The sequence below is a fragment of the Adelges cooleyi genome, unplaced genomic scaffold (assembly GCF_023614345.1).
Source record: "Adelges cooleyi isolate 19-005CV unplaced genomic scaffold, UGA_ACOO_1.1 ACOO_flye_CR_arks_rails_tigmint_CR_PRNA_247, whole genome shotgun sequence".
Taxonomy (NCBI): domain Eukaryota; kingdom Metazoa; phylum Arthropoda; class Insecta; order Hemiptera; family Adelgidae; genus Adelges; species Adelges cooleyi.
Genome location: NW_026095912.1, coordinates 2,014,768 through 2,080,013, shown reverse-complemented (window position 1 = coordinate 2,080,013; position 65,246 = coordinate 2,014,768). Strand labels below are relative to the sequence as shown.

The 65,246-nt window shown below is 31.6% G+C and overlaps 7 protein-coding genes across 8 annotated transcripts; 5 read left to right on the top strand and 2 right to left on the bottom strand.

The window, feature by feature from the left end:
• Positions 1-11,405: 11,405 nt before the first annotated feature.
• Positions 11,406-20,203, top strand: LOC126836443 (leucine-rich repeats and immunoglobulin-like domains protein 3). Its single transcript, XM_050569832.1, has 14 exons — positions 11,406-11,944; positions 13,739-13,810; positions 13,881-13,952; positions 14,025-14,162; positions 14,249-14,392; positions 14,469-14,612; positions 15,443-15,583; positions 15,671-15,814; positions 16,214-16,605; positions 16,688-17,008; positions 17,101-17,382; positions 17,461-17,736; positions 17,933-18,163; positions 19,598-20,203. The coding sequence occupies exons 1-14, from the start codon at positions 11,775-11,777 to the stop codon at positions 19,936-19,938; spliced, it is 2,868 nt and encodes a 955-aa protein (XP_050425789.1). The 5' UTR covers positions 11,406-11,774; the 3' UTR covers positions 19,939-20,203.
• A 1,301-nt stretch (positions 20,204-21,504) lies between these two features.
• On the top strand, positions 21,505-25,326 carry LOC126836331 (heat shock protein 60A-like). The gene is made up of 10 exons (XM_050569561.1): positions 21,505-21,676; positions 22,203-22,358; positions 22,417-22,669; positions 22,748-22,896; positions 22,971-23,094; positions 23,291-23,459; positions 23,785-23,992; positions 24,061-24,370; positions 24,661-24,839; positions 24,964-25,326. Exons 2-10 carry the CDS (start codon positions 22,203-22,205, stop codon positions 25,081-25,083), a joined length of 1,668 nt encoding a protein of 555 aa, XP_050425518.1. The 5' UTR covers positions 21,505-21,676; the 3' UTR covers positions 25,084-25,326.
• Positions 25,327-27,132: 1,806 nt separating this feature from the next.
• LOC126836749 (DNA-directed RNA polymerase II subunit RPB3-like) lies at positions 27,133-28,226 on the top strand. Its single transcript, XM_050570373.1, has one exon. The coding sequence runs from the start codon at positions 27,335-27,337 to the stop codon at positions 28,154-28,156; it is 822 nt and encodes a 273-aa protein (XP_050426330.1). The 5' UTR covers positions 27,133-27,334; the 3' UTR covers positions 28,157-28,226.
• Positions 28,227-28,517: 291 nt separating this feature from the next.
• LOC126836581 (dol-P-Glc:Glc(2)Man(9)GlcNAc(2)-PP-Dol alpha-1,2-glucosyltransferase) lies at positions 28,518-30,617 on the bottom strand. Its single transcript, XM_050570122.1, has 4 exons — positions 30,277-30,617; positions 29,906-30,139; positions 29,518-29,844; positions 28,518-29,448 (listed from the first exon to the last, which is right to left on the bottom strand). Exons 1-4 carry the CDS (start codon positions 30,487-30,489, stop codon positions 28,618-28,620), a joined length of 1,605 nt encoding a protein of 534 aa, XP_050426079.1. The 5' UTR covers positions 30,490-30,617; the 3' UTR covers positions 28,518-28,617.
• Positions 30,618-30,804: 187 nt separating this feature from the next.
• LOC126836410 (E3 ubiquitin-protein ligase UHRF1-like) lies at positions 30,805-35,402 on the top strand. Of its 2 annotated transcripts, XM_050569768.1 has the most exons (14): positions 30,805-31,089; positions 31,190-31,345; positions 31,895-32,077; positions 32,157-32,362; positions 32,453-32,802; positions 32,876-33,062; positions 33,137-33,362; positions 33,482-33,693; positions 33,784-33,924; positions 34,015-34,171; positions 34,241-34,522; positions 34,587-34,685; positions 34,795-34,977; positions 35,198-35,402. In XM_050569768.1, the coding sequence occupies exons 2-13, from the start codon at positions 31,196-31,198 to the stop codon at positions 34,939-34,941; spliced, it is 2,340 nt and encodes a 779-aa protein (XP_050425725.1). In that variant the 5' UTR covers positions 30,805-31,089; positions 31,190-31,195; the 3' UTR covers positions 34,942-34,977; positions 35,198-35,402. The 2 variants fall into 2 exon arrangements, with proteins under 2 accessions (XP_050425725.1, XP_050425724.1); XM_050569767.1 differs by having other exon boundaries at positions 34,795-35,402.
• A 10,253-nt stretch (positions 35,403-45,655) lies between these two features.
• On the bottom strand, positions 45,656-50,339 carry LOC126836577 (uncharacterized). Its single transcript, XM_050570117.1, has 3 exons — positions 49,988-50,339; positions 48,121-48,280; positions 45,656-47,429 (listed from the first exon to the last, which is right to left on the bottom strand). The coding sequence occupies exons 1-3, from the start codon at positions 50,285-50,287 to the stop codon at positions 46,375-46,377; spliced, it is 1,515 nt and encodes a 504-aa protein (XP_050426074.1). The 5' UTR covers positions 50,288-50,339; the 3' UTR covers positions 45,656-46,374.
• Positions 50,340-59,846: 9,507 nt separating this feature from the next.
• Positions 59,847-61,745, top strand: LOC126836870 (uncharacterized). Its single transcript, XM_050570537.1, has 4 exons — positions 59,847-60,082; positions 60,162-60,206; positions 60,987-61,028; positions 61,501-61,745. Exons 1-4 carry the CDS (start codon positions 60,032-60,034, stop codon positions 61,678-61,680), a joined length of 318 nt encoding a protein of 105 aa, XP_050426494.1. The 5' UTR covers positions 59,847-60,031; the 3' UTR covers positions 61,681-61,745.
• Positions 61,746-65,246: the final 3,501 nt, after the last annotated feature.

Here is a 65,246-nt window from a genome sequence, read left to right as displayed (position 1 = left end):
TAACATAACAACCGCTGCCATAGACGTAGTCATGTCATCGGTGAAACCATCCGAAATTCAAAAACAGTTTGCCAACATTTAATATTTTTTTGTTCACTCAGCACATTTAAAATACACATAGGTGAATTATACAAATTCAATATTCAAATGTATTATAGATTATTATGAAAAATGAATAGTTAATTTGTACAGCAAATTTTTGTTACTGTAAAAAGTTAATAAAATGTAAAAGTTGCCATTGTTTTTTTTTAGTTATCAAAAGTAGATTTTTTTAAATCTGAAAAATTCGAAAACGAGTAAATATATTTTGGTAATTTTATCGACACGACAAGCGTTTATGTTACACGAATTGAATCACCCGGTATAATATTATAATACAGCTGTGCCAAAAGTCAGATTTGTTTTTTTTTTTTTAAGGCTTTACCAGCCATTTAGACTCTTGGCCGCCAAAACTACTTCCTTCCATCGCTCTCTATTATCTGCCAAAAGTCAGATTAGTAAAATAATGTTATGCATATTTTAAAGTACTATATATTTCCCCCCCCCCCGTCGGCCGCTGCGTTTGAGGTTTATAGATTTCTTTTTCTTTGTCCAAAAATAATAACTCATATCGTCTAAATACTGTTGGACTGCGTTAAACGATAATTTTTTTTTTGAATTTAAATCCTTTAAACACCGGCTTTACTGCTGTGATGTCTTAGACCATCCTGTACACACTTTCGAAAGCCGTTTAATCGTGTTGACGGCTCGTTTACCTACTACTACTACACACACACACACACACACACACATTATATTTTAAGAAGTCCTGCAGCGTTTTTCTTTTCAAGACCACCCTCTCTCGTCCTTGACCGACATGCCGGATCCGTATAAACCATAATAATTATAATAATAATAATAACAACATAATGATATTATATAGGCAACCATGTGATAATGGAGATATAGTATGTATAAATATGTATATTTTTATCAATGACTAAGTCGGGTATTTTTACAAAATTATTCCAACGTCGACGACATTCGACGGTAGCCTTCGCGAGCGTTCAACGGCAGCCAAAATAATTATTATTATGCTTGTTATACACGTCATATATTATTGTATCGTGTTACATACATTTATTTTATTAACCGGATATCTCACGTGTAGACCGTGCTGTTATGGTCATACTTGCAATAATAATATTGTATAAATGGCTGCCGACGGTTGCCAAGTGTTGTCGGTGTAGAATTTTTTCGTCGGAATAAAAGCTAAACAGAATCTCCGGTTCAATCTTGGTTTTTTTTTTTTTTTGTCAGTACCTAGTTTTTGTTATACGAGCCCGACTGCAATATATGTATTATATGACGCTGAATGCTTTGACTTTGATGTCGTCATTTCCGACAAATATAATATTATAATATACGGTTAAAAAAAATTGTAAATAATAATTAATGTATATATTATAAGCGGTTCCTCAACTCGACCGGTAAACGCGTTTAAGGATTAACATAGAAAAAGTAAAAGTTTCCAGAAATTCGTTGGCACGTGAATGTGTAAAATTTGCAAATATTAATAATAATAATATCTCAAATTTCTCGACTCATACTGTGCTAACAACGATCGGCACTGACAACCGTTTTCCAATGTGTAAATCATCTTAAACACGTAACGTACAAAAATAATACGACTACTAATGCCAAAATAAAAAATATATTTTGCACAGTTTAAAGCTAACGCATTCATTTTCACTTGGGTATACATCAATTTTTTTCTTTTAAACTCTGAAATGTTCATTATAAACACTGAAAAAAATATATTATTGCACAATTTGGCTGTAAATATGTAGTAAAACAAAAAAAAACTGTTAATCTGTATTTTAAAATTAATTACACTATTTTTTTATTTATAATTAAAATATTTTTCGTCCCAAATTATTTACATCCCCCCCCCCATTAATTTCATCCAACATTCAAAATGTTGTAAAACGCATGACTTTTTAAATTTCGAGTCCGTAGGCAACCTAACCCGACCAGCAGGTCACAGCAGGCATCGCTTTTGAAAATTGATCGTGGGAAAACACCTTATTAGCAAAATGAAAGCAATTTTACTTGTTTGCCTTAAGTCAGTGTAAATTAAAATATTGATTTAACTAGAAAATATATTAGTTGTCTTACAACATGTACAACAATTGTAAACATGCTGTACCTAAGACCACACATCGTATTATAAAATATACTAATATGGTTTATAGGAAATCAAACATAATATGATACACGAATAACGGTAATTTTTTTATCTAAAGGTCGCGGACCAAGGCCAAGACCAAGATTCTATTGTCGTTGCTATACCGAATAGAAGCACCCGGTGTATATAATATTATTAACTGCCCAACAGCGTAGCAAGGGTGCAGATTACACGCTGGTGGAGAAAGACGACAAGTATCCTTTAGTGTTTAGGTAAAAAAAAAAAAAAATGTACCTGTTCATTGTGACGATGAGGTGAAATCTAGATTTTTTCCACTTGCATTTCTTATCCTGATACACATTTGAATTCCTATATATTATTCATCACTACCTAAAACTTGTTTGTCCTTATTAAAAAAAAAAAAAAAAAAAAGAGAGTGAACATTAATGTTATACTACAATATTTACTTACTACTGTGTTAAATAGCAAACAACAGACCTGGACACTATTTAAATACGTTTTTTTATTTTTAAAGAAAAACTGAAATAATAATATTATTGTATTTCTATTTAAATGAATTTAAATAACAAACAATGTATTTAAACACATTTTAAATTACCAATAGGTACGACATTTTACCTACATTACAAATTATTCGAAACAATAAAACCGTATATTATGATAAAATAAAATCTAATGTATTTAGAATATTGATTCGAGTTTTAAATTATTATTTAGTTATAATAATTGAAATAATAAATAATTATTAGATATTGGGCAAATATATTATTCTGTTAGCATATTTATCATAATATAGTCCGTCTCAATTAAAAAAAAAAAAAATTGCCATACTAAATATAAGTCGACCTGATTTAATCTGTACCGCCTATCCGGCTATAATAAAATGTGTATTTTTCATTATTATTATTATTATTCCGACATTATACGGACTGTGAATAACTAAATAATATACCGCAGGTATGCCACCGCACACAATGACGGATGGCCGTAGAAATATGGACGGGCTGTAATTTTTTTTTTTTTTTCGTTTACAATCTTTGGCAAAGCAATTCGGATGGGTCGTCTCGAAAATGTTTTTTTTTTTTTTACATTACTACCGTTAAGGCCGGATGAACTGGATAGTGACAATCAATGGAAAACACAAATGTCTCGCTGGACGGACGCGGTTATATTATGGGATTTCAGTTTCTCTCCGTTTATGCTGTGACACATCCGGTTTGTGACGGTCCATCGGATCGGGATGTTTTTACGTGGAATCATTTCATCGTCCACCACCATTCTAATATGCTTAATGCTCAACTCAAATAGATAATGTGCGCGACAAGTAGATTTTCAATACCGGACAAATCAAAATATGATATATTATGGAAATTGGGCAACAGTATTTTTTTTATCTTAAGGTCGGGACCATAATAATGACCATGATGACGGTGCTATCGAAGATTATATTAACTATACCTAACGTGGTGTATCAGAGCAACAAAAGTGCAAATCACACATGCTAGTGAAAGCCCATAAGTGTATCCTTTAAGTAAAAAAAAAAAAATGATCTATTTATTGTGATGACGGGCTGAAATTTAGATTTTATTTTACCATTTATTCATTTGCTCAACCTAATGTTTGTATCTTAAATCATTTTTGTACCCAACAATGCAGACGCGAGTGTCCCTATCGTTTTTTTGTATACCTTGTTAACATAAAACATGTCAACATAATATTCTGAAAATATCACGTAAGTATTTCAAGCTTGTAAAGTTCGTTTCGACTCGAAAGTATACACGGTTTACTGAATACCGCGAAAACCGGCGTTTATTATTGAATTAAGGAAGTCGGAATTGTTGTAAAATGCCAATAACAATTAAAAATAAATTGCTTTCAAAACATAGTGGAAGGGGAGGCGGGGGTTACAGGTCTACAGGAATAATTCCTGTAGACCTGTAAAATAATTATTATTACTGAACCGAACGTGATAAAATTATTTTCAAGAAACGCTTTGAAGCTAATCTGTAGACACTGCACCTCACTTTCTTACTGTGCCGCCGGTTTATACTGTGCTGACATTACAGGACATCTGGGTGGGACGGAAAGCGTTAATGTTTTTACAAAAAAAAGTCTAAAACGCAGTTACTTTCTAAAGAGCGCGTTTTTATTTTTGTTTTCAAAAAAATGTTATAAGCATTTATATTTTTACTTTTTTTTTAAATAAGTCGGCGTATTAAAAATGGCTATGCTAGATTAATTTTTGTAAATTATTGCCTATTCTATGCCCCTTAATATATAACGCTTTCCGTCCCCCTTAAGAGTTGATTTCACACGCTATAACTTTAAAGTAATGTAATGTAAATATATATATATATATATATATATATATATATATATATATATATAGTATGTATTACATTACAGTCGCTTTGGATTTCCATGAGGTGCCGGTGACACAAGGTCATATATCATTGCGTTTAATATAATATCGAATTTTCTACAAAAGCGAAAAATCAGAAACAGTGAAGTAGTTAATAAATCGCACCTACATTTCAGGCATGTCAAAAAACGCATATTACTATTGAACCGGATCGGTAAAGTTTTGAGTTCAAGTATAAAGGTAAACATTTTTGTTTTGTTTTATATTATATATATATAAATGTATTTTTCATCGATAAAAACATGAACGACTTCAAGGACAACGTCGCAGCTAGGTGTCGCGTTCGGTTTGACTTTTTCTATGCGCAATAATAATATTGAGTATAAAACTTGAAAATGAAAATGATTATAACTTTACTATAGTCAAACTATTTCCAAATTCGTATGTAATATTTTTTAAGTATAGTAGATACTACCGCGATATATATGATCTTAGCAAATCAAAAAAATATGATACACCCCCTCCTTTAACTCGGGGAATGGTTGAAAATATTTGTTTTCATTTTTCTTTTTCGAACGGTACTCAAAGTCTAAAAATCAGACTAAAAGTATTTAGTGTATCTATTTAAAGTATCTAGTGCGGGACAGAGTTAAAATTTTAACTTTTCACTATTCTATGATTATTTTGTTTTGCTTAGGTAATAATACTCGACTTTAATAATTAAAGCTGAGACAACATTTTATAGAACAAATACTACTTTGTGTAAGCTAATAATAAAATATAATATGTTTTTATGATCAATGCATACATAAGCATACGTATATGCACATATGCATAATGCACACACATATTGAAGATTGTGAAAAACATAATATCATATTATTCTTGTGTACACAACTCACGGGTCAATAGGAATTTTCTAAACTGAAAGTAATAAAATTTTGTTGTTTGTATATTTTAATCTCTAAATGCCACAATTTCTAAAGTAATGTACATTTCTGTTACATTGTCATTTAACGAGAGACTGAGCCAGTAAATGCGCGGTGTGGCATTATAATATTATTGGTACCAGTACCACAGGCATGTTATATTATGTAGATGCAATAAATAATAATGCATGATAATGGTGATTTTATAGCACATACAAATTTACAGGAAATAACATCATAGTATAAGACAAATTTCAGCTTAAACTGAAATTTGTCTTGCACTATGATGGCAAAACAATTTAACGAACTACACGTGTGAGTTAAGAGAGAAATACAACAGGTGTACCTTGGCTTTTGTGGTTAGCCCCCGAAGGGGGATCCCCTACGACCGCGGACCGCTGTAGCGCTAGGCGCTAATTGCGGGCCGGGGAAGGTATGTCGCAAGAGAAGTGATCCTGTAGAAGGGCCACTTCGCATCAGGCCTCTATGCGTACTTTAGTCGCCTTTTACGACAGGCGTACGAAACCTTGGTAGAATTCTGATCCCCTAACCACAGGGATGAGAGAAATACAACAGTTGTTTTTTTTTTTGTTAACTTTTTATAAAATGAACCAAAAAAAATGTCTAACCATTAACAAAAAAAACAGCGCCCGAATTTCTACCACAGGATAGAATAAACTGTTAACTATGCCTTGCAACTACACATTACGATTAATAATAGTTGTCTGGTAAATTTTAAATTCTTCCAAAACGACATAACAATAACTACATTACAATGAAATTTACAAAAAAAAAAATTTTAAATCTTTTAAAGCGTTATTTCTGTTAATAACACCCTTCACGGGACACCCTGTTTCAAGATTTTTGCAAAACAAATACATTTTGACTACATTTTATTTTTTACTCCACAAACTTTTTTACAATAGCTATAGTGTGCTTTAAAATAATTATACTTTCAATATTGGAGAGGATACGATTATATAACAATATATTGAACTCAGAACTCGAGCCCTAAAACTTCACCTAAAAAATTGGAAAACACATAGGTAATTAAGAATAATCCATTATTTCGGGTAATCTTGTGAATTCAAACGTGCCATCAAGCCTAAAAAAAAAAAATATTTAAAAAATACTTTCAAGCCAATTAAAAATATCAATTAATTAATACTTAATTATACACTAAACGGTATTCGAATAAAATGGAAATATTTAAATAATTGTATTCTAAACTGTGTTATTCGAAAAATGTACAAGGCTGAATAAGGGGCTTAGAAAATGGTATAATAAAACTCTAATTATTGGCCATTTGTGTGTATTAAACGAGGTTATTTGATACGCTAGTCGCTGTAATAATATTCCCACTATATTGTGATGTTATGTTTTAGAAAAAACAAAAACAAAAATGCGAGTGTTGAAAATATATCATAATATTTTGTTATTACATTTTTTGGATTACTCCGTCGTCATCGGGGAACTATTACCGATGAACGAAATAAAAAAATTATTAAATTAAGTGTAGGCCGCAAACAAAATGAGCGTCCTTTGTCTGTCGCGCAAACGGGATATTAGATTAAATAAATCCACATATTTCACATCCCACAGTCGACCGACTACTGCAGATAAGTTAAAACAAACGATTACAAAAATTTAATAAGAACAACTCGGTCCACGACCAACGTTACTACCGTAAAGATACATTTTTGAGATTCTCTTTTTTACGTTACACGTTGAATGTTTAATTAAAAAATTGACTTACGTTTAAATGTTTTTTTTTCAATATTATACTTAAAAAATGATAATTTTGAAAATATCCTTCTACCCGGAACGTAGATTAATCAAGAGGTGTATCTTAGTAAATTTTCGAATAAACCCATATCGGTCCAAAAATGGTGAAATATTATTAACGTTTAATTAAAATGACAAAACGATTAACGGCTAGAAAGTGTGGTGTGCGCTCTATTCCTATTTAATGACGTATAAATATGGTCATGTGGATAATGTTTTCTGTGCCAATACTCCCTAAATTTCTAAATATTGATGCCCTGGATGTGAGCCAAATTTCCCCTATTTCTACCCAAGTCCTATTAAACGAAATTAATCGCCCATGTGAAACGTCTAGTACAAACATAAGATAACCTACTATAGTTAAACTCCGAGTTGAAGTTTATAATAATAATAGTTTTATTTATGCGATAAATCTAATTTACAAGTATGTGCATAGTTAAAAAAATTAATTACAGATACAGAATTGAATACAATTAGATGGGCCGCCTGAAAAATTACCATTTCTAGAATAGCTTCACCAACCGTGTATACTTAAATCGCTTGAATTTTTTACTTGCGCTTTTGTCAAACTTAACGTAATCGCCAAAAGTAATTGTTTACAAATCTGTCGTCCGTTTAGCACACAACCTATTATCAAACCAACATGTACTTAGAGAATAGATTAGGTTGAAAAACCTCATCTGTCCTCCACCACTCCTCCTTCTGGAACCTATGCGCAGACGTCCACTGTTCAAATAGTATCGATACAGCCACTTGAATATTATGAAATGGCCCAACAATAATTGTTAGGCACAATATTGACAAAAACTAATGATGCTTTCATAATAATTTACATCTGTTTTTGGATAAGGTACATGAAAATAATAATTTAGGTAGTCGATCAAATCCCCGAAATTGTGTGTTACACGACCCGTTTTCAACCGACCCGGAAGTCGGTATCGATGATTTTGATAAAAAAGTAAAATTGTAAAAAATACTTTTGTCCCAGAACACAATGAGTGCTTTTCGAGTAAGCGCGTCCGTCCAATATATTGAATACTGTTTGTGTACAATCTCTGTGAATAGTATAATATTTTATAGTACACACAAGTAACGCCCGTTCGGACAACGACACATAAATAAACAATTATTATTATTTATTACCTACTACTATACACGAGGTGCTAATACGCGCCGTTTTGTACGGGTTTTCGTACAATAATAGCATAATATATATATACGCATATAATATACACATTATACACCTATATATAGCGGATAATACACACAAGAGATTTAGAGTCAATGGCCATTTTACGGTATTATTATTATTACAATATAGTACATTGCTAAACACATATTATTATACTATGGAAATGACATTTCAGTGGATCTTTACAGCCGATACAACAATATCGTTATACCTAATATCCCGCACAAAACAACGTCATAAACGGATTTTTTTTTTCATCCGCCTGTATAATAATAACACGGAAAAATATTATTTGTCGATAATAACGATATTATTTATTATTATATGTATATAAAGTAAATATCACTATCATTATGTTACACCGTTTGCCATTTTTTCCAATCAACGTAAACTGCACGAGTTCGCCTACTTTATGGTGTACTGTACGGCCTGCGGGTGCGCATATTATCTTCGAAAGCACATATTGTATTATGTTATTATTTACCTATTCCTTGTTATGATTGCATAGTTGCCCATATAATAATATTATACAAAAATCAGGCTACATACACGGACAAACAGTATTATCGGCAATGCCGGGAAATAACAGATCAGGACAGGCTACAGTACTATTTTGAATTATGAATTTTTTTTAAATAAGTATATTTGACCCCGTCAATCGAAATTGATAACAGAAGATATTTTTTTTAGGTCCAAACCACAAAATTAATTATCGGTAAACACTAAACCCATTTAAAACAAATAGAGATACGAATATGCACTGGTTTTTACATTATTTTTTTTCTATCCAGTCATTTTTTTCATTAGAATATTTTAAGATAATTTATTGGGCAGATCAAAGGAGTATGGTTGTAGGTACATCCTCCGTACATGGGATGTAAGTATATGTTGAAATCTTAAAAACGCTCACCTGAAAAATAAATGTAGAATCGTTCTACGAATCTATGTAATATCTAATTACCACAAGTTAACTAGTTGTCCAAAAAAAAAAACCTAATCATTAAGTTTTAAAAAATAAACACATCGCGAAGGACATAAATCAACTACCTAGTACGACCGTCGCGTTATGACACTGGTCCAAACGTACAAAGAATTTAATATAAATGATGATTATACCTATTATCTAACCTAAACCATCTGAACTGTTTCATTGTTACGTGATTCGCCTGTCCAGAGCACTTGTATGCCTGCCAATTTGTAAATTAGCAAATAGGTAGTCCATAAAAAAAAAAAAATATTTTATTACAGATTGTCATCTCCGTGTTATTTTAGACAATATAAACGCCATTGGTTTGACAAAAAAAAAAAATGTTTTCATTTACACTGACGATATTCTAAACGTTTTGTAGATATAATATAATTTATATTTTAATTGAAAAATACAAAATATTATTTTATACATGTACATACTATTAGTATTTGACATGAATTAAAAAAAAAAATACTTATACCTCCAAAATTCTGTTGAACCCTTTTTAAGAACAGATCTTTTGTAACAGCTGTTATTTCATCTAATTCATCGTTACAAGTTATTTGGTAAGTTTATTAAATCAATAAGATGCATTTTAAATTAATAGTTTTCAACACAATTAATACACGGAAACTATAGGCCTGTGTAATAAAACTTTTCAAATATTTCAAACAAAATTAAAATATATTCTATATTAATTTTTTTAATTAAACCTATTCTCCAATTTTTTACAGAGGTTTTATATCTAAAAGTTTTCGTTTAAAAAAGTTTAAAATTGCATTTTTTTATATTGAAATAATTAATTAACTAAAAATAATTTTAAAATTGTGCCACGACCGCGATGCCTTAATAATGTTGTAAAGAATTCAAGTGTTTTTTGTTTTTAAACTTAAATCGTTGTATTCCTTAAGGACAGTACGTTTGAGAAGTAGAAACATGTGTTTTTGTACAAAATTAGATCCTATATGCGTTGTAAAAGTTAATTATCAAAAGATACTTGTTTAATATAAGATCTTTAAGATACTTCTAATTAGATACTTCTTTCCTATGGTAATATGTATGTTTAAAAATTAATGTAAAGTTTAAGCGAAAAATTGCCTATACAATGCGCCTTAATAAATCTAAGTGTAGAGGCCCCTTAAATTATTACTTAGTAGATATAAAAAAAAAATGTCGACAAAAAATTGTTTTAAAACTTAAATAACGATTTGAATTTTACAATAATTATTTTTAAAAACACTTCGAGGGGACACAGTTTAAGTTTCTGTATTTTTTCCCAAAAGCTAATAAAATATTTTCTACTGAGATTTTTAGGAAAGCTGAACTCGGCAATGTGTAAGCAAGAAGGTGTTTTTGAAGAAAACCATTGTTAATGTTGCCTGATAAAACAAAATGAACCACGAATAAAGTGTCCCTAAAGTAAGTGTCCTGTTAAATAATTGGGACAAAACTTGGTGGGTAGGAAATATTATGTTTTTTTTTTTGTGCAATAAAATTTTACGATACAAAACAGGTTAGCCGCAAATCATTTAATATTTTTCAAATAACGGCCGTTTTGTTATGCAAATTTTATTCATCCTAAACTTACCTACACCCCGATAGGCATTCCACAATCGACATATTTTATTTGAAATCCGTAAAATTATATTATTGTAATAATAATTAAATATATATTTCACCTGTCGTGCTTAGAGTTTTCTGCGGCAATCCACACAGTTATAAATTCAACCGGGTATTATTTATGTATAATAAATTACTTGTTCATTTTTTTTTTGTAGGTAGAAAACATATATTATTATAATATATGTTATTATTACAATATATTTTTCTTTGTACGGCACACCACATATTATTATTCTGTAGGTGCAATGACCACTTAACGCGCACGAGTACTGTATAATCTCCTTGGAAACGTTTTCGTGGTACAATAGTGGTTACGGAAAAATGTGTGATAACACCGTATTGTGTATAATGTTATATTCAGTGTAGAGTAGGTATACACAAAAATATGTGTAGATAATTTTCAAAACAAAAAAGGCCATTCCAACAATATAATAACCGTGAACTATTTTCCTTCAAGTTATATTTTTAAACGTCCTTTTTTTATTAGCGTCGTAAGTATTTAAGGCGACAATGGTGTCGTCGCGTTCGAGCAATGCCAGTGTTTTTTCCATTACGTTCGTCGTGTGTCGATGATGATACGCTTAAAATGTCTTAAAAAACATCATAATGACACAATAACAAAAAAAAAAACCTAAATCTTTAACAGTTCAGAACAAATTAATTTAATTTCAAAAAATGTTAACCGAAACGACGTGACGTTTAAACAAAAAGTCTCGTAAATCACCATGTTAAGTACCTATTGGCTGCTCTGGCTAATTCTATTTCACGAGAACGCAATATGCAATGGCAAAAACGAATGTCCCAAGAAATGTCAATGCCTGGACACCTATGTGGACTGCAGTGGCAAACAAGTAAACAAACTGCCCGAGCCATTGCCGCCATGGACGGAGTCCCTGTGAGTACCTAAGTATTATCGTCACCATTTATCATTGTAACACCAAAGTCGTAGTATAACAATTTGATAATTACACTGAATGAAAATTATAACTTTTATTCGCTAACATAATATTATAAAACTATGAGGAGTAAGGAGAAAATGAGAAAAAAATGATTTATGACTCATTCCGAAACTTATAGTACTAACATAACGTACCTAGAATAAAAAAAAAATTAACAACTTTATACTATAGTTGTTAAGCAATATTTTATCTATAGTTAATATCAGAAATTAGACATTACTGGGCTTCAGTAATTTACCCCCCTGTTTTTTTTTTTGGTTTGTCAATGTTTGTTAATAACCCTATATCTAACAATAACACATTACAAGTAATTCAAATTGGATAATTTGATATTCAAACATGCATACTAAAAAAAAAAACCAGCACAGAGGAACCAGAGCATATTAGGATCGGATAGGTTACAGGTTAACGTTATAACTTGAAGTGATAATATTTCTTTTAAATAAGGGCTTCAATGCGAATCTGTAGATTTGGTAGGAATATTAATATAAAATTTTAACTAATATTTGTCGTAATTCTTACCTATAAATCAAATTACCAACAAAAAAAAAAACTATTTTTTGAATCTGTAGCTGGTATAAGTATTAAATACGAATAAAAATAACTTTAATTTTGGTGAATTATTTTTTGTTTGAGGGAATTGCATGCGGTATGTTTTAAAGGAGTTTTGTATAATAGTCATTATTTATAAAAAAAATGAGATTTTAATAAATTTCAACCATATTAGTTGATTTGTATATAACTTCAAGGATTTATTTTTAATTAAAATCATATTTTCTATGAGTAAAAGCCATTTTGGTATATTTTAGACCAAAACTATCTTAATCTTTAGACAGGCAATACATTTATTAAGTGCTGAACCACCTGTAAAATTATAAAAATGTATTATACAAAATTAAAAAAAAAAATTTGAATACTCTGTGAACATGCCCTAGGAAGAACAACGCGAAAAAAATTAATCGACACAGGCTACTGTATATTCTATAAATAATTCTATTGTATACGTTTTGTAACTTATACGTAAAATTGTATGCGTTCCAGCTTAAAACAGACCATAACAAGTAGTGTGCACGGACTATTTAAAATATTCTCAAGCAAGTTTTGTTAGTTCATTAGTCGTATACGCTCGAATTTAAAACGGACGATAATAAGTGGTGTATACGGGCGATTATTTGTACGTGATGAAACAATTACGAGAAATGCCTACACTCGACTATATTGTGTATGTTTGTAAGATTTACACAATCTTCACAGTCATCTGCTTTGGGCTGATTGAGCGACACATTTAGTCTTTTCAACTTATTTCTTGATATTTTTACATATAAAGACACCAAAAATCTGTTTCCTACATAACCTAGTAAAGTTGTCAAAAAAAAAAAACTCAGATTGCTTTACAGAACTGAAATCTTTAAAATTTTAAAAAACAACAAAAAAATAGACCGCATGCAATTCCCTAAAATCATTAAGTCAGTTTGAATGCAATGTCTTTCTAATTTTAAAACGTAGCGCGACTACTATAATAGATCCCTTAGCACAACGTAGTAACTGTTAAATTATGAAAGTTCCTCGTGAAATAATATAAAACATATTTTTGATAATTGAACTACCTACTGTGGATTTTAAGAAATTACAATAACTATTGATGTTTGTTATTAAAATATTGTTCACATAATTAAAAAAAAAAAACATTACGTTTTTGTGTAATATTATTGTTTTTTTACCATTTGCAGAGATTTAAGCAACAACAAAATTGGAGGCAATGTAAAAATTACAATTGAAAGCTATTTACGTCTTTCAACGCTGTAAGTATTTAATATTACATAATATAGATTACTAAATAAATAACTAAAATATGATGATTTTATTTTCCAGCAAATTGAATAAAAATGCCATCGTCACGTTCCCGTATTTTATAAACAAAACCAGTGTCAACAACTTAAACTTGTTAGTAACAACTTTCGTTTATTCCTTCTTTTTTTTAGTATTTATTAAAAACACCACTGTATTATTTTCCAGAGCGCACAATAAAATCGATAAATTAGATTACGGAGCTTTGGAAAATTTGCCTCACTTAAAAAGTTTAGATATGAACCAAAATAAATTAACAGCGTTAACGGACAATACATTTCCTCCGTCGAATCATTTGCGAACGCTGTTAGTAATGAAAATTAACTTATATAACAAACTAACCGATTACTTGTATTATGCTTTCATTATATTATATTTTTTTATTTCTCTAGGAATTTAAACAATAATCTCATTACGAATATAAGTACAAATTGTTTTGACCCGCTGAACCATCTTGTAGAATTAAAATTATATCACAATAGACTGAAAAATATGCCCATTGGAGTGTTTAAGAAATTAGAGCACCTAGAATTGCTGTGAGTATAAAACCCATTTTCAAAATACGTACAACCAATACTGAGTATTAGTTAATTGTTTGTAATTATTTTTCAGAGATTTAAGTAAAAACCATATTACTGTCATTGAAGGTCTTTTATTTAAAGAGTTAGGAAACCTGAAGACCGTCATATTAAGACAAAATAATATTGAAGATTTATTAGATGGATCGTTTTATGGTTTATCAAATTTACGTTCATTGTAAGTACAATAAAATAAATCCAAGTCAAACCTGGGCGTTTTTTTTATACCAATTCAAATGGTTAATAAAATAATAAAGTGTAACTTAAAAAAATACATACAACTTTATTTTTTTTTTTTTAACAAAAATTGAAATAATGATTTTAAATATAGTTTTGATGTTATGACTAAATAAGAAATTAAATAATCATATTTGACTCAAATGTTTTTTCATTGATATAATAATGAAGTTAAAAAAGTTATTTAATTATATAATTTATTTTATTTTGTGAACAAAAAAAAATGAAATTGTTGTGTTTTATTATTTGTGACAGTACTAAATTATTTCAAATTAAAAATCATTTGATACGGTTAAATAAAAATGTATTTTAAATCTGTAACTCATTATTTGTTATTTAATAAAAATTGCCTATATTTGATTGAAGTAGTCGGTTTTAGATGCTTTATAAATATCGATGGATAAAAATTATTTTTTTCTGAACTCTCCAAAAGCATTTAGATGACTATTGAAATAAACTATCATATTTTGACTCTTGCAAATTTAACAATTACACTTATATGAAAACATTTTGTCGACTCAATTTTGAATGACGTTGGTATAGATTAATTAATTATAACAAATTAAGTAAAATTAATTAACAAATTATATATACAAAAATATTATAACCTATACATACCTTAAACATGTTAACAAACCAAATGTTTATATTTTTTTGTACTTATTTTTTTAAGAAAAAGACTCATTATGTGATAGTCTAGCAATGTTTACAAAATATATTATAGAATTGTTAATATTAATTCATTATTGATTAATTCTTGTATGATTTCAGACATTTGGAAAGTAACAGCTTAAGCAAAGTGTCTAAAGGCTGGCTGTACGGACTGAATTCACTCGTCTATTTGAATATTAGTCACAATAAAATAGATCAAATAAAAAATGGCTGGGAATATTGCCCAGAGTTGGAAGAACTGTAAGTAATTGGAACAAAATTTGTAAAAAAAAAACGGAGGCGGTAACAATAAAATCATTTTTAAAATAATATTTTTTCCTGGTACAGCGATATGTCCAACAATAAATTACAATCCATAGAAAAAGATAATCTAGAAAATTTGAGAAAATTACAAAAGTTATACTTGGACAACAACAGAATATCGTTTATCGAAGAAGGTTCTTTTAACAACACACCATTGATACAAACTCTGTAAGTCTTAATTAGATCACGGCAATTCTCCTTTGATCAACAAATTACATATTATAATAAATTATTTAAATACAATTGTTTTTAAGCACGTGAAATAACTGATTTTAATTGAAATACATTTTTAATTACTGTTACAAATAATATAAGTTATTTGAAATAATTAAGTATTTAAATACTTTTATAATAATTTAAATTTGTTAAAATAAAAATACTATAAATAATATTATAATTAATATTATAAATTTATATTTTTTTTAATGGAAAAGTACCTATTCTGGTGGAAATATTAAATAAATTAAAACATTGAGTAAATTTTTAAACAAAACAAATTTAAGTTTCATTGGATTTTGTCTGATCGCTGTGAATTTTTTCATTATTATTTTTTTATGTTTCCTTTAGAAATATGGATCGCAACCATTTGGCGTGGATGATTGAAGACGCGAAAGGACCATTTAACGGACTGAAACATTTGAAAAAATTAAGTTTGGCCGACAACAAGATATTGTACATCAGAAAAGACGCTTTTTACGGTTTGGAAAATTTAGACGAGTTAAATTTACTCCGCAACAACATTGTGGAAATGCAGGAGGGCTCGTTTAGATACATGCCTCGTCTTGTTTACTTGTACCTGAATACTTCATCCCTAGTGTGCGACAGTTCCTTGGCTTGGTTGAAAGAGCCAATTGTCAACGGACCGTTATCGCTCAACTTCATAAACGCCTATTGCGGTTTTCCCGAGGTCAACCGAGGAAAAAGTATAGAACAAGTTCCGGCAGCCGATTTCAAGCGTTGTTAGTATTTTATCAAATGTAGAGTGTTTTTTTAAATTTTTATATAATTATTTTCAACCCTGTTCTATAATAATATTTTTAGTGACCGAGAGTCCAAAACCTTCGGTTGTACTTCATCCAGAATCAAAAATGGCGTTGGAAGGACAAAACATCACTTTAAAATGTGGAGTTAATTCTTCTTCGAGTGCGAAAATGCATTTCATATGGAAAAAAGACAACCACGATTTGGACTCGTTGTCGATGAATCATTTTCACTATTCGTCATTTGAGTACAATGGCGTAACACAATATACTACGTTGACTCTGAACAATATTTCAATGACGCAAAGCGGTAAATATCAATGTGTCGCTTCCAACGAGTTTGGCATTGCATACTCAAATCGTTCTTTGTTGTCCATTGTCGGTAAGTATTGTTACTTGAGATTTTAAAAAATTGAATGAGTTATGTTGACAAAATTTAGAAGAAAACATTTTTCGTTGATTCTGTGTTTGTAGTGTTTCCCGTTTTCATAAAAGTGCCCGATAACAGTTCGGTTAAAACCGGCTACACCGCCCGATTAGAATGTGCTGCCAATGGGTATCCGGCTCCACAAATATCGTGGCAGAAAGACGGTGGTAACGATTTTCCGGCTGCTCAAGAACGTCGTATGAAAGTGATGGCAAAAGACGATGTATTTTTCATCGTCAACGTGAAACTAGTAGACATGGGTGTCTATAGTTGTACGGCGAAAAATGTTGCCGGAACAACAGCGGCCAACGCAACACTTACCGTCTTGGGTACGGCTGCTTTTGTTTTTTTTTCGTAGGTTATGTACTGTATTGATGAAAATGTTTTTTTTCTGTCAAATTTTTTAGAACCTCCCTCTTTTGGAAACATTATGTACAGCAAACAAGTCAGAGTGGGAGAAGAAATAGTTTTGGAATGTCTTAGCCACGGTTCCCCCAGACCAAAAATCAAATGGCTGAAAAACGGATATCCTCTCGCTCCGAGCAACAGACATTTTTTTACTGCCGAGGACCAACTGTTGGTCATAATGGAATCGAACGTAGAAGACTCGGGCACTTACCAGTGTGAAATTGCTAATTCGTTAGGAATAAAAAAGCAAGAAGCTGAAGTTATGATTATGCCATGTGAGTTTGCAAGCGTTTTTTTTTATTAACATTATAAAAATTATTTACAACATATTTGTTACTATTTTGTATATTGTGCACATTTTAAAAAATAAATTTGACATCTAGTGTCCAGTTTAAACTCTGCATGTATGAAATGTAAATATTTTTATTACTTTAGATAAATAATTCATTTTTTTTTTTTTTATCTTTCTAGTTTATCGAAGCCTGATCTATGAGTACGCTCTGGGATTGGTTATTATCGCGGTAATTGTGTGTGTTGTCATTACGTCGGCCATTTGGGTTTTGTTCATTTACCGAACGAGACGTCCGACATTGAATTTAACGAACAATATCGCCGATGATAAATCGTTAAACTCGACTAACAGCAAAGACAGCGGCACCGGTGATTCTCCGAAAAGAAGTCAAGAGCAGCTATACAATGAATGTAAGTTTGAGAGTGAAGAGTTTGTTCTATTCAGAAAGAAACTACTTCTAATCTCAAGGTTTACTAATTTGAAACGTCATAATATTGTCATCATTCAAAACGATAAACATTATACGACTGCCATGATAATTATCGGACTTTGATAAAGTTAAAGACACAGGTTTTAGATATTTATATAAAAATCAACAACTTATATCGTATTATATTGTTTGGAAAGATCACATTATTTTTCAGTTAACGGGTTCAGTTTTTTTTTTTGACCGTGAACCTTAAGTCTACATTAGAAATATTTTAACAATATTTTTAAAACAAGCCCAATTAACAAAAAAATATACTTAAAAAATGTAGACATTTACATTATTCCTTTTAATAGTTTGATGTTTGATTGTTATCAAATATATCTTATACATTACAAATGTATAAGCCTCAACATAAAATTGTAAGGAGGATTTTTTTTATTAGAAATAATAATTGTTGCTTTTTAACACCGTAAAAATAATATTTACATATTATATACACAAATTTGTTTTTTTTTCTTACATAAAAAAGTTTTAATATTTTTCTATTTAAAATACTCATATTTATGTTATCATTGTGGATTCAAAACGTTTTTCTTGTCTTCAACAAAATGGTTGTAAAATAATAAAATGTAAAAACATTTTCCTTTGTATAAAATTTTTTTTAACGGCCTACTTTAAACTATAATTGCCTCCAAACGAGGAAGATTTCTTATATAGTAATTTAATTGTAACAATTCCAAGAGAAATTTATTATAATAATTCTTACAAAATACCATTTGTTTTTTTAACAAAATCATATGTATTTCACAGGCCAAAAATTTTTTACTTTTTAATGTGGTCTTAAAAATTAGGCACATTGTACGGGTAATTTTTTAAACTTGACTATTTAAAAACGACGCTAGTTTGGTCAGATATTCTTGCACATAAATCTAATCTAATTAATATACAATTGTTTATTAATATAATATAAATAATTACAAAACTAATATCTAACGTTAAAAGTGTTGGTTTCATTTTTTCAAAAGTATGGAAAGAATATAATATTATACATTTATTTGTCTTTTACATGTGTTAAACTTATGTTTAGAAGTTTTTTATTTCAAGTACTTCTATGATAGACTCTCTACCGAATTCTAGCAGCATTAATTTATCCGTTAAATGCTTTCACAAACATTCACAATTGTTAATAATTCATAGTAATTTGTTAAAAATTGATGTCAAGCAAAACCAAAATTAACCATCTACAAAACCACTATGAGAAAGTTTAGGCATATTGTTTACATGACAAATTTCTATTTATGTTAGTTTTAGAGTTGTGTCTCTTTTTAACGTCGGTTAATTTGCACCTAAACTGGCATTTAATTGAAATAATTTACATTTTATACTTATGTATATATATATTTATGTATTTCAGGTGTAAATCCGTTCCCTCAATCGGATAACTGTGCCAGTGATTCGTCGCCAGAAATAACAATACCGTTGCTGGCCAGCGGCGGTACGGTCGTGTTGGGCGAAAATTCAGTCAAATACCGTCCATCTAACGAGCCGACAATATCTATGCAATTGCCTATTCCAAAATCTCCATGCAGCCACGACGAGAGCAATTGTAGCAAAGTCTATTGCTTCAACACGTCTCCTAATCGTCCGTGTTCGATTCCTGTTTATCCGGCCAGCGTTGCTCAGTGCTCTTCGCCGTTTGTCCACCAACCAAACTCATACGTATGTCTGTACGTGCCAACTGAAACACCTACTTAGTATTAACGTGACGTTTTCGATTTTTTTTGCAAAATTTTTCACGTAACTTGAGGACGGCAATTATGATGCGGTCATATCGACTTAACGTTTGAATACATCCTCAATTTTATTTTATTCAACTTTATAAGTATTATGATGATTTTATTATTATAGTAATAATTGTATTATTTTTATTATTTCTTTATCCTACTTAGAATTTAATAAAAACTTAATAGTTTTATATACATATATATATATATTTATTATAATATGTAAAGCGTCTCAAAATGGTTCCTGTTTTAAATTTTTTTTTTTTACTTAACTTATTAATAATATTAAGATAATATTTTGTATTAATATATTGTGTATTTAAAAAAAAAAAAAAACAATCTATTGATTCGTTATTTCATTTATCGAATCTTGCGAAATTCCTAAAAAATCAACTTGTATTAGTTTTAGCTTCGATGTAGAACTAAAAATTTATTGAATTTACAACGATCTACAGTTTCTTTTGATCGAATCTATGTAAACGTTAATAAAGTAGCGTTGCACTAAAAATTTGAGAGAATAACCGGATTTATAAGACAATTAACCCGAACCATTCCTCTTTTATAAGACTTTTTCTTATTGTTAATTCTGCTCGATTCAAATATCTATTTAAACAATTCTTAATAAATGATAATGTATCATTATATTATTTAAAATAATATTAGGTGTTGAAAAACTATTATATGGCGTAGAAAAAAAGTTATTTAAATACAGATAAAAAAAAATGTTGTGTAAAATATAGCTGAATTCTTAACAAATACATTGTAACAAATAGTTTTTTTTATGAAATAAAGCATTCAAATATATTTATAATAATTTTATTAGAATAATATTATATAATAGATAAATGTAAAGTCAACTTATTAATTTACTAACTTACTCATTATAATTTGAAAATAATGAAAAGTGTTATACATAATACCAATCTATGAATGCATTAATGAAATTTTTAGTCCGGTGCGACTTGTTTTAATTATCAATTTTACGGTGATTGTTATGAAATAAAACATTTGTAGGCATATTCTTTTTCTTTCACATTGTATAATTTTTGCAATGTACATCTTTATTTACAAAAACCTTAAAACAATCTGAATGAACAAAAATCGTTACACATTAAATACAACAATATGTAAAAATGACCTCGTTATAAAAACTCCATAACACCTTTAATCATAATGTGACAAACGTCTCCTCCATTTAGGTCAACTCAATATTTGTTGCTTTTCAAACATGCCTAAATCGTGCCACGCCCCCTTAACTTGGCAAGGGATAATTTTTAAATATCAAAAATAATAGTCTATTTTAGATTGCTCGTGGAAAGTTATAAATAAAATACATGTATCTTTAAAGATGCAATGCCGGGTTAGGGGTTTAAACAAAATATAGTTCAACACATATTCAGTTTTAAAATTGGCGGGTTTTTTTTTCACTTTTTCCTTGACAATGTTCTGTTGGTCACACTGTTTCCGGTCACCATTTTTCTTCTAGAAGTTTCCTGTCTATATAGCTATGATTGTTGCGGTTAAGCGGTTGGTCTGTTAACTTTTTAGATTTCTTTTGTATTTATTATTTTTTAGTCGGCCGGCTTGTTATTCATTTTTTTCCCCCAAATGAAATTAATTAATTGTCAAGTGGATTGCGACAAATTATCTTGTAAAATATAATATCTCGTTTATTCGAAAAATATTGTATACAATTCCATTCCACCGAAGTAAGATATTATTTTTTAAATTTTATTATATTTACACACACAGCACTATCGAGTGTTTACCGACATTTAATTTTATAATATAGTAAACGCGAAGTTGCTCTTTAATTTAATTACAATAATAAGGAATTCTGGCAATCCGGTTATCAATATTACAATTTACATTTGTACAAGCGTTCTATGTTTATTTCGTATGTTAAAATTTTTCCAAAATAAAAATAATTTTGAAATCATTTAGTGACGTCATAGATATTATGCATTTTTAAAATTATTTTCCGGGAAATATGATAAAATATTTCAGTTACATTGGTGTCTGTTGAAATGTTATCCAATTTATTTAAACGACTGCCTTTTAATATGTTTGTTTGATTTGATTTCCATGGAAATATCTAATATTTTCAACAATAAATACTATGGTATATAATTATAATATTATAATAGCATTTTATTATATCTAATACTTATTATCTTCACATATCGAGTTATCTTCAACAGTAGTGCTTCGTTTTTTATTTATTTGAATTTTCAGATGTATCGTTTAACTCAATTGGCAAAAAACAATGTTGCCAGACATTTGTCGAGAACCTACGCCAAGGATGTGAAATTTGGAGCTGAAGTAAGAAAACGTATGCTCGAAGGAGTCGACGTACTTGCTGACGCTGTAGCAGTCACTATGGGTCCAAAGGTTAGCTGTTATCAATGCGGATCTTGAATTATGGTGCTTAACGTTTAATGAATTACAGGGACGAAATGTTATTCTAGAACAACATTGGGGTACTCCAAAAATCACAAAGGATGGCGTAACAGTTGCCAGAAGCATTGAACTGGAAGATAAATTTCAGAATATCGGAGCCAAACTTGTACAGGAAGTTGCCAATAACACTAATGATGAAGCAGGCGACGGTACAACAACCGCAACGGTGCTGGCGCGAGCTATTGCCAAAGAAGGATTTAAAAAAATCATCCAAGGAGCCAACCCGGTCGAAATAAGAAAAGGTAAAATTGTCATCAGCACTATACCCGTTAATATAATGTTTTAACTTTTGGTATGTGTATGCATTTTTTTTTTTTCAGGCGTTATGTTAGCCATCAACGCAGCGAAATCCTATTTGGGCATGGTTTCTAAAGTAGTAGCGACTTCTGATGAGTTTGCTCAAGTCGCAACTATTTCTGCTAATGGTGATACTAGCATTGGAAAACTTATTTCGTCTGCGATAGAAAAAGTAAAAATAATTCAATATATTATATATTTAAATATAAGAAAATAGTGATAATAAGTAAGCTATTTTCTATTTAGGTAGGTAAGGACGGTGTAGTAACGGTTAAGAGTGGGAATACCTTAGACGACGAATTGGAAGTAATCGAAGGATTGAAATTCGATAAAGGTTATGTGTCGCCGTACTTCGTCACTAATGCAAAAAGTAAATAAATGAATGAAAATAACAAATTTAATAATACAATGTATAATGTAGATTTTATGTTTAGACTTAATTGTTTTGAAACAAGCCTGTTGAAATGGGACAAATATTTAATTTTAAATTTACACACTTTTTGAATGACATAATTAAAAAATTATATGTTTAGTATTCCCATTTTACTTAATTTATTGTGTTTTAGGCGACAAAGTGGAATTTCAAGATGCTTTGGTATTGTTCAGCGAGAGAAAGATTTCTTCTATACAGTCGATAATTCGTCCTTTGGAATTGGCCAACGCCCAACGCAAACCCCTCGTTATCGTGGCTGAAGATTTTCACAGCGACGTAACTGGAATGCTAGTCTTAAATAGGTAATATAATCTAATTTAAAATTGTAACTTATATTATGAAAAAGGGAATGAACAATCTCAATTAAATTCTTTAGAAAAACCCTAACATCTGTTGGATTCAGCTGGACATTATTGGAATAATTAAAAAAAAAAAAAATGTCCTATGTTAATCATACATTGCTACCAAAATAACCAACAATAACTACAAAACTGCTAGTTTTAAATACATATATATTTCTTTTGTTGAAGTTAAAGAAGAATTGCATAAATCAATTTACATTCGACTGATAATACAATAGCGCAGTAAACTATTTGGTGTAATGACACATTGTTTCTTTTTAAAAAGATTGAAAATTGGCCTTAATGTCGTCGCTGTTAAAGCACCAGGCTTTGGCGATAACCGCAACGACATGTTGACCGATATGGCCATTGCCACTGGTGGTGTAGTATTTGGACAAGAAGGAAACGAATTGAAATTGGAAGACATTGTGGCCGATAATTTTGGTGAGGTCAAGGAAGTCGTCATTACCAAAAATGATACGTTACTGCTGAAGGTAATTGTATTTTTGAAAAATATGTACCATTTGTTTAGGCCCTTATTAACAAAAAAATTACATAACAGGGTAAAGGCTCGCAAAAAGACATAGAAAACCGTGCCGAAAAAATCCGGGATGAAATCAAAGCGAACGATAACAACAAAAGTGAAATATTGCAACAACGTCTGGCTCGTTTAGTTTCGGGTATAGCTGTACTGAAAATCGGTGGCAGCAGTGAAGTGGAGGTTAAAGAAAAAAAAGAACGAGTAAACGACGCATTGAACGCGACCCGTGCTGCTATCGAAGAAGGTATCGTTGCCGGAGGCGGCACCGCTTTGATCCGTTGTTGTACTGTACTGGACGGCTTACAGGTGTCCAATGACGATCAAAAAATTGGTTAGTAGCGTGGTGTTAATAATTATATTGATAAACAATGCATAATATGGAATCTCATTTTGTAGTTAATTTTTCTGTCAAAAGGCTTAGAATGGATTTCAAACATATATGCCTACCGGTGCATCACATATTATGTTTTATTCTGTGTTTAGCTATGCCCACCCTTCCCATCATTAATTGCCAATCATAACATGGGCATTGTTTGTCTATAGTGTATTTAATCTATGATTATAATATAATGTTATAGAACGATAATATCGTAATAACATGTCGATTAATCAATTTTATAGGAGTTGAAATCGTACGTAAAGCCTTGACTATGCCGTGCATGACGATCGCCCAAAACGCAGGCGTAGACGGAAGTGTGGTGGTCGCTAAAGTATTAGACGGTACAGACGACTACGGTTACGATGTGTTAAACAACGAGTATGGCAACATGATCGAAAAAGGAATTATCGATCCCACTAAAGTGAGTGTGCCCCCAACTAATAAGACATAAATTGGATTTAAAAAATCATTAATTTTTTTTTTTTTAGTATTAACCTGTGTGGTGTATTAGTGACAGTTAAATTATTATATGATTTCTATATTAGGTCGTTCGAACCGCCTTGAAAGACGCTGCAGGTGTTGCATCATTATTGACAACGGCTGAAGTGGTAGTCGTAGAGTTGCAGAAAAAAGATGAACAGTCATCGGCCGTCAGCCAAAACTAGTCAATTTTTCATAAAATAAGACTGATATTTATTTTTGTTTACTGTAAATATATTTATAAGACGTTATTTGTTATTTTTATAATATGTAGTCGGTTGTTCAACTAGAAGTTAAATCTGTGATATATATATATTCATTGTTTTTTAATCCACAGTTTAAGTTAATTTTGTAATCGTTTTACCACCTTGCTCTATTTAGTAAAAATTATTCCTGCAATAAAAATAAATAAAATGTATTTCTAAAACTAAAAAATAATAATTGTAAAATAAAACAATGACGTAATAATTTTAAAATTGTTATTTTATTAAAAACATTTACATATCATTTATCTGCTCCCAAAAAATTTTTCTGTGGAACTTTTAATTTTAAAGTACCAATATTAACTATTTAACGAATCTTTTGAATTCAAAATTTTACAATGAAAACTTTTAGTATGTAAAACAAATTATTAACGTTTTATTGTTTATATAAAACTGTATATATTTTTTAATTTATTCAATGCATATTTTTAAGTACTCTTTGTGGGCAAGGCAGTGACTGTTAGGTTGATCATAAGCTTTATAATGCAAAATGGACTAGTCAATAGCTCTGTTATATATTTATGTTTTTATGATTTGATGTATTTACGTTTTAATTTTTTACCAAAAACAACCGAGGCATTTACTTTAAATTGTTAAAAAATAGCATATTTTGTGTTTTATTTGTTATATTTTTATATTATAAAATTTGAAATGGGCTGTACAAAAAAAATTTGTTAAACATTTTTTTTATTTTGCTTAAACCTAATTTGGCCGGTTTTTGTTTTTCAATTTAAGTGGTTACATTAATTACAAAACCAAAATTATAAATTTTCTTATTTGCAATTACTACAAATTGCAATGTACATTAATTGCACTATTGCATTATTTGTAGACCACTTGAATTAATCAAACATAAAATAATAAGAAATAATACTTAAAATAAATTTCAGAAAATTACTCAATTGTTAAACATATACAACACATTACAAAAATGTTTTTTTTTACGAACGTAGTTTACGTTCGTTCTAAAATCATGTTGTTGAGTATATAAAACTTGAATTTTTTTTTATAATTAGGTTGTTTTTAGTGTGTAAATAAAAATCCAAATCCTAATATTATAATAGCAACGCCATTTCAAGGAAACCTGACTTTTTATACAGTTGGAATATAAAATTGTTACCATTTTTAAATTTAATATATTACACAATCGGTTTTTGTACCTTTATATTATATTTTATTGTTAAAATTTATTTTTAAAACTACAAGATTCGTTGTTGATTGTTGTCTGTTTTTATAGGTAGATTATAGTGTATTTTTTTTTTTTACAAATACTTAAATACATATTAATTACATATTAGATTGGCACCATGGCGCTGCATTAATTTATAAAGAGCCAAGAACATATACACATGTTTGTATGTGCTATATATTAAATTGTTTTTTTCAAAATATGATTAAATTTTTTTATTTTTTATTGAAATATGATTTAGTTATTTGAAGAAGTATTTTAATATGAAATATTTTACTTCACTGCTATATTGTTGTACCCTAACACTTATAAAACAGTATGCGTTTTAAGGGGCCTTGATCCAATATCTATTAAGGAGTTGAATTATAATAATAGTCACAATAATCTTAATCACATCCAAGCTGTGTAAATTAGTGAATCAAAAAGAGTATTGCGATTCCCGAAGGGGTTTTACCAGGAAGATACTGTATTAACAATGATGTGTTTTTATTTTCCAGTGTGTATCTTCTAAGCCGCTGAACCGATTTCTTCGTGTAGCAACTCTATAGATCAGAAATCGCACACTTGTATGGTACTTATTGGTTAGTGATTTAATCACTTTCAGTTATAATAAATCCTGTAGCCCCGCGATCTCCCCGTCATCACTGTACTGGGTTTTTTTTTTAATTGGCAACACTGGGCGGTTGTTATTTTGGCAACACCAGTAGTTTTACCGGCGACCGGCATCGTCGGCCATCGCAGTAATGATCGGTTTTTAGCTTGGGACGCTCTTCGTATAAAAGCCGTTATTGTTTTTGTTGTTTTATCGAATATTGTAGTTTAACTATCACCGCTATTTCACATAAACGATTTTATTTAATTCATTAATTTAGTTTATTGTAATCTGTTCAACTGGAACGACGGTTTTATCGAAAATCCGGACTAGGACTCGACAGTGATTTTAAATTTTTATTAATTGTTTTTAATTTTTAAACCAAATCCGCAATGCCCTACGCCAACGTACCTTCGGTACAAATAACCGACGTGACATCCGATTCAATAAAATTCCAAATCGAAGACACCGACCTGAGCGTAGCGAACAGCTTGCGTAGGGTGTTCATCGCCGAGACGCCCACTCTGGCTATCGACTGGGTCCAGCTGGACGTCAACAACACGGTGTTGAGCGATGAGTTCATAGCGTCCCGCATCGGCTTGGTGCCGTTGACATCCGACGGAGTGGTCGACCGCTTACAGTATTCCAGGGATTGTTCGTGCTTGGAGTTCTGTCAGGATTGCAGCGTCGAGTTCAACTTGCACGTCAAGTGTACCGGCGATCAGACGAGGAACGTGACCACCTCCGACCTGATCAGTAACCATCCCAACGTAATACCCGTCACGTCCCGGGACAGGGACGTGTCCGAGTACGGCGAACAAGACGGCATTCTGATTGTCAAGTTACGCAAAGGTCAGGAACTAAAAGTGCGGGCTTTCGCCCGCAAGGGATTCGGCAAGGAGCACGCCAAGTGGAATCCGACCACCGGTGTAAGCTTTGAGTACGACCCCGACAACACGATGCGGCACACGCTGTTCCCGAAGCCTGACGAATGGCCAAAAAGCGAATACTCAGAGTTGGGTGAAGGTCAACACCAAGGTCCATTCAACTGGAGGAGCAAACCGCATAAGTTTTTCTTCAACGTAGAAAGCAGCGGAGCGTTGAAACCAGAAAACATAGTCTTGATGGGTGTAACTGCTCTAAAGAGAAAATTATCGAACCTACAGACCGATTTGTGTCAAATACCCGATATAAACGCTCTAGAAATTAATTAAATCATTATAGTATACATTTAGATATAAGCTTTTTATTTTTTTTTGTAAACATTAAAGATGTTTTCTATTCACTTTCATTTTTGTGTGTCAAGACAATTATGTGTACATTTGTATGCATTTTTTTAGCTAATTTATTAATATTTCTTATTGTTCAAATTGTAGTAATTTATGTACATTATGCACATTATAGAATTTTTGTAAGCACATTTTTTGTACTAATTAATATAAAATACATAATATTATATAAATAGTTTTTCTAATATTCTCTCTAGTAGTTCTCTGTTAAGTACCTCTACACCAATTATTAAATGCGGATTATCGTTGGCCTAATTAAAAAATTTAAAAACTCCACAGAAATTTTACATGGTAAAAAAATATTTTATTTTGCAACAATAATAATTTAGTATTATAATATAAATAAAATGTATGGTTTTATAAATATTTAAACACGAATTTTGTTTCTACCAGGTAAATCTATCTAAACGGCCAGAATCGTCCATGGTCGATGTAAAAGGACGGTACAAAAATATCGACATGATAATTAAATTTAAACACGAATACATGACAAACTCAAAGACGGCCATTTTACACGTAATGTTGTTGTATTCATTGCCATCGGTATACAATCGATACACAAGATATGGAACTACAAAGTAACGTGGCTCCAAGAGGAACTGAGCACAGAGGACGACTGAAGTCGATGTCCAGTACGCCAATTTATAAGCCGGCGACAATCGCGTCAATGTCGAGTCCACAGTGTACAGCCCGTAGGCGTACAGCGGCACAGGTAAATACCTTAACCATACGGGTTTGCTGGGTCCAAATAGTAATCGCCAAGCGTAGAACGTGTAGTGTCTGTTATCGGCTAACAAGTAAGGGTGAGCTATGGTGTTTGAGTAAACCAAAGCGGTCGACACTCCTGCAAGAGCTATGAATGTCGTTTTGGGCATTTCGTCAATACGCATATTATCGTTAAACAACCAAATGGTTTTCAGTCGGTTTTTGGAATTTTTAATACGGTTATAAAACGTCAATAGCAATCGAGGTACAGAAAAAACTAACGTGAAGCCCACAAAGTAGCACAGCTGCATCGGATGTACGCTTGGTGTATGGGCTTTTCGATCGCCGACGACCACATCGCCTCCGTTGATAAAAATAACGAAACAGCCAAACAAACCGATGACTACGATATTTGATTTTGACTCGTGCCAACAGGTTCTAATAAGCGTCGACCATTTTCTAGAGCCATTCTTTTTTTTCCACGTAAAATAGAAAATCTGCGTAATACAAGTCTGTAAAAAAAAAAAGTTGATAAATATTTTTGTATAATACGATAATAAAAAATCCAAAAAAATACTCACCCAAATATAGAAAGTTATGGATGCGCTATTTTGTATCGGAGGGTATACTTGTTCAGCGCAACGGCACACGTCCACAATAGTAGAGAATACGATCCACGCTATGTTGGTTTGGCGGCACAACACGGAAAACATGGCCAAAACTATCTTTAACCAGAAACTGGACGATTTGTCCAAGTGAAACGAGTACCACAGGAAAACCGAGGCCGTAGCCCAGGCGTCTGTGTAATAAAGAAAAGAGTACGGAGCATAAATAACTGGAAATATAGCTACGCTCATCGCCAAAAACATTATCGTCCACTCCGAAATTACACTTTGTCCGTTTCTTTTCTGAAACATAAAAATTATTATTATATATTACGTTCTCAATTGAATTTCAAACAAAACTCACTTGTAACAACAATCGAAGACAACGACGATAACTCAAGTATAAACATGCCGGCGCTCCGATTGCATTTACAGCACGCAGAGTCATTAACGTACAAGGGTTGATGATGTCCTTGTTGGAGTTTTCGTAGAAAAGTCCTACCAACGATAATAGAGTACGATTTAGCCACACGCTTGGAACTATCAGAGCGGCCGACAACAAGTAAAGGCCAGGCAACGTTGTTATTTTCGGATCCCACTGAAATAAAAAAAAAAAATAGAATATTAAATATTAATTTTAAAAGAAACCTAGGTTGTCAGGAATAAAATATTTAACAATAATCTGTATACATATGTACATTTCTGAAGCCTAAACAAAAAACCACTAATACTAACTTTTTGGAAATCGCCCAAACAATAATGTCGAGCTTGGGGCACGTGAAATTCTTCATCTATATAATAATAGTCTCGGTCCGATCCCAGTTGTCGTTGTACTGGGAATTTCAACAAACCGTAAGTAACGGCGGACAAACACAGAGCGGGCAAAACGTCCAACACATTTTTCCATCCCGCGGACCGTTTTCTGCATTTGCGCTGCGGCGGAGGCATGGGGGAATGGTTTTTAATTTTTTTCACTTCATGATTGAAATCATATAATAAATTGCATTAAATCGAATAACTAGACATGCAAATTAGTATATTTTACAATTTTGAAAAATTCCGATGTGATTTTTGAATCTGACGTTCAAAGTGATAACAGTGATAAGACTGATAACGTCGTTTCCAGTGGAACGAGCGGCCCGTTTGGGTTTTCTTCCATGACATGTTCCCTTTAACCATTAACTTAAAATCGTACAAAGTACAATACAACCGCACACTAGATTCGGCATTTGCCCGCCAATTTGTTTTGCAATGGAAAATAATAAAATAAACGCAATGTACCATTGTACTTTGATAGTGCATGGTTCGTCTTGGTCTACGCTTAAGTAAGCAATTTTTTTTCCACCTTAGTGAAGTGACAAATAGGTGTAAGAAAATAATTTTAGCCAAACAAAATAGAATATGAAAATGTTAGAAAATTATTATTACACCTAGAGGTTTGTGTTGAACTCGTCGGCCAACCGCTGCCGTCCGAATACCGTTTGACGTTGAACGTTACTTTCAATAAATTACTGTAAAAACTTTGGTGTTGTCTGTTGAATTTACCAGGTAAAACCTATATTATTATAATATATAATTTTGAGTTGTCAATCGGTTGTATATTTGTACAATGCACGCCAACGTGGTTTATCGACATTTATCGTTTCAGACAAACATGTACGTGCAAGTGAGAATGATGGACACCGGCGTGTCAGTCACGATACCGACGTCGAGGACGATGGTGGTCAAAGAGTTCAAGAAACTCGTTGAAGAAAAATGCAACGTCTCGCCCGACAAGCAACGATTGTTTTTCGCAGGCAAACAAGTGAGAACACTCTCGATTATTTGATCTGCCCACTCGTAGCGCTTTTACCGGCGGTCACATCTAACAACTCTAGTTGAACATAACACTTAATATTTTACCTTTTTGTTTACGCTAAATTATAGTTTTTTTCTAATCAGCCATTAGGAAATTTAAATGGTTCAAAAATCACTTTATCTTTTTGACGACAAATTGAATAAAAAGAGCGCTACGTCATCTCTTGCAAGGATTAACGCATTGACTTGCACAACGTTAACCACAATGAGCTCTACTCACTGCCGCAATACCTTTCAATCGTCCTCCTAAAATAAGCTTGCATAACGATGTAACTTTATCCGATATTATTAGAATTAGGCTTATTCCTCAAAAATAGTTTTGGAACATATATTGTGGATTAAGAGGATGGCTTTTTTACTTGTTCTCGTATCATTCTTTAATCATATCATTTCTTTTAATATTTTTTTTTTCTAGTATTTTATTGTAATGAATTTGCTATTTTATTTGGTTATTAAACAACTGCAATCAACTAATTTGAAATATTTTATTTTTTAGCTTGAAGATCAATATAGATTGTTTGACTACAATATTAATATAAACGATGTTATTCAACTGATGATAAAAGTAGTAGTTCCGGAAATAAATAAATCGAACAAACCAAATTCTAAAGATACTATAAAGGCAAAAAAGGAAAAAACCAATACTGACGTATCAACCACGAGTTCAGCTATTGATCAAGTATGTTGTTGTTTTTAATAATAATATATTTATTTGCGTGTAGAAAATAAAAATATAACATCAAAAATATGATTTTTAGGATACAGCCGTCGAAGAAGACGCTTCTACCGAATCTAAGTATTTTAAAATTGGTGACTACGTAGATATTAAGGACTATCACTACGGCTCTTGGTTTATAGCTAAAGTAATAAAAATAAAAAAAGATCCAGCGCCTAGTCATCAGAACAATAATCCAAAAAGTCCAGTCGAAAACGACGGACTCATTTATGTGACTGAGATCGATGGGTAAATGCATTTAAAAACTCGAGCACTGTCGTTGGTGGTGTATTTAAATTGAATAATAATATTGTTTTTATTTTTTATGCTATTGTTTAGTTGTCCCGAAGAGCCACCAACTGAAGTTCAGCTACAAGAAGTACGACCACACGCTTACAAAATATTGCCTTTTACCGAACTCAAACCGGGCGAACACGTTCTCATGAACTATAATGCAGAATATCCTAAAGAACGTGGATATTGGTACGATGTGCTGGTAAAAGAAGTTAAGACCACCAGGAAAGGTCGGGCCGTTGTTGGCGACGTATCTGTCGGTGCAGACAATGCGGTTTTGAACAACTGTCAATTAATGTTTCTCGACGATATATTCCAACTGGAGCCCTACAAGCTACTTTCGGAAAGAACAGCAGAGGACGATGAAATCATGCAGACAAAGCCCACTACGGAAAGTAAATATTGAAATACAATGTTTTTCCCCTGTTATAAACATACACTAATTTGTTACGATAATTCCAACTCAAGGAGCTGGTGCGTTATTCTGTATCAAGTGTAAAGACGATGATGATAAAAACTGCAAGGATTGCGGATGTCGTGTCTGTGGAGGAAAGGACAATGACGACAAACAGTTAATGTGTGACGAGTGCAATCATCCATACCATATGACCTGTCTTGATCCGCCACTGACGGAACTTCCAGAAGACGACGATTGGTCGGTATAAGTTTTGTGGCAAATTTTTTAAAATTTGTGTTCAACATTTCTTTAATAAATTCAATTGCCATTAGGTATTGTCCGTCATGTAAAAACGATGAAAATGAGATTGTCAAAGCTGGCGGCAAGTTGAAAAAATCCAAAAAAAATACACCCGCGATGACGTCGACGTCCACTCGAGACTGGGGCAAGGGCATGGCTTGTGTTGGTCGAACAAAAAAATGTAATATTGTACCGTCAAATCATTTCGGACCTATCCCCGGAGTGGAAGTCGGCACTTCTTGGTTATTCCGGGTTCAAGTAAGCCATTACTTGATTAGTCGACATCGGTGTTTGAAAAGAACGCGTTTAAAGCGACACATAAAAACACATATTATTAAACTGAATTTGTCGGTAAATTAAAATTATTTTACTAAAAGGTTTCGGAAGCAGGCATCCACCGGCCTCCTGTCGGCGGAATACACGGCCGCGACAACCAAGGGGCGTTCAGTATCGTATTGAGCGGAGGTTACGAAGACGATGTCGACAACGGGGACGAGTTCTTGTACACGGGCTCGGGCGGACGTGACCTGTCCGGAAATAAACGTACAGCTTTGCAGAGCTGTGATCAACAGTTGACGCGCTACAACAGGTATGGTATATATTAAATTGAAATCTGTTAATATTTAAAAAAAAAAAAGGGTTAACAAAATGTTTTACATTATTGTAATAATTGTTTTAGAGCCTTAGCTCTCAACTGCAATGCGAAAATTGACGAAAAAGGTGCTACGGCCGCCGATTGGAAAAATGGGAAACCCGTCCGCGTTGTAAGAAATTACAAGCTCAGCAAACATTCTAAATACGCTCCGGAAACTGGAAATCGGTAATTTTTTTTTTACCCTTCAAAATACAATTTTACCATTAATGAAAATATTATGTTAAAACAGTTGAGCATATTGATGTTTATTCTCAGGTATGACGGGCTTTACAAGGTGGTTAAATATTATCCAGAATGCGGGCTGTCCGGTTTTAAAGTGTGGCGCTTTGTTCTGAGACGAGACGACCCAGCTCCGGCTCCGTGGACCGAAGAAGGAAAAAAACGAATGGCTCAACTTGGTCTCAAAACGATTGTAATTTGCTTTTGACCAAAATCCAAAACCGTCGTACGGATAGTAAAATGAGAATTGTTCGCTTTTTAGATTCCGGAAAATTACATACCAGTTGCAGTGAACGAACCTAAAAATAAATTGCCGGGCTCGAAGAGAAAGAGAGCTCTGAAAGAAGCCGAAATCGTGGAGAACGAACAGTGCAAAAGCGGGTCAGTCAGCGCTCAGGAGAGTGGAGACGACCAAGAATGTCCGGGCAAAAAACTAAAGATACAATACGAACTCGAAGAAGAAGCCACTGCGCTTATTTCGGCCGATACGGCTAATAAAAAATATTGGGACGATTGCAAAGAAATGTTGGAAAAAGGAAAAAAAGTATTTGTGACATTTTAACACTAAAATTTACATTGATGTACTTTAATATTGTGTATTTCCTTAGGCGTTTTTGGACAGAGTCGAAGAAACATTTCTATGCATATGTTGTCAGGAAATCGTTTTCGAACCGATCACGACCGACTGTTCTCATAATATTTGTAAAGTGAGTACAGACAGAAAATATTATTACGTGTATTTTGTCTTATCAAGTAGATTTATCGTTGATCTAAAGAGTTAAGTTTACGGTTAATTAATGTCGTTCTCATTGACAGGACTGTCTGAAAAGATCGTTCAGTGCACAAGTATACCAGTGTCCGTCTTGTAGAGCCGAGTTAGGAAAGAACTACCCGATGGACGTTAACAGTAATTTGGCCGACACATTGTTGTATCTGTTTCCGGGTTACAACGCGGACCGCTGACCGTCAATTGGAGAGAATAAAAGGGAAAACAAAACAGTAATATTTTTTATTTCTTTATAAACTCAAAAAAAAAAAATTCCTTTAAAAGATTGCCTAAATTCTTATTTCGGATTAAATGTATTGATTTTTTTTTATTGTAGCTATTTTATAAGCAGTCAAACATTAAAAAATGTTATGTTAATACAATATCATAGTATTTGTGTTTATCTTCAGTTTATTATTATTTAGTGGATCAGTTAATACTTATTTATTTCAGTATTGAAAAGCACCATTTGTGACAATAAGAATAATGTTGAATAATTTTTGTACTAAGACTGATCTGATCCGAATTTGGTAATTTTATAATTTGAATAACTCAATTTTACTTTTATTGTACATTTAATTCGCACTAAAATATTAGATTATAAGAGCATCTTTGTAAGTAATTTTTAGTGACCGCGTCGATTGTATTTAATAGAAAAAAAGGGTTAAGATATTTTGTAACAAATATTCCAAAAAAAAAAAATCATTTAGATTAAGATTTCAATTTTGTAATACAGTTACTTTTTTTTATTGGTATTATTATTATATTTTTTTTAATAAATGTTATATTAGTAATTACGATAATACTACGTAACGCTAAAAGAATATAGTTTAGTTGTTTTTTTTTTTGTATGAGGGTGTTAATTGTCTGAGAACATATTATTAATTTATGCAAATTTATAATAGTATAAGAATAACAGTTTCCTTTGGATCAGCGCGTAGCGACGACAAACTTGGTTATTGTCCAAATTAATAGATTTAAGATGACCGAGGTCCATTTACAAAGAATTTAATTTGTAACTTAATATTATTACGTGTAGGGATTTTTTATTCAGTAATTTTTTAATTTATATATTGTGTAAGATATTAGAAACTGAAACACACTTTCTTGTTTGTCTATTTTTCTAGAATTTTTTGTTGATTTTACACTTCATTAAAATGTATATTATACTATTTACTCGATTAGAGAAAATTTCAATTTAAAAACTATCGCTATGCTTTAATTACTAGATTTTGATAAGTCAATGTCATGTACTGTTCAAATTTCTAAATAAGTAACCATGATAACCTTGCCAGTCGCCTGAACAAAACAAAAATGATACGACGTCTTAAATCGGGCATTGAAAATTGTGACTGATTATTTTTTTTTTAAGATTAATAATAAAATATGGTAAACCATTATTTTTTTGTCAAGTACTCGAAATGGAAATAATTTCATAGAAAAATTGAAATTGTACGGTTAACCCACAATGTATTTATCTGTAGCGGACTTGTCGGTTGGGTTAAAAAACAAGCAATGTAAATTTTCTGATAAAAACGATAAATTAGAATGTAAATATTAAAAACACACTTTTAAGGTTAATAGCTATACTTATTAATTATTATTGTCTTATAAAATGTCACATTTTGTTTTGATTTCATAGACTACTCTTAAACAGTTTTTTAAAAGGTATATTTAATTTTCTTATTCTTTATAAAAAGGCTGTTGCCTATAGCTGTTTGGTCTAGAATTTGTATAAATAGTATATTATTAGTTATATTTCAATAAGTAAAATAATGTATAAGTTCTATCTACTCGCGATAGCTCATAAAATAGTTTTACTTACTTCAATTCTATAAGGGACATTAATAGAAACATACAAGTGTTGTTAAAATTGCTTTCAAATACATTTAATCTCTTAATGTTAGAATATTGTAGAAAATTATATTACATCTATTTCTAAGGGGTTTGGTATAGGCAATTTTTCGCACAATGGTTGTAAAGCATACTGTAACAACAAAATATTTTTTACATAATTATATAGGTTTATATAATATTATTAATATATAATTACAAACTTACAAGCAATTATTTTGGAAGGGAATACATATTTAAAAAGATACTATAGACTTACCAAAACGTTAAGCCCCTTCTCCCATATCTATGGTTAATTTTTGGCTATTGTAGTTAAAGTGGTGACAAAAAAAAACCCTACTATAATGAAGTGTCCTAGTTAGAGTACTAATTGCCTATACTGTGCCCCTTAAACGTAGCCCCCGTATAATATTATACTTTGATTACATTTGTAAACACACCTTAACCATAAACTGCAATTTATTAAACGAATAACTGTTTTAAAAAAACAATAGAAAATCCTAGACCGTACCTGACACTTCTCAGCCATAGCAAAAAAAAACTGACTTGTTTGTTTTCTTAAAACCAGATATACATATAGTAACTAATAATGTAAGTCCTAGTGATATTATAAGTCCTTTTTTATCGTCAAGCTTAACATTTTGGTAAATTCATTAATTTATAGTACTGTTAAGTGAACAGTGCCTAGGTATATATTTATATATATATATATATTGTGCTAATAGCAACGAGATAGGAATATGCCTACAAAAAAATGCAACAACGAGTCGAATTAATTATTAGGGTAATTTTAGAAAACGTACATTAACATAATGTATTTTTTATTGACCAATGTCTAACACAAATAGCTTTTTCTATATTTAAAACCGGCAAGTCGTTAAACCTTTTGTCTGCGGCTAAATTATCTTAACAATAGAACTCGAAACGAGCTTTATTTTATTAATTAAAGACATATTTAATTTTTTTAAAAATGGGATTATTTTTGTATTTTTTTTTACTTATGTAGGAAAGTAAATTAGGTATTAGTAGTTACCAAAAGGTAAACAACAAGGATAAAAATGAAAAAAATGTATTTATTCCCATTCAAAATCGAAAAAAAACCTTAAATATTTATAATTTGTTGGTCTTAACATAGTAATTTGTTGAAAAATAGACGAATTAGTTCCAAACTCGTGTAGGATATTTTTAAAATATAGTAATGTCAATTTACAGTAAAAACCCCAAAGTAAACTTATTAACGCTTTGCCCCAGAAAAGGTAGGTATAGAAACTATTTATTTATTTCACTTTTCGGGTGTAGCCTTAGAACTTGAGATGTAAAAATTAGAATCAGTTACTTGTTCAGATTTTTTTTTATATTTAAATGTTTTTTATGTATTTATACAAAGGGGGAGGTGGTGGAAAATGGGAGCTTTATATGTTAAAAGTGTGTTTATATGTTTATTACTTTTCAAAAGAATAACATAATGAAATAAGTTTTGCTTTCACTATGTATACTATTTCTATGACTATTTACTGTCAAAAAATAAAAAAGTATACCTATATTAATTTATATATAATTTATATCAATATTTAGATATTTTTATTAAATTTTTACAATCAATTTTTTTGAAAGTATGTCTTACTAGATTTAAAACGAAAAATAATAATTATATTTCCACCCCTCCTAGGACAAATAAGGGGTGTGCTGTATAGGTATTTTTTGGGGAGGAGTGTATTGATTGATGAATATCCCAAACAAGTTTGAAGCTAAATTACTGAATGTGATTTTGGTAACGTTTAAAAAGTCTTGTTTTTATTACTCTTAACCACAAACATATTTTGTATGAATTTAGTATGCATAAATAGTAATGATGATGTTATACTTACCGTATTTTCTAAATAACTTAATTGAAACGTTAAATTTTGGCGCCAAAACACAAAGTTTTAAGAACAAATTTTTGGGTTTTGATTGTGAAAGAATGATTTGTTTTTTTTTTGTGTGTTGATTGATTTGTTTATCTTATTTAGAAACGAGTGGATGCGAATATTTATAATGCTATTTCACACGAATTTAGTCGAATGCAATTAAATAACAAGTCAATAATAATTATAAACTCTAAAATAATTGTAATTCTTGTTAACAATAATAATAATAATAGTTATTAACTCATCAAACGGTAGCCAAAAACGCCTTTATGGGGAATTCCCACGTGTCATACCACAATCCGGTAATAACCGCTTTGACCACGACTGCGGTTGCGGTGTACTTGTTGTTTTGAATATTATTATTATTCACTACATTATAAAATAACATGCCAGTTTGTCATTAAACGCGGAATTGAATGTTTAAATATAATAATATATTATGGTACTTAATAAAAACGTCTTAAAATAGCCCGCCCACGGGTTGTAGTACAATATCAACATAATAATGTAAATATTTTCTAAAAATAAACGACACAATGATTATTATTATTATTATTATTCATTTTTAGTACGTTTAAAACGAAACGGCTGTTTCTCCGTCGGTGAATTGGCATAAAGCAAAAAATCTCAACCGCTGTACAAACGAATAATAAAGACTTATCTGACCTTTTCTTCGACGTTATAAGTAGATGGGTAGCAGCTATATTATAACGTACGACTAAATAATAATAATAATAATTTTTTTAATATATTATATTATGCTAAATCGCGACCTGCCGAGTAGAAAAAAAAAAAATTATGTTCTAGGAAAAGATGCGACTTTTTTGCTGAATGTGTCTATTTGGACGGTTTAACACGCCTACCCGGTGTGAATCTAGAAAAAAGAATACAAAAAAAAATCGAATCGTTTTTAAAAAATACCTACTAAAAAAAATTACAGTACAAGTATTTACAAGAAGTCGATGAAAAATAAAAAGGTAAAACGCGTTTAATTTAAATTATATATATATTTATTATGCTAGTTATCCGTTTACTGTCAACATCAATACATCATCTTCAGATATAACAGTTTGACTTAAAAAATAAAGTAAAATATACCTAAATAAAATCTGTTTTACATTAAAAAATAATTTCAACGCTTTAAAGGGATTTTTTTTTTATTGATGGAAGAATACAAGAAATTATTTTGTCTACAATCTTCTCTAAGGTTAGTAATTAGAACAATACACCACAATAGTATGGCGGGGAAGACAGGTACAGTGTTGTGCAAATTCTTCTTATTCGTATGCAAAAATTGTCTACCTATACAAAGGTATGTATATTATATTTATACGAAATAATGAATTAAAACACAATAACTTTAAAAAAAAAAAAAACACAAACTGTTTAAACAGATTTCCCAAAGAGCTAAATGACAGGTTTTTCGTTTCTTTGGCGTTCTAGCTCGTTGTGTCTCGGCCAAAGGATATTTTATTATTTAAAACAATGACATGCTCTATTGGAATTCTCGTAAAAATCGCATAACAATAATATAGTAGCCGTTTCCTTCATCAACAGCTCACGAAATTCCGACATTCCACAAACCCATTGGACCGTTTTACGACTTCCACAAAGCGTGGGCGAAAATTGAACTATATAATATTCTCATTATCTATCATCATCATCTTCATCTTCATCATTGACCGGAGCGAGGCATAATAATAATAATATATGCACACATAAAAATAGATAATGTGGGCCAAACGCGCACATGTTTCAACACACACACACACCGTGCATCGTATGGAATTTATAATAATTGTATAATGTATTACAATAAAATATACTCATCAATTAATAGTAATTAAAAAAAAAAAAAGATCAAAAGGAAGCCGTCCCACAAACCGATTTTAGGGGTTACAACATGGCGTGTATAAGGTGGCCTAAATACAATAATATATACCTAATAACTTATACAGCGACCTTACCAAGGTCGGTGCAGTGTGGAGCACAATAAAAAATTTAATAAACTTTGCGCGTACACCGTTCTTTGATAAAAAAAAAAATATATATATATATTTAATTACCATTCGCCAAGACGTGAAAACGCTGTTTTCAAAATCTACTCAAAAAAATCACACCCCCCAAAACGTCAACCCGGGTTGAGCTGGTGCTTAAAGGGTTGTAGAATATACTCAGAACCCAGCAAGTTTGAATTGGCAATAATCGATAAATCTCCCACTAAAAAAAAAAACAGTTAAATCTGAATATTTAGGTTATTAGGACTGTTCAGAATAAAGTCTCAAACTGCCCAGTTTTTTGTATATGAATATTATGATAAGGCGAAGAAGAATGTAATTTTTAGGTATTGACATTCATTAATTGTAAAGCTCGTCTATTGTCGTTAGTAAGTATTTTTATATTACTCTCTTGTTTTAGAAGATATTAAATTGTTTATTTACTTGAGTGATTGAAATTGTGCAACAAAGTTTTGAATTTTATTTGTTACAATAACCATTAGGTTACATTTAGTAGAAATTGTTTGGATTTAGATTTTTTTCCAGATTGTCTGAAAAGTAGAGTGTTGCCTTCAAAAACAAAATTAAATTTTCAATAAATTGTTTAAAAAAAACACCGAAATCAGTTTTGGAATTCAGCTAGGAATTTTGAATGGAAAAACCCATTTTGAAAATTATTCAAACGTACAAAACACACAAATTTTAAGTACCTTTTTTAAAAAATACACAATACTTTCATGTTACCTAATAGATAATAATATTGTCAGCTCTATTTTAGCAGTATGATGGATTGGTCTAAAAATCTACCGTTAACAGCTCATAAAGTAACTCATCCGAGCCGTTGTTTAGACGGACCCATTTGCTATCTTTGGTCACTTAAAAGTAATATTCTATTACTATAGTATACCATCTAAATATATCTATTACCCAATAATTTTAACCTAATGCCGCATGTAGAGCGTACGAAAAAACAAAAACTTGTATAACTTACTTATAATACAATAACAGTTGTATATACACATACATAAGTAATTAACTACTACCCAGTAATTATTGTTTTTTTTCTTTGATTGTTATTTTATTCTTTCTCAATTCATAGATTATTTGTCGGTTTAAACGAGCTCAGTGTTTTTTTTTTTTTTTAATAACTTCAAGTCTTTTATTAAGTTGGCGATTAACATAATTAATTTATTTGCTTATGAAGCGACTTTAATAAACTATACACAACGAATATAGCGTCTAACAATAAGTAACACAATTTATTTAATATATTTCAAAGTAATGTAAGTGAACTTACAGCTAAATAAATTATTTTAAGCACACACACCTAATAGCGAGTAAGTTCTAAGTTTAAAAGTTAAACCAAAATTAGGATACCCTTTTTTTGGATTTCACTTTTTGTCTTTTTTTGTCGGTCAAGCTAACACCACATTCCTATAGTTATTATTTTGCAACAAGTACGACGGTCAATGCCATGCAATTATCTCGACCTTTGCCAATAAAGTATATGTATTTTTTTTTTAACAAACATGCATTTTTTATTATTAGCAACGAACGTGCACAGCACCGTAGCCGCCTTGTATTATATAGGCAGTGTAATTTTTATTTTATGGTTTCAATAATAATTATTTATATATTTTCTATGCCGAAAGCGAATAAAAATACATTTTGGAGGGAATTCGACCAGACACCACCAAACATGCACAATGATAGCAATTAGCAACAGACAAGTGTAGGTAAGTATACACAAAACATTTTTGGACAATACATGTTATTATATTGTACGGCGGAAGCTGTTTAAAATATATTAAATTATTTTAGTAGCTCAATTTATTTTTTTGTAGCCTATTTAAATAAAAAGAAGCCGGTTTGACTTTTGACTCGGCCAAACCTTGAACAAATTGGATAGGTATTATAATAATTATTATAATTATGAAAAATCAGACCGTGGGAAGTCGGAATTAACGTACTACCTAATAATACATAATAATAAAATATTTTAATACCATAAAACCGCATTGATAACAAAAAAAAAAACCATGCAAAACCATATATTATAATATTACACTACTTACCTTGATCGGAAAGTATAATATATATATATATAATATGCATGCATGTATGTATGTATTTATTGTACAAGATGAATTAAAACGTTGCAGATAAATAGTACAACGGGTCAAAAGTCGATATTCGTTTGCTGTAGTTCAACTTGATGCCTAACTAGTTAAAATGCCGGTCTGAATCCGTTTTTTTTTCTTCATGTTATATAATAATAATATAGTGGAATATATATTTTTTTTTTAGTTTATCTGACCTTTTTCATTGAGAAAAACAATAATTAAAAAAGCCCCCCGTTTGGTATAGCAGTTTAAAAAAAAATAGCTAACAACATACTATTAAACTATATATATTATTATTATAAAATGTATAGATAACTACATTTTTTTTTTAATTCTATAAAATCTCTAGGCGTGTTGTTCCTCAAAGGTTAGAATTATTAATACTATGAGTAGTATTCTACTTGTACCAATAACAATACTATTAGGCAGAAATTAGAATAATATATATTATGCACAATGCGTGGCACGTTCTTGGCGTGAAATTTTTTTTTTTTTTTAATTTTTATCGATGACACAGGTATTATTGTAATGGATATAATATAATATTATATAGGTTTTTTTTTACATTTTTTTTTTATCGCTTCCATTACAATATAATATTAGATAATAAGCGGTCGAATAGTCTATGCCCGCGGTTGTTAACCGATTAACATACATAATATATTACCAGCTATGTTGGGGCCAATGTTGGAAAGGTAATGATATTATATTTTCACTTTGTATTTTGTGTTTTAAAGCATTGTTTTAAACGCGGACGCTTGTTGAACGGCTAAAAACGTCATTGCTCCCTTTTAAATTTGGATATGATTTAGCCACAAGTTTGTGCAATAATATATTTTTAATTAAAAAAATGTCTGTCTTTGTTTATTAGTTGAAAATATCTTTACAATTTTGTTACTCTTTGTATTCTGGACTTATAATCTGTAACTCGGATGGTGGCGGATCTATCTATTTACCAATAATCAATGCATTTTTTTTTATTATCATTTTTTAAAATAAAAATACTACACAAGTTTGTACAATAATATGGCCGCCGCATGTTTATTTTTTTTTTTGATACAAGCATATAAGGGATTGGTTTTGACCCTAGACTATTTGAAAACTATGAATAATAATTGTAAATACCAGCTGATGCTAAAAATAAAAGTGCAAAAAAAAAATCTAAGTTCTGACAATTTTTTTAGTCGTTGGGGTTGTGATGTAGGTAAAACGTCAGAAGTTTTCAAGTCGCTTTTTTAGGGTTTCATTTGAATATTGATTACTTAATATTGAAAAATGGCCGAAATAATATCATGTCTTGTAAATTCTAATGGCGCAGCTGATAACGCTTATCAATATATTGTATTAAATTGTTATTGATATTTTTTATATTATAAAATGTTAAAAACAAAAAATACCCGCGCATACGGCAAGCGCATGAGAGGCTCAAAAGTCAAAGTCAAAGTACACACGATGTGCATTTAAACGGGTTTTCTTTTAATTTTAAAACATTTGCCGATAACAATATAAATACATATATCATAATTTACATAATAAACAGTGCCGGCCCAGAGTGTAATTCCGTCGGTCGCCCACGCAGTGTCGTTTCCTTGGAATATTTTTAGACATTCCGCCGTTTATAAATATATCCGTACAATATAATATTATACAAACACACAGCACACACACACACACACACATGATAATAATATTATTATTGTATCATATGCGGTCCCAATGATGATGTGATAATAATATTTGTTTATGACCGCGTTAAACCGCAGAGGCTCTCAATCGTCGACCACCTACCTAACCTGCTAAAACCGCGGCGCCGTTGTCAGTAATCTAAATTTACCACCATTAGACCATTATTTTTACACGCTTTATTACTATTAAAAATTATGTACACACACACACACAACAACGATAATAATGTTATTCGTTTAATATCGTTAACGTTTAAAATAATACATAATAGATTATTATTATACACAAACAACATAATCGGTTACAAATCGCCACGGAAATAGCATTTATGCGCCCAGGGGGCTATAATTAGCCCACGTCATCGCGTGCCGGTACCGCGCATATTTTCCCAATGAGTACCTACCGTTCGTTTTAAATATTATTATCATATTTTGATGTTTTGTCCCAACACTTTTTATCGCTGCTCGAATAATTGCATTGTTTCTTTGCACTGTTTTTTTTTTTTGGCGGCCAATCGTGACCCAACAGGATCCTACCAATTATCCTAATCGGATGTTTAGGCTCAGGACTGTGGAATCACAATAATTCGTTGTCTGTGCCGCCAGGGTCTCGGATAATGTGATCCTCTTCAAATTGTAGGGGAAAACCTAACCTAACCTTTTTTTTTTTTTTTTATATCACATGCATCCATAGAAAACTGGGGAGGTACTTGCCTGTTGAGGCATTACTTCCCCCCCCAACCTAACCTAACCTAATCTAACCAAACCTCACCAAACCTAACCTAACCAAACCTAACCAACGACAAAGGTTTGTTCGAAAACTGCGGGAAAACATTATTTATATTGCTCAAGTTGTTAATTCCTGTGGAAAAGATGGGAAATGATATGTTTTACAAAATCAAAATACAGTAGAAATCATAGACGAATTGCTGTAAAGTGGTTTTACACTTAAACCTATCAAGTGCCTGTCGAAACAGCTGTTGTCGTCGAAACCTAACCTAACCTTGATCATAAGGCGGATACATCAGCAAAGGGATAGGTAAACCCACCCTCCCTTTTTTTGCAATACAACACACCAGCCGTTGTCAAACACATTTCATTGTAGGTACTAGGTGTACTCGACTTTCCTTGCAAACCCCATAGTATATTGTTTCCCGAACCAACGCAAATGGCTTTGATTGATAAATCTTAAATATTTAGTAAACAAAAAGTATAATTTATTGTACAATAGTGACAGTTTTATATTACAAAACAAACAAACAAAAAATATCACAGTTACAATATGGCTTATATAAAAAAAAAAAAAAAAACGAAAAAAAGATAGTTTAATATAAGTAGTCTGTTGTCTTGTCCATTGATAAAAACGAAAACGGCAAAAATAAAATATGCAATACAAAAATCAAAAAATAAAAACATTTTTGTAACTCTAATTGAGAGAAAAATTAATAAATAGTGATAATAATACAATATTTAAAATATAAAAATCGATTTTTGAACAAATTATCGATGATTTTTGTCTGGTTTTTAATCGATTATTCGACAGATGGATGATCGAGAAAGAAGACGAAGAGAAGCCAGAATGAGAAGGAAGAGGAGAAAGAAAAATAAATAAATTATAAAATGATACAAAAATTAAATATAATTTGGACGCCGAGGACGTGAACACAATGTATTGGCTCGGAAAACGTTAAGATAAAAAAACAACAAAAAAAAAAAGCCCTAAGGAATAACAACAAAAGCGCGTGTGGTCAAGCTTTGGAATTTTCGTCCACAGTTTTTTTTTTGCGTGGTATCGTCGTCGTCGTCATCGTGCCACAAACCGACCACGGACGTAGATCGCAGATCGCAATAGGAAAAGTGTGTGCACCGGAATCGGTCTCATATAGTATCATCAACGCCGCCACGGCCGGTCGCGTCGAAGACCGCCGACGGCCGTGCGCCGTGTTCGGGCGCGTATACTCCGCGTATGTGCCGCGCAAGGCCGCGCGGGGTGCATTTAGTAGCTTCGCAAAACGGGTCGAACCCGTCGGGGTTTTCGGCTCTGCTTCGAGCTTTTCCGCGGTGCTACGAGCAAGCGCATTCGACGACAGCCATTTCTTTCCAGGTGGTCACTTTCAAGTTGGTCGGGTTCAGCTCGTCGATGTGCACGATCTGCAACCGGTCGAGCTTGCTGGGCGCGCAACACGGCTTGGGCGGCGGCGGCGGTTGCGCGGCCGCCGAATCGCCGCCATCCCGTTTGCCGCCGTGCCGCATCCTGTGCCGCCCGTACCGCTGGGCCTGTTCCGTTTCCTGCTGTTGCCGTCTGGGCGCGTGCTGCTTCCACAGCAGGCTCTGGATGAACGCGTGCCTCGTGGCCGGATTGTACTTGGCCGGACACCGGCCGCGGCACAGGCCCGCGTCGAACCATTTGGGCTCGATGATAAAGTCGAATCCGGGTATGTCGGCGAACACCACTCGCATCTCTTCGCGACAACACTTGTTGTTGTGTTCCGTCACGGTGGCGTTACTCCGATTGGACGCTGTCGCCGCCGCCGTCTTGTCGTCCACCGGCGGGGCCGCCGGTTTGCAGTCGGTCCGGCGCCGGCGGCCCGCCCCGCCGCCGTCCGTCGGGAAAGTCGTCTGTAGCGGCCGCTTGACACCGCCGCTGTCCCGTCTTCTCCGCTTCCTGACGTCGCCGCCGGCGCACGCCACCGCTGCCGTGCCGTCGACCACGTCGTCCACGTCGACGCCGTTAAGGAACACGTGCAACACGGGCGTCCGGTGGCCGAAACCGACGGACGCGTCGGACGCCCGCACCGACAGCTCGAGCGTGCCGTTGCGCCGGTCTCTGGGCCTGCGCAACATCTCGGTCACGTCCACGTCCAGCCAGCGGCCGTCGTCTCGGCCTCTGGCGGGCCACGCGATATCCGCCACCGATTCGGTGACGGCCAGACTGCCGGCGGCCGTCGTGTACAAACGGCCGTACGCATGCACCCGCACGGGCGCCGCACCGTGCGGCTGCACCCGTTTGCCGTACAGCCGCACCACCGCCCTGATGATGGCCGAGTCTTCGGTGTGCCGCAACTTCCAATGCACCGGAAAAGTGACGTATTCCGTCGTCCAGGCTCGGCCGTCGTTTCCTGGAAACAGCATAAAACCCACGTTTAGTCAGGGTTGAGCCTTGAATTATGCCAATAAATATGATCTAAACAATATTTGAAGGGGTCAGTGGATGTAAAGGTGTTAGTGACATTTTTTGTTGTTGAATAGTTTTTTTATTTGAATAGTTTTAAAAATATTTTGAATCAATCAAAGTGATAGGATATATTAAGACAATTTAGCAAAACATTAAAACAAACAGTTGAATGCATTTGAATATATATTTAATAAAATATTGCGTTCTGAACAGTTTTTTAAATATTGTCAGTTAACACCTGTATATCTACACTCGCCCCTTAATTTCATTTTTATTCAGACCTAATTGGATTAACAAGTAAACTGGTACACAAAAAATAGTTTTTTGTGAACTTTTATAATACATTTGAGCTTCGATGCGGACCTGAGAAAATAATATTGTTTTTTTTACAATTAAGTGTATTTATTTTTATGCCTGAACCCCATTCAGGTCTTCTAAACCCCCAAAGCGATCAGAAATCTAGCCAAAAATTAAATAAATAAATTACACAATTTCTTTTCGTTACCTACACGAGTGTAAGTGCGCGTTTTGCTTTTTACCGACCGTCGCAAATGTACATTGTATGCCTATATATTATAATTATGTTATAGGTATGTAGGTAATGTCTCGTTGTGACTGTATTATTATACACATACCTGATCCCGCGGCCGGTTCGCGTTTCACCTGGCCCTGCACTTGTATTGCCGATACGTCATTATCATAACCTGCTGCCGGCGAATACTCGTCTTCGTCCATGTACAACCGGCGGAAATATTCCAAATACTTGCAGTGGAATTCGTCGTTGCCGATTTCCACCTGGACGCCCAAGGAAAACAAACAAAATACACATCAGTTCAAGTCTTTATTATGGAATTTGTGGCCCGTGGCACAAAATCACCCTGTTGGTCAGCGCAGTGCGCGAAAACGGCAACCTATACGTTGCGGGATTCCCGGCCGTCAAGAGGGGTTTTCGTCACCCGCCTGTCCACAAGCCACGAGTGGGGTACCACCGTTGACGGCGGGAATTCCGTACGGAATCTGCGACCGTTTTCGCGCATAGCACGGTTCGTTAATTCAAAATTACAAGTTAAATTTTGAAAAAATTATTTGGATATTAAATTCCAGATGAAATATGATGCACACAATACATTACACGCCACATCAATTGTACAGCATATTATATACACCGCAGAAAGCAACACTGATATAATTTCAATTTAATAAAAACTGTAATTGTACCGAGATAAGTATGTTTTTTTTCTGAAAAGGGAATGACTTTAGATAAAGTGCTCTTTATAACAATTTAAAAAATTGGACGACCCTAGATATAAAAAAAAGTTATTAACGCCATTAGGTAAGTTTAATTACTTAAGTAAATTTAGGAGGTCGTGTATACAACTGTTTTTATTAATAACAAAATAGGTAATGCATTTTTTAAGATTTTTGAAAGATTCAAGTAACATATTCACTTGACGTTAGAAAGTATCAGGTAGTTTTATATTTTTTTGTATATCATAGATTTTTTTTGTTCAAAAGTAAAGGTCGTACTAACAGTTAATAACGACAATTGGGAATTTTGTATATTATCAACTACTATTATTATGAAACTATTTTCAAAGGAGATTTATTATCGTTTTATTCGTCATATTTTTTAATTTTGTCGTTTCGTTTTAGTATTCATGCAAGTAATCAAACAAATTTCGGGCTTATTGCAATATAAATGGATTTTAGCGGTTTTTTTATCACTAGGAAAATTTCCAACAAATGAAAAAACCGTGTAAACGTGTAATAATAATAATAATTATTATGTTTCCTCTAAAAAATAATTGATATTTTGTAGCTGATATTATTTTTGAACATCTTACACCGTTTACCTATGCTACATCGCAGTATTAGACAATATTCAAATTTGTATAATATATTAATTGTTTTGGTATTTTCTTGTAAAACATTATCGACTTTTGGAAATTAAACGGCAACGTACTTAAGTGTTCAACTGACTTTTTTAAATAACAATTAATTGGCAAAGACATTTTCACCGGTCCAAAACCAGTTTTGAATAAAGTTTAAAATTTACCGCGGGAAGAAGGGTGGAGTTTTTTTTATCAACCGCACTCCGACGTTTAATTTGAATACAACTCTAATGATAATTGCCAACTCAAAACTGGTCATCGATCAGTCTAAAGTGTCGGTAGATCATTGTAAATTAGAAATTCAATTAAATATGAGAAAAATGTTACGTTACAATTTGATTTTGAAAAGTCGCTAACGATCTAGGTTAGGTTAGGTTAGGTTACAAATTTGAATATTGTAAAATGTAAAACCCACATGAATAAAAAATATTCGCAAAAAGAAACTATAAAATTGCAGTTTTAGAAAGAACGGTATATAATGATATTCAGGATAACCTCAAAAAAAAAAAAAAAATCACAACCGGAAAAACCGAAAACCAAAAGATGAGATTTCCAAAAAAAAAAAAAAAGGCCCAATAAAAATAATATATAGATATATTATTATTCTCACCTTGGTCATGTCGGGCAGTTTGTCCAGTTTTAGTCCTTTGATGATGTTGTGCCGCAATTCGGCCAGGTCCGGCCGGCGCGCCGGCGGTTCCGGGAAACTTTGTCCGTCGGCCGCGGCGGCTGAGGTGCACGTGACAAAGTCGACGCACAGCAGGACGACGACGACGACGACTAGCACGAGGACTTGTGACCGTGGCGGCGGCGGCGGCGCGTCCACGGCGGCACAACTGCACGTAGTCCTGCTGCTGCTGACCACGACGAAACGCGACCACCGACCGTTGTCGCGTACGGCGTTGCCCATAATAGGCGGACGGCCGTCGTTGTAAATTCACGGTGTACGCGCGCCGCACCGGTGTTATCGGTCGGCCGGCCGGCGTGAACGCATAATTAAAAAAAAAAAAAAAATTCACACAAATAAAATAAAAATAAAACGATTATCAAACGGTAAAAAAGTAATAATAATAATTAACAAGATGACCCGGCGAAAGTAGTATGTATATACATAATATTATATTATACAATTATCATTATCATTATTATTATTATTTAGGTTATCGCGACCGACGGACGAAGGTGTGTGTGTGTGTTGATTGGAATCGAATAAATAATTTATATTATAAATAATAATTTTTTTCCCCACAAACAACAGTATAATATTAGCACATACGACCAGCGGCCCGAGTACACGTGGGACGCACGCGATTCGCCGGCATCCGCAATGTCATCGCGATTGGCGAATTATTTTATTATTATTATTATTATTATTATGTATGTATATATATAAAAAAAAAAAAAAATAATCGCTACACAACAGCTGCTGCCGTGCCAGCCCGGGCTATACTACTGACCGCATGCCGTCGGCCGGCCGCACGTTTTATAATGAAACGACTCTCCGTTGGAGTAGTAGTGAAATAAAAAAAAAGAAGTAATAATAATAATAATAATAAAAAAAAATCATCATATATTATTAGACGCGGCGCGCACAGTCATGCGTTTTTTTTTTTTTTTACGTGTCCGTCGAGGAGTCGCCATCGCCGTCGCCGCAGCCGCCGTTTTATTTTTTTATTTTACGTCTTCTTTTACCTACGCGCCAAACGATGACGTAGCCATGATCGGGCCAGGCCAGGCCAGCGCAGCGGCTCGCACCGAGGCAGACGGGCCGCCGCGAGGAGTACACAGGGTGATTCACGTGATACCTGTTAATTACACGTCTCGTTTTCTCAGGTGGGGAGGGAGGGGCGCTGAGTACTTTTACTGATTTTGTCACCCACACACTACATGTATTGTACTCTATTATAATAATTTCTATTTATTATTTTTTTAAGTACATTTGCTTATATTATACTACCTGTATGAGATCTTGATGAAATGATGATGTTTAAAAATGAAAAATGATTATTTAATTGATATAAAAATAAGTTTATACCTAATTGTTTTGTATATTTTAAGTGGTAATGTGAGGAATACTAAAATGTACTTTTTTACCAAATCAATTACTGGTTTTCTCTTCAAGTGTGTGTGTGAGAGAGAGAGAAATAGAGATAGGACGTCATACCCTTCAAGGCCATTTTTGAAAGATAACAATTTTAATTGTTATATATTTTATGTCATATTTATACGAAAATAATTAATCGTCCAGAAAAAGGTAAAACATAATTATTATTCTAATCTACTTCTTGTTATTTTACTTCTTTTTAAACTAGTTGTTTATTACAATCAAATTATTGCAATACAATACTGTGGTGTGAATGTATGTTATGAGTTTATTCGATTAATTAAAAAAAAAAAAATAGTTACCTTTAACTATAAATAAACTAAAAAAACGAATCAATGTTAAATTATATACATATGATAATATAATATGCCCACATCAGTATTTTTTTAGCGACCACTTTAACTCTTTGCGGCTGGCCTTTGATACTGGATTTAAAGTTCATTATTATGTAATCTTCTCCGTTCGTTTGTGGGTTTCCCTATCACCTTTTAGCGCTAAAAATGGAAAATACGTATGTAATCAATACATTTTTCACATTTAGAATAATTTGCTGAAAACTTCGGCTGGTAATTAGCTGTTTAAGATGATCGCTTTAAGAATTACCAAAGTTTAAAATCGAGGACGAAAAATCGGTCTTATACAATATGACACGTTACATGGGAAATTTTGGTTTTTCATTTGAAAAAATCCAACTTGACAACTGATCAACAGTTTTACAATTGGGCATAAATTATTTTTACAGCTGCAACAATGCACTCCAAGTTACATTGCATTGAAACAGATAAAACCAAAACTCAATTATAAATGTAAGAAATAAAAAAAACATTTGTTTTTATTGTACACAAGTCTGGTATACAGGATTATTTATTAAGGATAAGTCGCTGATTTTCTCTTGAAAAATTGCAATTTTGTAGTTTTTCTTTCCCCCCTACTTCCTGCCGTCCTAAGTATGAAACTTTATCAATAATTTTAAAAGTATAAACATCCAAAACTGATTATGGGATTGGGTCAACAATTTTACTAGATCATTGTTATTTTAAAACGGTTCGATAAATAGTGTATACGTTACCGTTTAACCTATAGTGTTTAAATGTGTTGCCATTATTATTTTTAAGAGCAAACGCGTGTCACGAATCTTAAGTGATCACCCTGTATAATATAATTATTTTTATTGTATAATAATTTATGATAATATACACAATATATTATAATACCCGTACCTAAGTGTATACATTGTAATAATAGTATATAATATAGTAATAACAAAAATATACAAACGGGTAATTACACTCTTGCTCGTGTGATATTATTATAATTATTCGTACAAGTTATTTCCCCGGTTTACACTGTCCCACCTGTTGCACAAGCCTTGAGGACAGCTATGCCTATGACGGCCAAAGTAGATCTACACCTTTTTGGTCACTGATATTTATGAATTATGTCATATATTTTATACCTAGACAATATTATACACAAATTAATCAACTAGAAAAAGGCCAAACACAATTATCTACTTCTTATCAAACTAGTTTATTTCTTGAACTCGACCTGCAATATAATACTAGTATTATGAATGTAATTTATAATATTATATTCTTCGAAAGTTTGTTCAATTAATTAAAAAAAAGAAAATAGTTTCTACTATCTACAACGCGTTAAGGAATTCTTGTCCTCGAAATTTGTTTTCATAGTAAGTATTATCTAAATCTAGTTACTCCAAATGAAACGTGCACTCCATGAATCACCCTTTACAGTTTACTTGTACACATCTGTCTGTATAAGTGGAACCATCGGCGCTATGACTAATGAGAATCCGGTTTCCATAATGTATAGTTATAGCTTATGCAACAACGTAGGAGGACTGGCAATCACTTTTATAAAGTATAAACTTTGTTTACAGACAAACGAATGGCATAAACATTTTGCTAATACAGTCTAATCAAAAAACATGTGTTATGGACAACGTACATAAGTTTCGGAATTTTAAAACAAATTTAAATACATGTCCTATTTACTATTTTGAAAAGAAAACACCAAGTACAGCCTTAATCAGTACAGTTTAAACCAGTAGAGTGTAAATCAAGTGCTGTCTGTACCAAGTTCTGTCTTTACTGTCTGGTATTTGACTTTACCACTATTACTACTACACAATGCTAATAATTAATATTATTTTCAATTTGTTTTCTACGATAATTCCATTGCTCGTCACACGTATATCAGTACCGTAATGCCAGAGTGCACCGTTTGGATCTAATCTATGTGATAGTAAAATGCGATATTTGTTTTTGGTACACTCTGTATATATATGTTTATGTATTTTTTTTAAATTTTAATTAATATAGTTATTTTGTTTTTAACGTCGGGGAATACCAGCAGGTTGATCTGCCGGTGCCGGATCTAGACATTCGTCCGCCAAACCACCACCTCCTCTTCCACTTCCACCGTGTCGAGATGACTAACCAAATAGACGGAGATTCAATGACGACAATGGCAGAGCAATAACAATTTCCAGTTTTTTTGGTAAACACATTTATTGTTTTCATCGGTTTGGACGTGAAACGTCATGAGGAAATTACGGTTCCTTGGAATGATTTTTTTCTCGAACATCCACACGGGAACATGCAGAGTGCAAGACGAGTACACGAGATATGACGGGACAACTGGATTCCTCCACGGTCAGTGATATAATTAGAAAAAATCGAATTATTTTTTTTTAATATGTTTTTGGCAATGTTTTGGAGGTAAGTTACAACGACAGGGGTTTTGACGTCTTGTAGATCTCTCTACATTGTGTGTGTCTGATAATAGAAAGTAATAATGAAATACGGATGTACCTATTACTACATATATGCAGTTTTAGTAGTAGTAGTAATAGGAATACATTAGTTTCCTTGCCCATTGGGTTCACCGAACGGTAATGTGAATCATTGAGTGACACGACGGTTCATTAACATGCTTTTTTTTCCATTGGGTGTCAACTATTGCATAAGTACTTGAGAATACAAGTGTCTAACTCGTTTGTTATTGGAACTGATCGTTTTTTTTTTTTGAAATAGCTTATATTCTAGGTGTATAAGGCAACCCGTGTTACTTGCCAATCGAACCGAGGTAAAATTTGATGGCCAAAATATACTACAACAATTATTATTGACGGAGTAGGTATGGCATTGGATGACTAACCAAAATATTGTCCATAACTGCAAGTACAATCTATACACTTATTGTATAGTATAACATAATGAACACGAGATACATTGTTAAAGATTTACTCATCACTTGAGGTGTCTCATGTCTGTAAGTACGGACGACCGTCTTTGGCATAACGCGTCAGATGAGTCAACACTCAACAATAATTGTGCAAAAGGTATTCCGGTAGTGTGACCGATCTTGACCGACATTGTACATTTATAGTTCTGCAGTAAAGTGATCCTATTTTCAGTGGTATATTATATTGTACAGCGTTATTCCATTTTCAAGTTGCAGCGATTTGTTCTACGAAAGCAAGCTGCGACCCAATGTATTTACATTTCAGGCTTTACGAAAAGTTAAATTATGTAATGGAAATAAAGAACAGGGTAGGTGTAGACTTTTTAGTTTACATAATGTTATTCCAAAATCAATTTCACTTTTGTTACTCAAGTTTTAGTGAATTTTATCGACGACGAACAATAGAATAGTATAAATACATGTTTTTTTATGTTGTAGCGTTAAAACTTTTATTTTCGAGTATTTTTAAATTGGGTACTGTTTTAATGTATTATTTTTTTTCTAAGAACTTTTATACCAGCCTTTTTAAAAAAATGTTTTATCGTGTTCTGTCGCAACTGGTCGCATCAGCTTTGAAGTATATTGATGTTGTTATTAGTTACAGGAATAAAAATTAACGATATCCGCTTTAGATAAGTCGTTTCTTTAATGTTTCCGTCCGAAACGGTGTGTAACAATTCCGGAAACTATATGAGTCGTCCCGTCTAGTAATGTTAACACAATATTATTAGTACTGACACATTAATAGTGTACTAGACAACGCACTAAGGTGCTGCACAGCTGCCACCAAAACGTTTTAAGTAGTCCATTAAATGTTTGAAAACTGTGTCGGTTTAAGGGTTTTTTCTCGTGTGGTTAATATTATGTTTTATTTTATTTTCAAGAAATAAAAATAAATTAACATATGAAATATTATGTTATTGGGCTGGCAACATGAAATTTGGCGATGCCTATTTGGTCACACAAAACCACACCTGAAGATAAGAGATTAGAAATAACATATCCATGATTCAATGTTTTTCCGTGAAGCGGAGGAAATGACTGTCTCATTTTGATAGCAATAATAATCTTTTTCTGTATAAATATGTTATGTCTTTCAAATAAAACTTATGAATAGTATTGTGACAAAAGAAAATTTTAACAATAATTATTATTGTTGTCTATGGTTTATAGTTATTTTTGTTGTTTTCGATTCTGCAAGTGTCGACAAATCCGTATTATAAGATTTTTAAAATTTCCAATTAAAAAAATGAATAATATAGAAAACCTTTAAATTTACATTTTAACCGAAAATATGTTGTTTTATATAATTTTTATTTGGCATTGTCATTTGTCAATATTCTCTAATCTGGATTTTTTCCACTGTTTATTCGACAATTTCTATTAATTTAAATTTTAATTATTATTATTAACATATATATTCCACCTCTCACATTTAATTAACGGCAGTTGGTTGAATTTGGTCAGAAAAAAAATACTGACAAATTTACTGACTGCCACTAGACTAAATTTTAAGCTATTCGATTTCATCTTTAGTGGGCGGTCATATCTAAGTGCAATCTTGGCAGACAATTTTAGTTTAAGACTAGAATTCCCCCCCCCCCCCCACGAATCCGAAACAGTTGAAATTATATTTATTCTTTCTAAAATTTTGTATGAAACAAGGACACCCACCAATATTATAAAATATCATTAACATCAATAGTTTTTGTATAGTTCTGTGCTGCTTTTGGCGAGTTTGGATTTACTCGGGAAATACAATGGACAGTTGTAATAGTGCCTGTTTGGGCAACTATGGATTCGGTTTTGTTTTTTATTATTCGTATCTGGATTATATTGTATTATTGCAAAATATAGCTAGTACACTATTTGTTTGTTTTATGTATTGTTTACTATTGAAAAGCGAAGATAGTTGTTTTGACAAAAAAAATGATCAAAACAACATATGCGCGGCCTTTGAAAATTACAGGTCGCTGGTAAATAAGGAAATAAACAAAACAAAATTGTACTGTTGATTTTATTAGGTTTGACATTTCTTTAAAAATGTCTACTTTAGACTTTTTTTCAATGATATCGATGATATTGTAGACAACGTTTTTTGGGGTAATTTGGCAAAAAAAAAACCAAACTAAAAATGTATTGTTACCTTGATTTCAAATGGGTCCAAAAATTGGACCCAAAGATAAAAAATAGTACCGAAATATCTTCCTCCTTTCCTTAAAAAGTATTCTTTGTCTGTTTCTGCTTTTTAAATATTTAATCAGTCCTTTAAGTTGAGTGTTGTAAAATTATCTATGTCTCTCCTATTTTTTAAGACTGATCCTCCATTGTCTCGGATCAGTTCCTATCTCCACGATAGATACTATAATAAGTTTACAAGGTAATTTTCAACATTTTTAGTTGTCATTGATACCTTTTATCGTTTTTTGTAAATTGTATTTTCCACTTTTTTGGAGACGACTTAAAATTATACTTTACAATAACTTCTTGATTGCTATACACTTCAGTCAGAACTTGATTGGGTAATTATTAGTGCATACTTAATGGGCTAAGACATAATACTTATAATTTTGTCGAAATTATATCTTTTATGGGCACGAATTTTATTCAACACCAAAACACACTGAGGTCTATGTATGCAACACCAGTAATACCAATTTCTCATATTCATCATCTATGTGATTTACTAAATTTAATACTTGGCCAGTATACTAAACCCTAATATTACAATGTTGTTGTATTTTTTTGTGATATTTATTAGAGTGTTATAACTTTTATGTGACCTACATTTTAAACTATATATATCATTAAGTTTTGACACGGGCATTTGGAAATTTTATAATATTGTAAAAAAACCTGGTAGAGGTATGTATATTTTCATGGTTCAAGTACAAGTACAAACAACAAGTGAATAAGTAAACAGTAAATGCGAATGCAAACATTATTGTATTTTTTAAGGTGTTTTTTATCGTTGCAAGGAAGATATTATTTGTGTTTTTTTTTTTTACAAACTTTAAGTAGTTTATTTTGTTATTAGCTTACACAATATATTACGGCTGACCCATAAAAGTACCACTTACTATAATTCAAACTTCAACCCCAATTCGTTTGAGATGCACAAACCAACTCCAAAAGGCATACAAAAAAAATATCTGTACTTTGATTATATTTATTTTCTTCTTAGGTAACCTAATTTACATAGCTGTTTCTGTCAATAAGTCTACCTATCTGTACATTGTTAGAAGACACTCTTACACTATAATTATCCTACCCCCTTCCTCATAAACAGGGCTTTAACTTCATGTAATAATATCAATAGTTATGATGTTTTTCACATAACTGGAAATATTATTAGAGAAAGCCGCTTCTATCTAATGTGACATTTACATTGTTAAAATGTATTGATATTTTTTAAATGATGTGTATTAGCTTTTTTATTTGGGTGTTGCCATTTAGTTTATGCATTGGACAAGCACATTATATATATATATATATAATATAATATATTCATATATTGTTTTTAACTGGTGTACAAGATAGGGGGAAATGGGAAGGGATGAATTCAAACTTTGGTCGACGTAAGTTTTTTTTGTCATAACAAAAATCCAAAAACCTAAAAAAATATTACTGTAATACAACTAGGAAATTAACTAGTGTAATATATGACCTAGAGTATTCGTCGCCTGTAAAACAGTAGTTGTTAACCAAATAAAAGCATTTGGGATTTATTGCTTTTGAAAAAAACACTACCTATTGCAATATATTATGCAATATATTATGCAATAATAGTGATATTAAGAATTATCAGTGAAATCGAACAAAATAAAATTGGTTATAGTTTATTCAGTCGGTTGACACACATAACGTTGTAGAATAAATATTGTAGAACACTGTTTTCATATGGAAAATTGTTTTTAAGTTAAAAGTTTTAGGTCATACTTACGGGCCTTGAAGAAATTGTCTACTATCTAATAATCGACACACTTTAAGAGTAAATAAAAAAAAAAGAAGCTTAATACAAAAACACATTTAAAACGGATTTTGTATGGGATCCATTAATCTTTATACAAAATCTTTAGTGCTCGAATTTCGTTCGAAATAGAGAAATAAAGAAAAAAGTTCACATCTTCCCATTCAACAAGTGTACAGCAATTTTCTTTAGAATCTGTAGACAAACTTCTTTTTATTGAAGAAAAAAATCACACAATTATTCGATTGTAGCTTTATCTATTAATTTTATCACACATTTGAGCCCACCAGCGGATTTCCCGCCCAAATTATAATATAATTAACTTTTTTAAAACAATTTCTATTTAGAGGAAAATAAAACAAATAAAAATAAGTCAGTGTAGTATTAAACTATATTTAATTTAAAAAAAAAATTGTATTGACATCTCCATTTTTTCATTGTATTTATTCGGACCAAAAATACAAAAAATGGCGCCTTTTTATTTCCCTTGAAAACCGAAAAAGACGCCCCAAAAAAATGATATATTTTTATACTTAAAATTACGGTGCACTAAAACCCTTTTAAAAATAGTCATATTTGCTCCATGTTTGTTTGGAATTTTTTTTTGAAACATAGTACTACCGATAAAAGTTGACAAACCAAAGATGATCATAAACCCTTTCCCCTAAGAGAGGTGGATACTTTTTCAGGACTTAAGGTCTGAAAATTAGACTGAAGATAAATAAGCACACTTTTTTTTTCTGGACGGGGAGAGAAGTGCGGTCGAGACCTAGAAAATATACTGTTTTTGTGTATTATTTACACTGATGTTGTTGTTGTTTTTTTGTATTATATTTTTCAATCCGCCGTTCTTATCCTACTGTGTGTATTTGTTATAAACGCCATAACGCACTGAATAATATTTGATAAATTTATTCGCCCAATAGTACCTGTACAAGTTGGAAAAAAGAGATTTATTTGGGCGTAAATAATCTTGAAAAAATAGGTCACAATATTGTGTGAAACAACAACGTCCAATGATATCTCGGTTTGTTGAAATGTAGGTACTCTTTTTGTGCAAACATATAAAAAAAACTAGGAAAATCAAAACAAAAATATTTGTTTTTGTGAAAAATGATTAATCACATTTATGTATGACCCGACAAACATAGAGACTTGTTTTGGTTGCATTTAACCTCGTGCCCATTTGAGTTTTTGGATATAAAAGGAACCGAGTTGATCACAAAATGCATAGAGAAGTATTTTTCTTTAGAAACGGTAAGTATTTGAGTTTTAAACAACTAGAAATCCCAGTTCATACATAGTATTCTATTATGTCGACCAGTTTATTCAACATGTTTTTGACGATACTATTGGTATTATCTGTAAGTATAAAACTTAATGACTTTGCAAAAAAAAATATTTTCATTTAAAATTTATTTTCCTTGAAATTGTTTTTTACAGGCATTGATTTGCAGTATAAATTGCGGTCCTGATAAACCAGCCGAGGTAAAGTTGAATTCAAATTAACACGTTTTAATAAAAATAATAGAAACATTCAATAAAAATAAAAATATGAAAATCGCCTTATTCAGTCGTTGATGAAAATCTTAACCAAAAATGGTTTTATGTCTTACAACAAATAAAATTGTTTATGATTAAAAATTTAACTCTTGTTTAGTATAATTTGTGATGATTCAAGTTAACATCAGCTCATAACCTCAAATCAAATAAAATTTTATCTCAGTGACTTGCAGTTTTCTTAATTTTTATTAAATGTAGACCAAAAATAGGATTGTTGTAAAATCAAAAAACCAAAATTTCTTAAGTTTTCTTGGAAATATATTGTTTTGTAATTGATAATAAAATTCTAAAAATTGTTTAATTAGTACCGTTAAGTACCGTTAATGTACTCCTAATGACACCGGAAATTTAAATATAATACAAACATTTATTTTTTTATGAATTCCATAACATCTCTAGATATCAAATCAAAGTTTTTTTTTTTGAAAAAATCAGAAAAATTACTTTTCAAATAGTAACTTCTATATTAGAAATTATAGTTTGATAATGAAACCACCTAAACACATCATGTTTTGCCACGTTGTGTTTTACCTACTTATTTTAGAACTTATCGTTAATTACATGTAAAATAAACGTTGTATCATCATCATGTAACTTAATGGGCATTGAAGGCCTAAAGCTGCAAACATGAGATGGTTTCCAACAATCATATTGTATCTGCATGAAAATACAAACTAATTAAATTTTGTTTTGTTTACAAATTAGACGAAAGCTGCTCAATGCTATGGCGACCTGCCAGTAGACATTGTACGTATACTACTTGTCGATTTTCCTAAAAATATTCGAATAATAATATATGATTTAAGAATAAATATAACACGTCGATATTCATGTTTTTTCAACGGTCATTCTGTACTAATATAATATTTTATAACCACACCTGGTAACAGCTCCCTACACTGAAAAGAGTAGTCGTTTTTTTACCAATATGGTGGCCACCGGTGTGCAAAACATTGCGGAGTTCCCAGACCTGGTTATAAGATACTTGGTTCTGTACCGAATATTGGTTATACTAAATATTGATAACACTATCAAACGATAACGGTAAAGTTGTGCCAAATGTCAGTGATTTTGGCCAAAATATCCTATTGACAAAATAATAGTTACCCCTCAATTTGAATCACTTCGAGTGTCACGGGACTAGTTGGACAACAGTACCTAAATTTCTTTGGACGTCTAAATATTTCGAATAATTGTTTTATTTATTATATTTGCACAGGCCACGCCAGGGTATAATCGTGATTATGACTATACCGAAGAAGACAGGATAAAAGCTTCAATCTATAACGACAATAGCGTCTCTCAATACGGCGCTCATGAAGCATACGGCCATCAGAATGGTTACCAATACCCAAGTCAATACTACGAAGGAGATTTAGTTAAAGATTCAGTAGAATAAAATTATAATATTATTTTATTACTTGTGTATTTTAATCATGTAACGGGTTTTTCAATAAATTATTATCATACACCTACAAAACACTGGAATGTTTTTATTAATAATTCTTAATTTACAATAATTATTGTGGTTAACAACTATGGTTTCTGCTCGAAATCCTGTGCTAGTATATAAATCTATATTATCAAACATTTATGGTACAATGTGCGTAGGTATAGAACCCCCCCCCCCCCCCCAATAAAACGGTTTTTACTTACTATAGCAGTTAATAGCATGTTATATAATATATTATACAACTTATGCAAACACCAAAAACAACATAGTTTCGTGTGAGGTATACCTTGTATAGATTGTTCGATAATAACATGCTTATATTAACTTATAACGTGGAAAACATTATACAAATATAAGGAAAAAGTAACCTATGGCTTTAATTACTAAAATTAAGAGTACAAAAAAATTATAAGCATATTGCAAAAAAAAAAAAAATCGAAATGTTAGCAATAAAATGTGTTATTTAACAATTAAAAGAGTATTTAATACAATTTTGTTTTCTGTTAGCCCCTTTAATTTAAAAAAAACGGTGTTATTGCTTAAAAGTAATCAATACAGCTTGCTAAATAATAATGGCAGAACATTGTACAGAACTTGTAATTTATAATTATAAACAAATTTCTAAAAATTGAAAAATAAAAATTATTGTGATACCTACATCAAGCATTCTTCAATTAAACTACTTTTTACTTACCGATAATTTATTATTATTTTCAACGTACTATGCGAACGCCTTGTGTGTAGTTACAGTTAAAAAGTATAAAGATTAATTACACTAAAAACTATAGTTTAAGATGTTATGACTATGAATCTCACCAAGCTCAAATTGAAATACTAAAACAAGTCAAGAAGATTAGTAATGGAAGTTAATACATTTATAATATTAGAATAGTGGACAGGAGAAGTGATAGTTTAACGACAATGTTTATTATGATATTATACAAAATAATTATAAAATATAATATTATGGTTGTATAAAACTGACAATATTTTATCAAATTGTAAAATGTTAACTGTTATATGTTTTTCACGAAAATTGGGAATTTTCGGGAATAAAAGTTATTTTATTTTTAATAAATATAATTTAAATGACTAATAATAATAATATGAATTATTAGTATTTATTAATTTCATATTATGTAGACCAGTATTAAACTAGTGGTAGTTAGTACATGTAGGATTTTTCAAGCCATAACATTTATTTAAGAAATATACTCGTACACGGGATTTATTAGAAATTTAGTATAATATTTTCTTTTATGAATAATCGAATGAGATACCTAACGCAGTTGAAAAAGAAAACACATTGAGTCACCTGTGAGTATAAATCCTACAATAGTGCCTATCTGATTCAAGAATATTGTCAGCTTATGATTTAATAAACTATATAATAACAAGTCAATGTTATAAGTTGTCAATGGTAAGCAGTAAAATATAACTAAGGACAACAGATGTGTACAAATGTACAATCACCTGATTACAAAAAGTAAAAAAACCCTTAAAAGTCGGTTTGACAAATAAAAATAATTAGTAGTTATTGTTTTTCCTAATATTGTATTTAAGAAATGTACTATAGAGTATGGTAGTGTGGCCAAAAACTAGCAACATTTGAATTTTATTTCTTCGTCTCGCATAAAATGACTATTTTAATTTTTCTAAATTATATTTATGGTATTTGTAATTGTATTTTTATTTACAATTAAATATTTGAGGTCTATAACGCGATGAGATATTAAGAAAAAACAAAATGGAATAATAATAATGATCATAGAAGTTATGTGCTATCGTTTTCCACTATGTATTATTTCATAGAAAATTACATTTGAATTTCTTCAAAATTGTTTACTCTCTTTGGTAATATATTTCAACTTTTTTTTTTATGAAAGAATTTAAATTAGTCTAGCTGTGAGGAAATAAAGAAAGCATTACTGAATAAAAAAAACAAGGTAGTGATGGGAAATTGGGGGTGGGGGGCGTTTAGTGAAATTGAGAGTTGAGGCAATAATTGTCGAATAGAAGCATCAGGCTTAATGTAAATATAGTTTTAACACGGAGTAAAAATTAAAAGTTGAATAAATAATAAAATAGTTTACTATTAAACAATGTTTTTTTTTTTTATAATTTTCTAGTGTAAAAAATAAATTTATTCAACATTTGTGTTTTTGCTTTTGTGTGTGCGGTCGTTAATATAGCTTGAACAATGTTAAACAATCAGAGGCTGTAATAAGTCATCATTTTCTAAAATAATTAGGATAATCCTGACTGATTTTAATTGTCTTTTAACTGCAATTAGTACACCATCTCTTCTAACATAATTACTAACCGTACACGATCTAGACCGACCTTTAACGAGATTTGTTTGGTTTTCCTGAGTGATTTCTTATAAATATATTATTGTAGTATCACATTTTATAATTTAAATATATGACGGTGATAATATGATGAATTCATTTCTACCAGAAAATTAGCGTGAATTAATAAACACTCAATGCGTTATAATATAAATAATCAAACAACTGTGATCATTTAAACAAACTAAGATTTTTAACTGCAATTTTACTCCAAATTTTTCCTCTTGGGTCCGACCTTCCTGTCACGGCTTTTTTATGATTATAAATATTATAATATACATAGATATATGTACAATAATATTTTATATATATATGTATATATATATACATTTAAGGACTTGGGAGCAGAATATTGTTTTTTTTTTCCATATAACCTTAGCGCTTAGTTCAGAAGGTGTAAACGTTTTAAGGTAAAATATTCAGTGGTTTTTGGTCGGGTTTTTTTATAATATAATATAGGCCATATAGATGTTTAAACAATTGGTTTACTGTTTCTAAAGTATCCTAGCTATTGTAATAGGGTCACGGCAGATGTTCTTTTAGTATTTATTTCCTGTACTGCACATGGAAAAATAAAAGAAAGAAAAATATGAAATAAAGAACTCTGGGTGTTATAATAAATAATAGTAATACTGAATACAAATTAACAATAAATTTATACACAAATATGTTTTAAATTAGGAAAAATAAAATTAGGTAATATATTTTAGTGGTAACAGTTTTGATCGACAATGCCTGTTCTTTCCAATGAAGTTTAATTCGATCAGACCATTTTTCTCGAAATTAGAGCTAGGAGAAGTTGAAGATTAAAATCTTGTACGGTTTTTCTCTATTCTAAAAATAAAGGAGTAAACTTTTCATTTTTTACACCGCTCCTTTAATACTCCAGTACATCGATAAAAGTTGAAATTACAATTTAATCCGAAATTTGTATTATTTTACAACTATTCGAATAATAAAATCCTTAAAAATAACTATTCGAACCCGTATATTCGAATCCAAATTAGAACCCTATTGGGGATATCTTGTATTGTAGGTAATCCCCTTTTTTTTTATATTATCTTGTTCAATTATTCAAATTTTCTTATTATCTTATTTATGTCATAATATACGTTAAAACAACAGTATTAAATCTATAAAAGTTGTTTCCGCGTACTGTGT

Excerpts from the sequence above, each read along its gene's own strand:
- LOC126836410 (XM_050569768.1), top strand. The coding sequence starts at position 31,196 with ATGTACGTGCAAGTGAGAATGATGGACACCGGCGTGTCAGTCACGATA. Across the intron at positions 32,363-32,452 it reads TATGTGACTGAGATCGATGG|TTGTCCCGAAGAGCCACCAA; the intron begins GTAAATGCATTT and ends GCTATTGTTTAG. Across the intron at positions 32,803-32,875 it reads GACAAAGCCCACTACGGAAA|GAGCTGGTGCGTTATTCTGT; the intron begins GTAAATATTGAA and ends TTCCAACTCAAG.
- LOC126836870 (XM_050570537.1), top strand. The coding sequence starts at position 60,032 with ATGTCGACCAGTTTATTCAACATGTTTTTGACGATACTATTGGTATTA. Across the intron at positions 60,083-60,161 it reads CGATACTATTGGTATTATCT|GCATTGATTTGCAGTATAAA; the intron begins GTAAGTATAAAA and ends TGTTTTTTACAG. Across the intron at positions 60,207-60,986 it reads GTCCTGATAAACCAGCCGAG|ACGAAAGCTGCTCAATGCTA; the intron begins GTAAAGTTGAAT and ends TTTACAAATTAG.
- LOC126836331 (XM_050569561.1), top strand. The coding sequence starts at position 22,203 with ATGTATCGTTTAACTCAATTGGCAAAAAACAATGTTGCCAGACATTTG. Across the intron at positions 23,460-23,784 it reads GGAATGCTAGTCTTAAATAG|ATTGAAAATTGGCCTTAATG; the intron begins GTAATATAATCT and ends CTTTTTAAAAAG. Across the intron at positions 23,993-24,060 it reads ATGATACGTTACTGCTGAAG|GGTAAAGGCTCGCAAAAAGA; the intron begins GTAATTGTATTT and ends ATTACATAACAG.
- LOC126836749 (XM_050570373.1), top strand. The coding sequence starts at position 27,335 with ATGCCCTACGCCAACGTACCTTCGGTACAAATAACCGACGTGACATCC.
- LOC126836581 (XM_050570122.1), bottom strand. The coding sequence starts at position 30,489 with ATGCCTCCGCCGCAGCGCAAATGCAGAAAACGGTCCGCGGGATGGAAA. Across the intron at positions 30,140-30,276 it reads GTTTGGGCGATTTCCAAAAA|TGGGATCCGAAAATAACAAC; the intron begins GTTAGTATTAGT and ends TTTTTATTTCAG. Across the intron at positions 29,845-29,905 it reads GTCTTCGATTGTTGTTACAA|AAAAGAAACGGACAAAGTGT; the intron begins GTGAGTTTTGTT and ends TTTATGTTTCAG.
- LOC126836443 (XM_050569832.1), top strand. The coding sequence starts at position 11,775 with ATGTTAAGTACCTATTGGCTGCTCTGGCTAATTCTATTTCACGAGAAC. Across the intron at positions 14,613-15,442 it reads TTATCAAATTTACGTTCATT|ACATTTGGAAAGTAACAGCT; the intron begins GTAAGTACAATA and ends GTATGATTTCAG. Across the intron at positions 17,737-17,932 it reads TGAAGTTATGATTATGCCAT|TTTATCGAAGCCTGATCTAT; the intron begins GTGAGTTTGCAA and ends TTATCTTTCTAG.
- LOC126836577 (XM_050570117.1), bottom strand. The coding sequence starts at position 50,287 with ATGGGCAACGCCGTACGCGACAACGGTCGGTGGTCGCGTTTCGTCGTG. Across the intron at positions 48,281-49,987 it reads AACTGCCCGACATGACCAAG|GTGGAAATCGGCAACGACGA; the intron begins GTGAGAATAATA and ends TTGGGCGTCCAG. Across the intron at positions 47,430-48,120 it reads CGAACCGGCCGCGGGATCAG|GAAACGACGGCCGAGCCTGG; the intron begins GTATGTGTATAA and ends TGCTGTTTCCAG.